At 33.7% G+C, this 60,948-nt stretch overlaps 3 protein-coding genes across 4 annotated transcripts; 1 reads left to right on the top strand and 2 right to left on the bottom strand.

Moving 5' to 3' along the window:
- The first annotated feature begins 8,653 nt into the window (after positions 1-8,653).
- LOC128209671 (uncharacterized) lies at positions 8,654-13,889 on the top strand. 2 transcript variants are annotated; one of them, XM_052913809.1, is made up of 7 exons: positions 8,654-8,855; positions 9,036-9,191; positions 9,633-9,697; positions 9,968-10,111; positions 10,527-10,619; positions 12,414-12,449; positions 13,040-13,889. In XM_052913809.1, exons 2-7 carry the CDS (start codon positions 9,061-9,063, stop codon positions 13,207-13,209), a joined length of 639 nt encoding a protein of 212 aa, XP_052769769.1. In that variant the 5' UTR covers positions 8,654-8,855; positions 9,036-9,060; the 3' UTR covers positions 13,210-13,889. The 2 variants fall into 2 exon arrangements, with proteins under 2 accessions (XP_052769769.1, XP_052769770.1); XM_052913810.1 differs by lacking the exons at positions 8,654-8,855; positions 9,036-9,191 and adding an exon at positions 9,229-9,312.
- A 641-nt stretch (positions 13,890-14,530) lies between these two features.
- On the bottom strand, positions 14,531-16,786 carry LOC128208653 (putative nuclease HARBI1). The gene is made up of 5 exons (XM_052912201.1): positions 16,363-16,786; positions 15,586-15,698; positions 15,282-15,393; positions 14,907-15,076; positions 14,531-14,749 (listed from the first exon to the last, which is right to left on the bottom strand). The coding sequence occupies exons 1-5, from the start codon at positions 16,784-16,786 to the stop codon at positions 14,531-14,533; spliced, it is 1,038 nt and encodes a 345-aa protein (XP_052768161.1).
- A 4,613-nt stretch (positions 16,787-21,399) lies between these two features.
- Positions 21,400-30,918, bottom strand: LOC128209984 (uncharacterized). The gene is made up of 6 exons (XM_052914266.1): positions 30,194-30,918; positions 27,784-27,916; positions 26,900-26,929; positions 26,467-26,486; positions 23,009-23,137; positions 21,400-22,705 (listed from the first exon to the last, which is right to left on the bottom strand). Exons 1-6 carry the CDS (start codon positions 30,266-30,268, stop codon positions 22,673-22,675), a joined length of 420 nt encoding a protein of 139 aa, XP_052770226.1. The 5' UTR covers positions 30,269-30,918; the 3' UTR covers positions 21,400-22,672.
- Between the last annotated feature and the right edge of the window lie 30,030 nt (positions 30,919-60,948).

The following is a 60,948-nucleotide window of genomic DNA, read 5'->3' as shown; positions in this document are numbered from 1 at the left end:
ATGTGTGTATGGTGTGTAATATAACTATATGTATGTATGATGCATTCTTACTATATGTTTGGAATATGTGTAATAACTATATGTATGGATAGTTAACATTACCTTTATGTTTATATTGTGTATAAGAACGATTTATATGGATGATGCATTCGAACTAAAAGTATGGATTGTCTGTAATAAGTATATGTTTGGACGATGTGTAGTAAATGTATGTATGGATAGTTAACATTAACTCAATGTTTGTATGGTGTGTAAGAACTATGTGTATTGATGATGCATTCGAACTATATGTATGGATTGTTTGTAATAATCATATGTATGGACGATGTGTAGTACTTATTTATGGAGTGTGTGTAATAAGTTTATGTATGGACGATGTGTTGTAAATATGTTTGGAGTGTGTGTAATAAGTTTATGTCCGGACGATGTGTAGTAACTATGTATGGAGTGTGTGTAATAAATATATGTACGGACGATGTGTAGTAACTATGTATGGACTGTTTGTAACAATCATATGTATGGACGATGTGTAGTAACTATGTATGGAGTGTGTGTAATAAGTATATGTACGGACGATATGTAGTAACTATGTTTGGAGTGTGTGTGATAAGTATATGTACGGATGATGTGTAGTAACTATGTTTGGAGTGTGTGTAATAAGTATATGTACGGATGATATGTAGTAACTATGTTTGGAGTGTGTGTAATAAGTATATGTACGGATGATGTGTAGTAACTAAGTATGGAGTGTGTGTAATAAGTATATGTACGGACGATGTGTAGTAACTATGTATGGAGTGTGTGTAATAAGTATATGTACGGACGATGTGAAGTAACTATGTATGGAGTGTGTGTAATAAGTATATGTACGGACGATGTGTAGTAACTATGTATGGAGTGTGTGTAATAAGTATATGTATGGACGATGTGTAGTAACATTGTAGGGAGTGTGTGTAATAAGTATATGTACTGACGATGTGTAGTAACTATTCATGGAGTGTGTACTAATATGGCAATACAGTGGAGTCGTATTTTGTAAAATGAACATATCTAGTGCTGTTCATAAATAACTATATTCTGATTAAAATTTCAGCCAATAATTGAATAGATGTGTGTATGGTATATATATTGTTATCAGCGATTTAACAAATGTGTTGATGTGGTGTGTATTGCTACTAGAGATTGAGTCAATGTGTGTATTTGATATACATTGCTATGATAGATTGAATAAATGTGAATGATCTGTTTTGTAAATTTACATTTCTTATAAAGCGCGACTAAATGGGCATTTGACCTTATGTAGTACTTTCTAGTTGCATTTATTTGTTTTTCTCCAATATAAAATTAAGAAAATTATTGCGAAATCTTCATGGTTGTGCTAACGTATTTGGTTTGGAAGTATGGAAGTCAGGTTGCCGGTCAACTGGCTCATCTTATGACAAAAAACTACGTTTTATTTGGACAGGTAATAGTGGCAAAAGCGGTTTGGTATGTTACCATGCATGAAGTTAATATAATATAGAATAAACATTAAGCTCTCTATAGCAATTTCACAGCTCTCTGTTAAAATGAACTAAATTAACTCTCTCCCATCTGTAGGGTGTTGTAAGGTGAATAAAGAGCATAAAGCTGTTTCTTACAAATCCCCAACTCTTAATGAACCAAGCGTGCGAAGTTCCATCTTTATTGTGTTGATAGTTGTAATATAAGCGTAACGCTGTATCTTACAAGGCCATAACTCTATATTTAAATGAACCAAGCGTGCACAACTCCATCTTTATGGTGTTAATAATTGTATTATAAGCATAAAGCAGTATCTAAAATGGCCACAACTCCCTGTTAAAATAAACCAAGCGTGCACAGCTCCAATTCCATGGTGTTGGTAGCTGTAATATAAGCATAAAGCTGTATCTAACATGGCCACAACTCTCTGTTAAAATGAACCAAGCGTGCACAACTCCATCTTTATTGTGTTGATAGTTGTAATATAAGCATAAAGCTGTATCTAACAAGGCCACAGCTCTTTGTTAAAATAAACCAAGCGTGCGCAGCTCCATCATTATGGTGTTGATAGTTGTAATAAAAGCATAAAATTGTATCTAACAAGGCCATAACTCTGTTAAAATGAACCAAACGTGCGCAGCTCAATCTTTATGGTGTTGATAATTGTAATATAAGCATGAAGCTGTATCTAAAGAGGCCATAACTTTCTGTTAAATGGAACCAAGCGTGCGCAGCTCCATCTTTATGATGTTGATTCTTGTTATATAAGCATTAAGCTGTTTCTAACAAGGCCACAACTCTCTGTTAAAATGAACCAAGCGTGCACACCTCAATCTTTATGATGTTGATTCTTGTTATATAAGCATTAAGCTGTTTCTAACAAGGCCACAACTCTCTGTTAAAATGAACCAAGCGTGCAAACCTCAATCTTCATGGTGTTCATATGTGTAATATAAGTATAAAATTGTATCTAACAAGGCCACAACTCTCTGTTAAAATGAACCAAGCGTGCGTAGCTCCATTTTTATGGTGTTGATAGTTGTAATATAAGCATAAAGCTGTATCTAACAAGGCTGTTCCAACATCATAGAGGAAATGGCTTGTATGAAAAACATAAAACTGCATCCATCAATGACACAATACTTTTTTAAATGAACTTAATATGCGCTGACTAATCTTATGACAAAGACGGCTTGGTATATTACCATGCATAAAGTTAGTATACCAAGTGTACATATTACTCTTAAAATGGATCAAGCTCCCGCTGCCCCATCATAAAGTTATTTGCACCAAGAAACTCTTCAAATGAGGTGTCAAGATTCCTTGTGAGTATAGGCTATATAGAATACGACACAAATGTTAACATTGCTACAATACACAATTCAATTTATTTAAATTATTGACAAATTCCATCCAGCTTTAACTTTGACCTGACGGTTTTGATTTATTTTCGTTCTAAGCGATAATCGACCGATATTTGTGTTATAAATGTTATTAGGAATTTATAAGCATTCTTGAGAACAGTGCAATGGCACATACCTTGAAATATTAGGATGTTATTCGTACTTAACATCGGTATAACTAAGAAGAATTATAACAGGGACAAGACAAACTGTGCATGGTGAGAAACAATATATTAGATAAAGACGTTTATTGACTTCAAATTGTATGTTTTAATATTACTTAAAACATAAATTCAGAAGGAAACTCTCTATTAACATGTCCATATGTGGAAACGTAATTTAAATACGGTCATATAATGCATATGGCGTTCTATGGGACTCAAAATATGCAATGCGAAATATTTTAGCGTTTGTCCTTTCCCAAAAACCTACCGTCCTCCTCAAAGAAAAGGTTGGTGATTTCTAAGTATAAAATGGTTTCAAGTAGTTATCGAACACGTGACCACCATCTGGCAAGCAGTTCTCCGACACGTGCCTACCAATAAACGAGTATTTCTCCGCCACATGATTACAAGTAGACAAGAGGTTTGAGGACAAGTATCTACCAGAAGGCAAGTAGTTTGAGGAAACGTGCATACAAGAAGCCGAGTACTTCGTGAACCCATACTTAATAGTAGGGGAATAGTTCTCGAACACCTGTCTACAAGTAAGCGAGTGGCTCTTGGTCATATGACTTCAAGGACGTGAGTAGCTTTCGGAAAGGCGCTAACTAGTAGGTGAGTAGTTCTCGGACACGCCCCTACAAGTAGGCGAGTAAATCTCAAACACGTGACTACCAGTAAGCGACTAGTTCTCGGACCGATGACTGCCAGTAAGCGAGTTGTTCTGGGAAACGGCCTACCAGTTGGTAAGTAGTTCTCGAACACGTTACTACCAGTAGGCGAGTAGTTTTCGGACACGTGCCTACCAGTAGTTAAGTAGTTCTCGGACACGTGACTTCCAGTAGGCAAGGTTCTATCTGCTTCCTTATTTAATGTCACATTTTCGCATTCACCCCTCGAAGTGGTTCTAGGGTAAGTGCCTACCAATAAGCTAGTAGTTCTCGGACGCGTGTCTACCAGTAGGAGAGTAGTTTAGGGACACGTGCCTTCCCATTGATGAATATTTCTCGGACAGGTTGATTCCAGTAGGCAAAACGCTCTCGAAAACTTGTCTACCAGTTGAAGAGTTGTTCTCGGAAGCGTGTTAACTAGTTGGTGAGAAGTTGTTGGACAAGTGACTTCCAGAAGGCTATTAGGTTTCGGACACGTGCAAACCAGTAGGTGTCATTACAGATTTGATTTATTTCCCATGGCATCATGTGAACCATTTTTTGTGTTCTAAGTTTGAGTACCAAAAATCAATCATGAGGCAATTTCCGTAAAAATGATTTAAACGAAATCATTATTTGCTAAGACAATAAATAGCGAAATACGTAAAAACACGCTTTTGAAACGAATACGTATCATGCAATAGTTGACTAAATGTAAATCGTGTATACGCCCTCGTTTTAAAGAATAAGTTTATCGTTTGAAACGTGTTAGCATCTCGCTACTCTATCTTTCATTTACGGCAAAATTTCTAGCACAATCATAGTATCTGGTTTTAACATGTCTTAATGACTATTTTATTATCATTAATGACACAATATCCCATTTACGTGTCAATTGGCATTGCGTATTTCAAGCTCATGAGAATGTTACCGCATCTATTAAAATATGAATTGGTCGAAACATGGTAAATTATTGTTTTCACCAATTCAAGGGTTAACTCAAGGGGGAGATAGCCTTTTAACTTGGGGGTCTTCTTCAGAACCGAAATTGATTTTGTTTAAAATATGGGCAGTTGGGTTTGGAAAAATGTAACAATTTCTAATCCGAAATATTATATATAGGGCGAGTATACAACTTTCTTTTCTCCGAGGTAAAAAATAAATATATCTTCGGACAAAATAAGGAGAGCCACCGGGTGCGCCCCCCTTCCACCCACCCCCACATGCCCTTTGATTTGCTAGTGGTAATAACCAAATGTTAATACGAAACCTGGTAAATCACAATATATCTGTATAGTAACATAAGAAATAAGGATAAAAATTAGATAATAAAATAATAAAAAAATATACAGGTTTCTTAGCCCTCACACTTTCTATAATCCCTAATACTTTAGATTTCACTTACGCCTTTCTTGTTTCTGTCTCTAGTTTTCTCTATATTAAAAATGTCCTTTTCTCAGCGTGATATTCTTTTCTAAATTGTATTTCTCCCCTCCGTACGTCTACGGCGTTTTTGCATTTGCATGACCCTTATTTGGTCCTTGCATCAGTTTAGTCTAAACGAACTTCTTGTTCCTGCTGTGTTTCGAAATCTATATTCTGGTTTTCTAAAATGCCTATCACGTCAGCTGATCTATTTGTCTTGTCTAATATTGGGCTTCACCTTTACTCCACTGACATCCTTATCTTATTGTATTAGGTAGTCTTTATTTTTCGCGTTCTTTAAATTGTATTTTGTTGATGTGTTATTTTTATTTCCTTATATAGTGGAAAACGAACGTAAGCCAAAACGTTTCTTCGAAGGTGGGGGTGGGGGGTGGCATGTCCCGAATCCCACTAGCGAACCGGGCTTATACATTTATGTTGGTCTACCTACACCTCTGAATTATGACTCCGCAGAGGTTTTCTTGCAACGAACATGTATACGGCTAACGGTAAAACAATTGCTATATACCTGAGTTTACGACGATAGGAGTGAATATAATGACGCCCCCGTCATATGATACTGATCTGAAGTCAATTTTAATGTAGAAAATGACACAACCTACATAATATGACGCCATCAGTACTTTACTTACCCCAATATATGATTGTATACTCACACATATATAACTCTCTCGCCCTCTCTCACTCTGAATATTTAACTTAATACACTTATAGCTACTGAATATTAATAACCTTTACTTTACTTAAACTATACTTTAAGCCCAAAACTCCAGATTTAGTACATGTACCTCAACAGCTACAACAACAAAAACAGAAACACGACAAATTACTGCTGACAATGCTGCTACTGCATTCAATATTGCTGCAACAACAACGGTAACAACACAAACAACAACATCAAAATCATAAACAACAACATCAACAAGATAAGCATTTAACTTGACCACGATAAATAAAGAGATATGGCAAATGTTTCTGTGTACATGTATTCTCATGTAAAGAACTCAACCAGTATGCTATTGATCGGTCACATTTCTTCTTTGTGAGGTCAACCGACAGGGTGAGAATTACCGTCTGACTTGTTACGTCACTCGTCATCCTTCGGACAGATTCATATTTAAATGTTAATTCAGTGTAAGGAAGCATGTATTTTCGTTTTAATATCGTAAATCGTTTGCCAAAATGTCTCACCTCCATTTTGTCGGTGTACAAAATCATTAAATCCAACAACGTGTTAAATAGAGCCGTTATATTAAAACGTACACAGTGGTTCAATCATTCAATAGATTCAAGTATTCCAAATAGGTTTATAAGAAGCACAAAATTGTCGGAAAAATGAAAAATAAAATGGCTACCTTTTTAAAACTTTCCAGCATATTACTTATATGAGGCGAGTTTCGACAGCCAATTGCAATGGCCAGTTTCTCGAATCCTATATTTGGAGAATTTTGTAGCCAGTCTAAACGGTGGAAACTCATATAAGCCGATTTTTTTTTAAATTGGCCGAGTTTGGTCGATATGAGCGAGATCTGGCATAGTTATATTGTCTTCAATTGTATGATATTGATACCGCGATTGTCTCCGTATCTCGTCAAATGCGTAATAGTTAATTAAAATAGATAATATGCAGGAGGCCACGTAATTAAATGAAGATATTTGATCAAATTAACATATGGCCTACTTCTGGCTAAATCATCTGATTTCCGCTGGTGCCCTTGTGTCGGATTATTCGATATTAAACGGAACACATTAAAATGGATAATATGCAGGAGGCCACGAAATCAAATAAAGATATTTGATCATATTAACATATAGCGTACTTCTGGCTAAATCATCTGATTTCCGCTGGTGCCCTTGTGTCGGATTTTATGATGATAGATATATGTTACATGTGTTGGGCAAAATGTTTGAAATAGTATTTCAAAGCATGCTTTCTCAGCATAGGCATAGTTTGCAAACCATTAAAGCTTTTTTATTTTCGTTGTGGTAAGGTTCAAAATAGCTTGTTAAACTATGTATTTACATTTTAGTGTATATCAGCAGCCATTGGCTGCAATAAGGCCTTAAGCGAATGCATCAACCGCATAGTTTTAAAGAAAAAGTGAAATCCTAAACGGAAAAATACCATTACATAAAAACTTTAAAGATAAATGAACCAAAATAAAACAGTGATTAACCTGAAAGCTACACTCTCACAGATATACCATTTGTACAACTTTATTTTTGTGTAGGAAAGAGCATTTATTTGCGTAAATATCTGCAAACCAATGGTATAAGATTGCTGATAAAAATTCAGATCGTAGATTTTCATATTTTCTTTCGAAAGTTATTTTTGTATGGCATAAACCGTTACTAACGGTTTAAGAAAAATGCACAAATCTGCGATCTAATTTTTTGTCAGCAGTTTTAAACAACTGGTTTCCATGGATTTTCGCAAAAATTGGCTCGTTCCAAGACAAAAAATGAAAAGATGTCAAAACTTTCAATCTGTGAGAGTGCAGCTTTAAGAGTGGCTTTGTAAATGTATGTAATGTATATTAGTCAAGTGTTATTCCAAAATGTATCTGGGTATCATTGGTCATGACAATAAGCGAACCATGTCTTTTCCCTACTTACAAGAAAGTGGCAATAAATAATGGGACTTAATAAGTGTAAAAATGTTTAATCTGTTGAGATAATTTGCTTCCCCGTTAATGGAAGATGAGTTTAGGGTAATTACAAGCAATTGTTACATAATTATTTCAATTAGAAAAGGCTGTTAATATAACAAGGCTCATTTCAATGATATTTATGTGAAGGCAACGTATATCGCATTGTGTTTCTGATTTTAATATTTAAAACCAAAGTTTAGGTGCATTTCCGTATGAAGACCACACAACGTTCAATTACCTGCTTATATGTCACACGTTGGATTATAATTATGCAATAAAAGGGACAAGACCAGAAGAAACAAATATACCCTGTTTAGAGACACAATGCAAGGCATATAACATTGAGTAAGAGGCAGAGACTTACTAACACCTTATACACACGTACACAGACCACAGATCACCTACGTATCAATACAGCTTTTCCGATAAATAATGGTATTTTCAACTTACCAAGTATGCGGTATTCGTTTTAAGGGAAACTCAACATTCCATAGCCCCGAGTAGGCGGTATTTGGTTACGGGAAAGTCAACATTCCATAGCCCCGAGTAGGCGGTATTTGGTTACGGGAAACTCATCATTCACAAGCACCGACTTGGAGTGTTTCGGTTTATGGGAAAATCATCATCATCTGGTACAGATTTTGCGGTATTAGGATAACGTGAACCCATCTACCCCTTACACCGATTATGCGGTTTCAGTTTACGCCATGTTACCGTTAGTTACTATCGGTTATGCTTTATTCCATTTACGGGAAATTCATCACCCCTAGCACCGAGTATGCATCAATTCACACCAATGCATCGTAAGCTGGGCCCGTATTCACGTACATTTTTTATTGACTCAAACTCAGACTCAGTCTCAGTCTCAGACTCAGGCTATGCTGAGACTATTTTGATTTTGGTATTCACTAACGATTTTAGACTCAGACTCAGCTGAGAATACTTTATGTCGATGATGCAAGCGGTATTTTTCCATGATTACGTCAGCAGGTGCTCGCACGCGCCGTTACATCACTGACAGACGGATAATGGACTCGACAGGTATATTGTTTACATGTTTTTTATTATAAATTATTGATACTGATATCATGCATTTCGTTAAAAAAGTAATTTACATGCTGATCATATACTGAATAATTTCTCATTGAGAACTCTTTTTTACGTAGATACCTTAGCAATGGACTAGAAAGTTTAGATATTATAACGTTGTTATTCTTTTAGGGTTTCTTAACAAAAAAAGTCCCCCATGGACAGAGGCAGCTGCCTCGTACGTGAAAATTGGGATCTTCTCTTCGGAGAGATGAGAGGGTGTGGGGTTGAAAAAATTTCAACTAAACGCCGGGCAAAGTGGCAAGAGATTGCCACTGTTGTAAGCCAGTACGTTTGATAGTTGAAACAGACTTTATGCCTTATTTGTACATGTGTTTTTGTTGTTATTTCTTTTTGATACAGCATGGCATGAAGGATAATTGTTCATAAGGATAATATTTTGCATGCGGTATTAAACACAGTTTTCAACAATTTTATTAAAAATAACAGTTACGTAACATGGCCATGCATAGCTGTATTACTGCCACATTATTGTTCCACTGAAACATACTGTACTAATTTATAATATACATTTATCAACATTGTAATGATGGTTTTACACTTGTTATTGATTTGGCAATTGAATGAAAATCATCCATAAAAAAAATATTTAAACTTTTATAAGAATGCAATATACATTGAAACAATTACCAGTGGACATTCAACTTTGTAAGAATTACTGAAGTTAAAATAATTAAAAGTAAAACACCTCATGTTGTTATATTTCAGTGAATTTACAGCTCCACGTTCTTCGGAACAATGCCGGAAGAAATTTCAAAATGTAAAAGGACGTTGTAAGTAAAATATGTTTACCATGCTACTAGTTCATATAGGCAGAAACAATCTAAAAGATTTGCAACGAAAAATTGCAGAAGTTACTGAAAGTATACATGTATATGATTATATGCATCTCATTGTGTCAAGTCTCACTGTGTCAGTGACTAACGTCATTAACTAAAACAAAATATTTCTAGATGTTTGGTTGCTTTAATTGTTGATTCAGTCAGGTGTGAAAAGATGACAGAAAAGTACATTTTCTTGCATATTATCTTTGTTTCGTTTAGCCATCAACAAAGTCAGTGGGCTGCGGCATCCACCAACAGGAGGGGGCCCATCGGCTGTATTGTCCGTGGCAGAGTCGTGTGTGGCAGACCATCTTGCCACACACGAAGTTGTCACGGGCATTGGCGGAGGATTTGATTCAGATGGTATTTATCCTTCATTCACATATGTTTTATCCTTCATTCACATATGTTTTGTAAAAGCTTTATCAGTCTAATGTTTGATATGCACTGTATATTCATGTCAAATTGATCGACAGTAAACAGCAAGCCCTCATCTCTGGTAAAATGTCTTCCGGGCTTGCTCAAATTCTGAATTTTATTTATCATGCAATAAAACAATAGTTCGGGCTTGTTCATCCAAAAGTCTAATTTTGATGACTGAAACAAGTTTTTATTTTAAAGGTGTTCATATTTTGGTTGAAATTGTTATGACTTTGAATAATAAATACAAAATCAAATCACATTATGTATACTGGTAGAAGTTGTACGAGTTTTCCATTGTTGAAATAACAATCCAGCGTGCCATGCCAAACTTTCGAGATGATTTTTATTATTGCAGACCTTGAACAAATTTTTCGGGCCTCGAAACCGGCCTCAATGATCTTGGCAGATGAGCCAACGTCTGAGGCCACTATCCCAGAAACATCAGGAGGTAAAATATTTCATTCTTTTCCTTATCCCAACATTAAATCAATAGAAGCAATTCAATTCCGTAAACCCTTTCACTTTCATTAATGTGTTATGTATTGCAGGAAGGCTGAATGTATGCGTGCAATGTTGTCTGGTTCATAAAAAAAATGTTGTCATACATTATCATATGAGCTACGTTGATAGAATCACACAATTTTGTCTGATGGCATTCAGTTTTAGCTCGGCTATGTGAAGAATATGGAGAGCTATACTACTCACCCAAGCGCCGGTTTTCCAACACACCTTGTTTAATTTCCCAGCAATTTCTTTGGCATCCTACTCAATATAATAGTATCTGTTTTATTAGGCATTATTCAAGAATTAAATTCAAGAAAATTCTCAACTTTTGGTTTCCACAATGATTGAAGTTCACCTTGCTTTGACATGGTTTTACTTCGGTCTATTTTTAGGCGCTCAAATTGCCAGACCTTTCTTGCAACTCCACATATTCTTAGCATTGCTTGTGTATACTAGCTGCCTTTTTAAAAAAAATCTTGATTTAGTTGGTGTGCCTACTTTTCTTATGACTATGACTGACAGACATCACCAATTGTGTAATTTTCTACAAAATGACTTATTTTAAGACCTTCACTTCGGTTTACCAGACGGTTAATTGTGGAGTCCCATGCCATGGAATCCCTCTGAAGGGGTTGTTTTGCATGTTGTGCTTTTTTCTGAACTGATGCTGCTTCAACTGTGGGTGTTCATACATTCTCATTTTAACCTTTCACCTTTTATTTTGTCTGTCATTTTTTGGACTTTTATTGTTTCCTCATTTCTCTTAATTTTATTTCTTCTAAATAACATTATATTCTTACACAACTTTTTTGCTGATTAAGCCATCCATTTGAAACTCAACAATTCCCTTAACAAGATTGATTGGCCCATAATTTGCATGAAAACGCTTACTGAAAGTGAAAGGAATAAAAGTTAGGAGAGATAAAAGAAAAAGCCTCATTACTATGAAAAGCACCAATACATGATACAAATTGAGTTATTGCATTGAGACTTTAAACAATGGTATTCAATGATCACACCTACTTAAATTAAACCAGGTAGATAACACTTGTTTGTAATAAATTCAAATAATGTCCCCTTTCTTGGACATAGACATTATGGTTATGGTTTTGCATGTAACCACTTATAAGTCTATTCCTCAGATAATACATCTTATATTGCATTGAAATTTTACACACAGGCTCCCAAACATTTAACCTTCGTCTTAAATCAAGTACAATAACTATATCTCACAAAATCCGGTTAAGGTCTTGCATGTTAGCACAAACAGGATAATATCTCGGCAACTGCGTGATGTATTGCATTGAGACTTAATACAATTGTATACAACCACACAACAAAATTGTTAACATTTTCAATGTAACCAAATGAAATCTAATCTTACAGTGATCCATTTCTAACACTTTTCAATCCTTTCACTGAAAAGCGGCAGAATAGTCGAGCACGCTGTCCCTGTAACAGCTCTTGTTTTTACTATTATACTTGAGGATTCCGACTGATTTTATGTTTCCTAAACTGTTAATAACAGTTTTAGCAATTATTTTTCGAACAGAAATATGAAAATCTGCAAGTTGATGTTTTGTCAGCAATATTTTTTTACTTGTTTGCAGATATTTCACGTCAAATTTTTATCTTTCTGATACAAGAAATAAAAAAGTTTTTAAAACAGTCAGTATATGAGTGAGAGTACAGCTTAAATATAGTCGACGTAACAAATTAACTTTTTCATATTTTTCAGGTCCATTGAAGTCGTGCAGACAAAAGACCGGGAAAGGTAATTTCATTTAAGTAAAGATTAAATGAGACTTTTTTTGTATCATAGTTTATGACAGATCTTTTTATGCATACACTTCCTGTGCTTGTAACATCTGCTGTGGTAGATCTAAAATTAACTCAAATTCGAAAAGGTCTTATTTGATATTATTTTTAGCAATAACATATAAGGTGTTTCATACATAGACTGTATTGATATGTCAGTGTTCTTATTTTGCCAATATATTTCCTTGTGAAGAATCTAGTGTTCATGAATACTGTTAAGTTCAACTTCTTGAACTATTAGGAAATGCTTAACACTCCTGTACGTGTTGATTGCTTTCAAGGGATTGTACACCAAATTGGCACCAAATGAAGTATTTTCATGTAAAGAACCTCTTGAAAATTGTTTAATAGAAAGTGTTACGCTTTGATATCATAATTGTAAGAAAAGCGGATATAACATCTTTTCTATAATTTATCAAGCAGCATATAGTGATTTTGTTTTAGAATAATGTATGATTGAAGTAAATGATAAATGTGATAGCTATACTAACATTATATGTATTAAGTCGAGTATAAAATAAAAATATGTTTTTTGTTGTTTTTCAGCAAAAAGAAAAATTGTCACCACAGAGCAGTCCACAATAAATGAATTAACTGCAGAAAACCTATCGCTTGACAATGTCAGGATTAGGGAGGAGACCAAAAAAAATCAAGCTCCAGATGGACCTATTATTAGAACAAAAAAATGCACTTATTTCAGTGAAGGAAATGGCTGATGCTGCCAAAAGTTATTATTTACAAAGGTCTTCCATTGAGTTTCATTCAGGAAATCCTTTTGTAGATTCCTTTACTTTTAATAAATAATTCTGCTCAACCAATTCATTGGATATTTGAAAGTAACAAGCACACTGTTAGATTGTCTTTGAAACATTTTAGGCTTGTCCCTGTATTTTTCATTGTATATTTGAAGGTGATGTACTTGTTTAAGCTAACTTCTTCAAACTTACTTTTGAGATCCTACATCAATCTTCAAATATTTTAAGCTTTGTACAGTCTTGAATTGCATGTATGATTGGCTTAGGTGACTTTATTTTTGATCAAGTCAAATTGTACTTGTTGTATTAAGTAATGCCCTGAAATTCATGTGCTATTAAAGTTTTTAAACCATATATGTTATGCCACTAAGTTTGAAGATGACATTTCATATATATGTTACACATCATTGTTCATCCATGTCCAATGAAATATTCTTTGTAAAGTTTGCTGAAGTAATTATTTATTAAGGACATAAGGTATGTAGTTTGCTATATAGTTTATACATATCAAATTTATAAAATGTATGGTGCCATAAAGTCATCAGACAATTAAGTTAAGGGTATTGCTTGTTACTTTTCAAATATCCAATTGCTACACAGTTCTCATTCATTTATAATTCACAAGGTTCATCTGGAGTTTGAGAAAGTATATACCTAAAGTATAAAAGTTCTTAAAAAGTAAATATAATGCAAATTATTGGAAAACAAAAATAGTGATATAAACTTAATCATTTTTATAATAGACTTGAGAAGTTGGGGCCTGTTCATTTATGAAAACACTTGTGATATGAAGCATTCCACATTGTTACTTGTTCATAGTGGTAAGATAATTAAAACATGAAACATATCTAATGATGTCTTTGTTGTATTTATATGCTTACTTCAAATGAAAACTAGAAACAAAACAGGAAATCAGTCTGTTAGGTTAAACTTATCACTTTACATGCATGTTCCGCGAACTAGTGCTTGGTCGTCCTGTATGAAAACCATGCGTTCCTAACCCGAACCCCAAGGTCCTTTTGTGCTAAGGTTGCCTTGCTAATAACTTAAACGGTGTACAACACATTCACCGTCCATCTTGATGCTATGTTACAAGCAGGTTAGCATGCATCAGAGGATGATTAAAAGCTAATGGGTACATAGACGCCAGGATCTCGGCACCTGAAATAAAAAAAAGAGGTTATGATTGCCATCTATGATGTTCTGCCAGAAAAGCACAACACATTTAACATTACATGTGTATGTATTGATAAAATGAATGGTGTTTTACAAGTGATTTTACCTATCGCTCAAAGTACATTCTGGTCACGTACTCCCTGGCGGCCCTCCCATCCATGTTGTCCCCAACATCAACTCTATGATAATGGGGGTTATCATTGGGGTCAATTGGGTCAACAGCAACGATATCCCTCCGATCGATCCCCAGATTGTGCAATGTGATGCAGTTTCTGATATGCATACATGCCCTTTCTGGATAACAATTCAACTTCCTCCGAAGTACCTGACAACAAGGAAATGCATTTTTTTGGGAAAAAACACACATTGCAAGAACAAATTACTTTATATTACTACATTTTATATAATTAATACATTGTCATACATCTGTATAATATTCATAAAGCAGAGAGAAATTTTAAAAAGTGTAAATGTTATTATACCTGAAATCGTTGCTTCAAAATTCCAAAGGTTTGCTCAACAGTGACCCTTGTGCGACACAGTGCCCCATTGTAACGTGCCTGTGCCTCTCCCACAGGATTCATGAAGGGGGTTAACATATACCTTGTACAGGCATACCCACTGTCAGCAAGTAAAAACCCATGCATATCACCTGTGGGTAAAATGTGTCATTATGTTACAACTACACAACATATCAATTAAAAAATAGCCATATTGTCCCAGTATTTTTAACTTCTTTATCTAGTATGCCTATATATATCTGTATGAATGCATGCTATAACTAGGCAGGAGGCATATGGTTTCATTTAACAGTACCAATGTATCCATTGATTAAGTCATATACAACATGGTCATACCGTCTTCAAACCTCCTTCGGAGTGCACATTGGTGCCAGATTCGTGCATCGTGTGTCCTCCCTGGCCACATCACTACTGCTGATGTAATCCTATATGAGGCATCACATACAGCCTGAAATATACACAGTTTAATATTTGTGATTTCAAAAATGCTCAATTACATATAATTCAAATCAGTTCAATAAATGTTATGTTAAATATACTTTTATAATTGAGTACAAACTCAAGGATTAAGATGGTTATGGTAAATGACTTCAACATCTTGGAAAATGGATAACATTCAATTCAATTAAATTCAATTTACCTGAACATTTATTGTAGGAATTCCTTTCCTCCCAATGTAATCTTCTGGATTGGCCGATGGCTTCTTTATCGAAACATGGGTGCAATCAATTACCCCGACAACGTTGGGAAAGCCTGAAACATGATCATGTATAACTTTAGACTAAGTAAGATTTTTTTGTTATTGGCCCCAGTCTTAGGTGTTCAGAAAAGAGGAACTGTATACCATCTGTTACTATCAATGGCTCCTGAAAAAACATAGTAAAACTGTAATGTATTGAAATTCACACTCAGACTTTTACATGGAACATTTAATTACATCAAATGAGGAATTGGATCATTTATCAATACTGTATATATTAGTTAATTCTTTCAATACTGATGAAATACATGTAGAACTCCTTGTACATGTCATTATAACTTATTTTACTAAAATATTTACAGTATATCAACAGTAATATTTGCATTGAAATGAAGGAATATGTCAAACAGACACAATTTCATTTATATCAGTTATTGTCATGCTTAAAAATCACTTGTCAAGCCTTTTTTATCATTGCTTACTTCATACATGTATACATAAAACCAGGTAAACATAAACATACATGTATTCATGACAGAAAGAGTGAAAAAGACTATAGGTGAGCTATTTTTAGGTTAACCTACATAACAGGGTACAAGGTTTACGTCCCACTAGGAATACTCTCCTTCATGGAGGTGACGTAAACGACATTTTTTAGCTGAGTAATTCCTTTAAAGTTTAAGCTTAAGAAGTGAATATTTAGTGGATATTACATACCAGCCATGGCACCGAACTGCTGCTTCACTTGACGGACACGATCACCGGAGGGGAAGCTGATATACCGGTATGCAAGGGCAGAAAGCACCTGTCCAACCTGGCGGCAAACTCTGCTTACTGTGGGCTGGCTCAGGTTGACAGTGTCACCGACAGTCAACTGGAAAGCTCCTGTTGCCAAAAATCGCAGATAGCTTAAAACGCACAACACCAAAGGTATTGCGAAACATCTGCCTGTGTCCCGGGCAGCTGCCTGGCATAAATCAACAATGAAGTAGATCGTATCCGGCCGGAAACGATAACGAGCAAATATCTCCTCTTCCCGTAGGTCCTCCAGAGGGTTACTCCTATCGCGAAAAACACGAGGACGTGGCACTTGCCTCAGAAACATACGATCTCTAACGATAGCTCTATGTCCAGCCGCCATCTTTGAAGGTTGCAAAGCTTCTAAATTATAGACTCAACATTTGAGACTCAGGCTCAGACTTTGAACTCAAACTTTGATCTCAGAAACATTAGTGAATACCGTTTTACAGCCCAAAGTCTGAGTCTTGAGTCCTAAGTCTACATTTGAGGCTAAGACACGTACGTGAATACGGGCCCTGGATTCCGTTTAAGGGAAACTCATCATGCCCTAGCACCGATTTTGTGGTGTTCATCCCAATCATCCAAACGAGGAAGAAAAACTGTATTGACAATGTATAGATAGATGTATCAGATCGAAGATGGCGTTAATGTCATGTTAACAATACATACAGTAATTTCCTATTTAGACACATTGTGTGTCATTTTTTCTCGACACAAGGGACATATTTAAAACAGAACGAACATCATGATCATAACAACACAATCAACGTTATGAACAAATGAGGCAAAAGTAAGACAGCAATACAATAACGAGCATTTTGAAATATAGAACACATATAATACATTATTAATGATAAGTCTGAAATATTTACATAACAGCATCCATTCTTTAAAATTCAGATCAAGGTCTTAAGTGTTAAGGCTAAAATAATATTACATTTACTTACATCATAAAACTGATGATAGCCATGATAATGGCTCTCTTAATACACGAAAACGACATAAACAAATAATAAACATAGCATAACATAAAACACATAACTGAACATAACTTAACATAAAAATGTATTTCAATTGAACATCAATGATACATCAAAATGGAAATTATCCACCCTTGTTATCTTGTTATAGACATAATTGTTCCCACAGATGTGAAAGTTTACAGACAAACAGAGTCATGTAGGCTACCATCATCATGAACTAAAAGTGTTTCATTTAGCCATCGAAGGAAGCTATTTACATATGTAAACAATAGTTCTGTAAGACGTAAATTGGGATATAGTATTCACGCCATGGTAGGCAAAGATTACCAGACTTCATTTGTAAATGAAATGTTCATATGTAAATAATAGTTTTGTTAGACGTAAATGCGGATATAGAATTCGCGCCATGGTGGACAAAGTTCAGCATACTTCATATGTAAATAAAAGGTGCATATGCTAATAATAGTTCTGTTAGACGTAAATGGGTATATAGTAAGTACACAACGTTGGACAAAGTTAAGCATACCTCATTTGTAAATGAAACGTACATATGCTAACAATAGTTCTGTAAGGCGTAGGTGGGGATATAACATTTACGCCATGGTTGACAAAATTTACCAGACTTCATTTGTAAATTAAACGTTCAAATGATAATGAAAGATTTAGTATTTACAGAAGGTTGGACAAAGTTTTCCAGACTACATTTGTAAATGAAACGTATAACACACATTACAATGATATAATTTAACATATATATAAAGTGCGTATTTAGTCGCAATCATTGATACGCACCATAGAACAAGAATACTCTAAATGCGCATGTTTATGTGTATAGGCAGTCAAGCACACGTGGATGCTTTTAAAAAGTCATCAAAATACATTAATACACTGAACTATGCATTTTATTATTTGTTTGTCAAGCCGAAATTATAGAGAACAAGAAATGTGTATGATTATGTTAATACATCTAGGCATTAAATTCGTTGTAGAATAGTATACACGAAAGCACTTATAATTGGAAGAAATGATAAACTCACAACACATCTTGTTTTTACTTTGTTATATGTACAGATGTATGTTTTTAATAAAAATAGAACCAAGTGTTAAAAAATTGCTAAATTTGTATAAATATAAACTTAAAACAGCATAATATGATTTGAAAAAAAGTTAATTATAACTATTAGAGAAACCAGTTGCTCACAATTATTATCATTAAAGACGTTCTGCATATTTATTTATATTACAAATTATGTGGTTTCTCATAATCAACATTATTTGAATAAGTATTTTTTTTTAAAAGTATTATGATATTCTAGTGTTGGACTTAAATAAAAGATGTACACAATAGTAATAAACGCTCTGGGTGGAAGAGACTAAAGCAATCCTATGTAGGAAATATGCATGTTAAATGTATAGACAGTACAACACTGACTTCTGTCCAACGTATTAAAGCTGCATATACCGGATATATGCTGACAATCTAAGTACAAGGGAGGTATTTATAAACCTTCTTTAGTCATTTCATAATTTAAATCGAATCCCTAATATTTTCAGAGTCATATTAAATGAACAGTATAAGTGTTTTAGATCGTATGACCAGCGAGATATCTGAAATTAAATAAGTGTGAAACTGACTTTAGAGGTTTATGCATTCCGATATATCTCTGTAATACCACTTAAAGGCCTAGTTTAAGAAATATCTGGCATGTTAATTGCCTGCTGACCAGCATTTGTTATGGCCCTAATGCCAAAGCAGGGTTTAAATTTCCTGTGTATTGTTTATTGGTTAATGCGTTTTATGGCTTGGTTCGAAACTACGGGTAATATATTGACTAATCTTAAATATAATTCTTGATGAAAAACTCACAGAGGGCAAAAAAGATAAGGACTTATAAACAACCTAGTGCTACACCCCGATAATGATGGGAAGAGTGTTTACTTACAGAATTGTTAAACTAGACCTATAAGAATCAATTCATACTTCACAGCTAAATAGTTCATGCATGTATAATCTGTTTGTCAAATGGCCTGTAAGAATATATTCATATTATACAGCTGAATAGTTCATGTTTGTATAACCAAAATGTCAAGTTGCCTGTAAGAATATATAAATACTACACAGCTGAATAGTTCTTGTTTGTATAATAGATATGTCAAATGTCCTTTAAGAATATGTTCATATTACACAGCTGAATATTTCATGTTTGTATAATCGATATATCAAATGGCCATTAAGAATATATTCATATTACACAGCTGAATATTTCATGTTTGTATAATCGATATGTCAAATGGCCTTTAAGGATATGTTCATATTATACAGCTGGAAAGTTCAAGTTTGTATAACTAATATGTCACGCCTGTAAGAATATAAAAATACTACACAGCTGAACAGTTCTTGTTTGTATAATAGATATGTCAAATGTCCTTTAAGAATATATTCATATTATACAGTTGAATATTTCATGTTGTATAATTAATATGTCAAATGTCTTTTAAGAATATATTCATATTACACAGCTGAATATTTCATGTTTGTATAATCAATATATCAAATGTCCTTTAGGAATATGTTCATATTCAAAGCTGAATAGTTCATGTTTGTATAATCAATATGTCAAATGTCCTTTAGGAATATGTTCATATTACACAGCTGAATATTTCATGTTTGTATAATCAATATGTCAAATGTCCTTTAGGAATATGTTCATATTACACAGCTGAATATTTCATGTTTGTATAATCAGTATGTCAAATGTCCTTTCGGAATATGTTCATATTACACAGCTGAAAAGTTCATGTTTGTATAATCAATATGTCAAATGTCTTTTAGGAATATGTTCATACTACACATCTAAATAGTTTATGTTTGTATAATCAATATGTCAAATGTCCTTTAGAGATATGTTCACATTATACCACTGAATAGTTCATGTTTGTATACTCGATATGTCAAATGGCCTTTAAGGATATGTTCATATTGCACAGCTGAATAGTTCATGTTTGTATAATCGATATGTCAAATGGCCTTTAAGGATATGTTCATATTATACAGCTGAAAAGTTCAAGTTTGTATAACTAATATTTCACACCTGTAAGAATATATAAATACTACACAGCTGAACAGTTCTTGTTTGTATAATAGATATGTCAAATGTCCTTTTAGAATATATTCATATTACACAGCTGAATATTTCATGTTGTATAATTAATATGTCAAATGTCTTTTAAGAATATATTCATATTACACAGCTGAATATTTCATGTTTGTATAATCAATATATCAAATGTCCTTTAGGAATATGTTCATATTACACAGCTGAATATTTCATGTTTGTATAATCAATATGTCAAATGTCCTTTAGGAAAATGTTCATATTACACAGCTGAATATTTCATGTTTGTATAATCAATATGTCAAATATCCTTTAGGAATATGTTCATATTACACAGCTGAATATTTCATGTTTGTATAATCAATATGTCAAATGTCCTTAAGGAAAATGTTCATATTACACAGCTGAATATTTCATGTTTGTATAATCAATATGTCAAATGTCCTTTAGGAATATGTTCATATTACACAGCTGAATATTTCATGTTTGTATAATCAATATGTCAAATGTCCTTTAGGAATATGTTCATATTACACAGCTGAATATTTCATGTTTGTTTTATCAGTATGTCGATTGCCCTTTAGGAATATGTTCATATTACACAGCTGAATATTTCATGTTTGTTTTATCAGTATGTCAAATGCCCTTTAGGAATATGTTCATATTACACAGCTGAATATTTCATGTTTATATAATCAATATGGCAAATGTCCATTAGGAATATGTTCATATTACACAGCTGAATATTTCATGTTTGTTTTATCAGTATGTCAAATGCCCTTTAGGAATATGTTCATATTACACAGCTGAATATTTCATGTTTGTTTTATCAGTATGTCAAATGCCCTTTAGGAATATGTTCATATTACACAGCTGAATATTTCATGTTTGTATAATCAATATGTCAAATGTCCATTAGGAATATGTTCATATTACACATATTTCATGTTTGTTTTATCAGTATGTCAAATGCCCTTTAGGAATATGTTCATATTACACAGCTGAATATTTCATGTTTGTTTTATCAGTATGTCAAATGCCCTTTAGGAATATGTTCATATTACACAGCTGAATATTTCATGTTTGTATAATCAATATGTCAAATGTCCATTAGGAATATGTTCATATTACACATATTTCATGTTTGTTTTATCAGTATGTCAAATGCCCTTTAGGAATATGTTCATATTACACAGCTGAATATTTCATGTTTGTATAATCAATATGTCAAATGTCCATTAGGAATATGTTCATATTACACAGCTGAATATTTCATGTTTGTTTTATCAGTATGTCAAATGCCCTTTAGGAATATGTTCATATTACACAGCTGAATATTTCATGTTTGTATAATCAATATGTCAAATGTCCATTAGGAATATGTTCATATTACACATATTTCATGTTTGTTTTATCAGTATGTCAAATGCCCTTTAGGAATATGTTCATATTACACAGCTGAATATTTCATGTTTGTATAATCAATATGTCAAATGTCCATTAGGAATATGTTCATATTACACAGCTGAATATTTCATGTTTGTATAATCAGTATGTCAAATGTCCTTTAGGAATATGTTCATACTACACAGCTGAAAAGTTCATGTTTGTATAATTAATATGTCAAATGTCTTTTAGGAATATTTTCATACTACACAGCTAAATAGTTTATGTTTCTATAATCAATATGTCAAATGTCCTTTAGAGATATGTTCATATTATACCGCTGAATAGTTCATGTTTGTATAATCAATATGTCAAATGTCCGTTAGGAATATGTTCATATTACACAGCTGAATAGTTCATGTTTGTATAATCAATATGTCAAATGTCCTTTAGGAATATGTTCATATTATACAGCTGAATATTTCATGTTTGTATAATCAATATGTCAAATGATCTGTAAAATATTGTTTAAATTACACAACTGAATATTTTATGTTTGCATAATCAGTATGTCAAATGGCACAATTGTTATTTCACCGAAGTTCACTGACTATACAACATCTTAATAGTTCATGCCTGTATATTCAGTTTGTCAAATGGAACGAGTGTTATTTCTCTGCAGTTCAATGATGACATCACTTTTTTTTTTAATTGTCACTGCCTTATAAACAAAATTTTATTTCAACATTCTGCCTCTGACCTTTCTTCATGCTCCTGTAACAAATTGAAATGTATGTGAATTATGATAAAGGAAATAAAATCAATAATACAATACAAAATAATGCGGCAAAGTATTCGAACTCGGTTGGCACGAATTCCACAGTTGCTTAAGCTGGATGTCAATAACATAATTAGTGATGGGAATACAATTTGAATATATGCCTGATGTATCATTACAAACTCGGGGAAGCGTTCATCACTAGTGCATGTTGACCTTCCAAATATATGTAACGATTTTCAGTAGGTTCCATTGTATTGGCAATATAATTAGTGTTGAACTCGGATGGTGTCACTTACACTTTCTCGTAAAGATACCCTTGACGTATTTGTTGCTAGCGCATGGGGCCCTGACATACTGGAGACGCTAGCCAACTCCGGGTGAGCGTCGGACAGTTGGGTTACCAAATTTGACGTCTCGCCCGCGGACTGAAAAGTTGAGTAATATATTGTTTCGTAATTGATTTCATTTTCCCCTGTCAATATTTTTTGAAGAATTGATACTATAAAATGCTCTTAACTTTTTTAAATTAGTTTTCTTCCTTACACTGTTAAAGGAAGTTATTTTCACTGTACCGCAAATCTTCTTTTGTACATGAAAAATGGTTTATGTCATTCTGTAGCTATCTTTTTCAAAAACGACTGTCTAATGATCAATAAGATTTTCCACCAAATTACACTTACAAGCAGTTTGATACTTTCATAAATAAACGGATGTATTTGTTTGAGGTGCAACCACATTGTTTTAATTGCAACCACAATCTAAGCAGTAAACACATGTTAAGTTGCAACCACGTTTTATAGTTGTAGGCAGCTTTTAAGATGTAATCACATGTTTTAGTTGTAGCCATTTTTTAAATTAAAACTACAATTTTAGTTGCAACCACGAGTTTTAGTTGTAACAATATTCTGATGACCAACCAAAGCCTTCGGAATACCCCTGATATTACAAAAACGAGGTTTGCAATTGGTCAAACGTTTATTGCAATAAAAATGTGGTTGCAACTAAAATGTGTTTACTGCTGAAAAATATGGTTGAAACTAAAAATGTGGTTATAGCAAAAAGACTATACAGTTTATATTAATTTACTATGTAAGTTGCGGAACATCGGTGTATGAAAATAATAGTCGTGCAGTAAGGCCTAAAATACATTTGGTTCGGGGTACTACCTACTAAAAAATGCGCATATCCAACCGTTTAAATAGTCAGTTGATTAATAAAATATGTGTTTTTATTTGAAGTTTAAAACTTTCAAAGCAGTTTTCAGAAGATTTCTTAAACACAATTCTAAAAAGATGAAAATAGCGTTCTTGTATAAAGCATAATGAAAAATATGTAATAGATAAAAAGCCTACCATACCCTTCCTGTTTTTTAAAAGGGTGTAACTCTAACCAAACCATTTATTTTGGCCTAACATGAATAATGCTAAACATATTGTCTAAATAAATATGAGACATATAGACTTAAAATAAGTTAGAATTGGATACCTTGACAGGTGTCACAAGTCAGAAAAGTTGTTGAAAGTACTCGTATATTTAGCGATATGCAATATCATATTTGAATGTAATGTTTTGTGATCTACCATTTAGGCCATAATTTACATAAATTAACACATTCGTTGTGAAAGGTCTCAAGACATCATGTTATAACCTAATAAGATATTGAATATATCCACATTCCTAATATGTATTTTGAAATATGGTTCCATTACAAAAAACGCAATGCAAATAAACCCCAACTAATTCCATTAAAGCATTTAGACGAAAATGTTTTTGTTTGTGGTTTAATAAAAGTTAGCCCAAATATTAATCCATCTACCTCTCGTTCCCATTCTACCAGTCCCTGTTTCTAATAAACAATGGCAGCCCATATTAAGCTTCTTATAATACTAGTTACAGAGCCTGATGTGGTCTGAAAGGGAAACTTTGGTCACTGTTTACTAGAAACATGGCCTGGTATGATCTGAAATCTATGTACTAATAACAGGGCATGAGGTGGTCTAAAAGGAAGTATTGGTCACTGTGTACTAGTAACAGGGCATGATGTGGTCTAAAAGGGAAGTATTGGTCACTGTGTACTAGTAACAGGGCATGATGTGGTCTAAAAGGGAAGTATTGGTCACTGTGTACTAGTAATAGGGTATGATGTGGTCTTAAAGGAAAGTATTGGTCACTGTGTACTAGTAACAGGACATGATGTGGTCTAAAAGGGAAGTATTGGTCACTGTGTACTAGTAACAGGGCATGATGTGGTCTAAAAGGGAAGAATTGGTCACTGTGTGCTAGTAACAGGACATGATGTGGTCTAAAAGGGAAGTATTGGTCACTTTGTACTAGTAACAGGGCATGATGTGGTCTAAAAGGGAAGTATTGGTCACTGTGTACTAGTAACAGGACATGATGTGGTCTAAAGGGGAAGTATTGGTCACTGTGTACTAGGAACAGGACATGATGTGGTCTAAAAACGAATAATTGGTCACTGTGTACTAGTAACAGGGCATGATGTGGTCTAAAAGGGAAGTATTGGTCACTGTGTGTACTAGTAACAGGACATGATGTGGTCTTAAAGGGAAGTATTGGTCACTGTGTACTAGGAACAGGACATGATGTGGTCTAAAAACGAATAATTGGTCACTGTGTACTAGTAACAGGGCATGATGTGGTCTAAAAGGGAAGTATTGGTCACTGTGTATACTAGGAACAGGGCATGATGTGATCTAAAATGGAAGTATTGGTTACTGTGTACTAGGAACAGGGCATGATGTGGTCTTAAAGGGAAGTATTGGTCACTGTGTACTAGGAACAGGGCATGATGTGGTCTAAAAGGGAAGTATTGGTCACTGTATACTGGTAACAGTGCCTGATGTGGTCTGAAAGAGAGGTATTGGTAACTGTATACTGGTAACAGGGCCTGCTGTGGTCTGAAAGAGAGGTATTTGGTCACTGTTCAATAGTAACATACCCTGATGTGGTCTGAAAGAGGGGTCACTGTTTACTAATTAAACCTAATGTGGTGTGAATCAAAGGTTGTGGTCACTGTGTAATAATAACAGAGCCTGATGTGGTGTGAAAGAGAGGTAATGGTCACTGTTTACTAGTAACTAGACCTGATGTTGTCAAATCGAGAGGTATTGGTCACATTTTACTAGTTACAAAGTCTGATATGGTCTAAAAAGTGTCATTGTTCACTTTTGTCTTTTACCTGGTTTTAACGGAATTTGATTGTCTGAAAAAAGTCAGATGGCAATAACAAAAAGCATGTAATGGTTACCACAATCAGGTACCAGAAAGTGAGTTTTCTATTTCAAGTGAATGCAATTGTTCCTTTCATATCTAAAACGATGTAAATGTTTTTCTATGTATTCATTTCTCCAAGAAGGTCGCGTACAGTTCTACAAAACATCGCACATGTATGAAGATTAAATGGACTACACGAATGACAATTGCATCGACAAGTGACATAAAAAAATTAAAACGGACTACTTTTGTGTAATTAACTGAATACATACCTATTGTCAATATCATTACGCCCAGTAATTTAAAGTCAAAGTAAAAAAAAATCCTGATAAACCTTTTCCGTTTTCTAACCACATATTTAAAGTTTGACAGTGCACTCAAGTATGTCTACATTAAACCACATGCATCCTTCTTTGAAACATTTTTAGTAACCTTGCGCGTAGTAATGTCAGCCAATATCGCGAAGAAGAACTTCCGATATGATAGGGAAACGAATGTCTGTTTTGCGAGGATAACTTACCCTATTCACAAGCTGAGAATCTGAAATAGAACAACACAAAAAACAGTGTTATGTTTATGTTTAACAAATGACTGTATTTCTGCGATCCAAAAGTGTTCTAACGACATATCCTGTATCGGCCCGTGTATAAATGTTTCCAAACTGAGGAGCAATATTTATATAAAAACTACAGAAACAAGCTCATAAGCCAAAAACATAAATCACAGACACAAACTCACAAACAAGAAACATGGAACAACAGCACTACACTTAACAAACAACACATTGCATATATACTAAATAAAAGACTATGTGTAATCATCAAAGTCAACCTTGCAATTCTTTTTTCACGACACGCTTTGTCATATTAACTGATTCAAAAAAAATAAAGAAAATAGAGAACTACATTATCAAAATCTTATAAGGCATCCCTTAATATTGAAATTCGATTTACCTGTTGAGGCATAACCGCTGTCCCGCGTGCCTGAAATAGACAAGGTAATATAATCATACAACAATAGTAAATGCAGTAAAACGATAAAATCCAACAGTACTTAGATGCATGGGTATTTTACATTGGTGATCAATCAGGGTTGGAATTTAATATAAGGCTTAAATTGGCCTATGAAAGATGTAGCTAACCGGATTATTTGGTAATCTTATCTAACCAATATAATGAATGAAGTAATTATGTATGATTGTACGATATTAAATACCACTCAGATCTGTTTGATTCGCTTGAAGACGGGTCAATTCCCAGATGAAGACAATTCTTCGAAATTGACATCTGACAGGCTTAACATTCGTGGTGGAGTATTTTGATTTATTGATCAGATAAAAATATAAAGTTTAGATATTCGCTGTTCTTATTTCAATGATACAACTATTTATTTCACCGGAATCATGAAAGATATAGTGTAATAACTTAAGGATAGCGACGTCATTTCTGGTATAAAAATACATACAGATATAGCGCCCTTACCATCTTTGTTTACATGAGTTTAAAGGGACTAGACACCATTATGTAGCATGACTAAAAGAATAAACGCAACACTTATGATGGCTTCTCATCTGCTTATGAGTAAAAATAAATATACCGAAGCTATTTTTGGACTTTTGATTTTTTTGCGCTGTAGACAACCCTAGTAAATTTCGAACTGGAAAAAAAAAACACAAAAAAAAACAGAGTGAGATGCATTGTGTCGCAAGCGAGACGGTGCATCAGTCAGTAATATTCAATGTGTTGTACACAACGATATCAATTTCATGTACGAGTTTTCTTATTTTCTTGCAATTGTATCATCTGGTGTCTAGTCCCTTTAATATGAAGATGTTTACCTGCACGTCCTTGAACTTGTCTCATATTATCATTACTGTTTTTGGCATGCTCCAGAAGCTTCAACCTCAGGTCTTTCAGCTCACTTATCTTTCTCTCCGTGATCTGTTTTAACTCTTCCAAGGCATTGGTATCCTAGAAAATAGCATTTTACAGTCTGCATTTGGTGTTGATTTGATGTCATATGAAAGGCATTGAGGAAAAGGAACGCGCAGATATATGATCTGGTATTTTTGGATATTTTTTAACGAACGTATGCACCAATAATTGTATTACAAATAATACTACGAGTGTCATGTTTTAAAGCCTTGGAATACATAATATTACTAATTTATATTACATTTGAACTTTTGTTAACAATACAAACTACTACTACTACTACTACTACTACTACTACTACTACTACTACTACTACTACTACTACTACTACTACTACTACTACTACTGCTACTACTACTACTACTACTTATATTTTTACTACTTCTGCTATTACTGCTACTGCTACCACTGCTACTGGTACTGCTACTGCTACTTCTACTTCTGCTGATTCTATTTCTGCAGCGGCTACTGCTGCTACTGCTACTGCTCCTGCTAATACAAATACTTCAACTCATACTACTACTTTTATTACTATCATTATCAATACATGTACTACTTGTACCACATCGAAATCACCCAACCCGGCAGGAACAAAAACAAACAACACACAAAGTGCAATATATTTGTTTTACATGAATTTCGTTTAATAAGTGTCAGTATTAATCAACTATTACGTATTTGGCGAGATACAGAGACAATAGCGGTACCAATACCAGACAATTGAAGACAATATATGCAGAACTCGCTCAATATCGACCAAACTCGGCCAATATCAACAAATCTCGTCTAATATAAGTTTCCTCCGTCTTGATTGGCTAAAAAACTCGCCTAATATAGGATTTGAGAAATGGGTCATTTTCATTGGCTGTCGAAACTCGCCTAATATTAGAAATATGCCGGAAATTAGTTTTAAAGGTAGTCATTTTGTTTTTCGTTTTCCGACTGTTTTGAAAAATTTGTGCTTCGTATAAACCTATTTGGAATACTTGAACCTATCGAAGGATTGAACCACCTTGTACTGTTTGATATTACAGTTGTTTTAACCCGTTTGTGGATTTTACAAAATGGACGACGAAGGGGAAACATTTGACGTTTTGGCAAATGATTTACGAATTTAAGACGAAAAGACATGCTTCTTTACAATGTACAGTGCTTTATTCATAAGTATGTGCAATGTCACTCTAAGGATGCATGCCAAAATCAGCAAAGTCAAGTCTAGAAAAGCAGACACCATGAATGAATAAGGGATAAATACGACAATAAAGGTTAGTTATAAGAATGTTTTTAACCAAAATGGTTATAGTTAATTAATAAAATACATATTAATTAGGTGATTTCATATTGGCCCAGTTATATGTCCTCGGTCAGCTGTATTTGCCTTCGCCCTTTCGGGCTCAGGCAAATACAGCTAACCTCAGACAAATAACTAGGCCAATATGAAATCACCTAATTAATAACATTATATTATTATACCTCACGTGACCTGCCCATGTTGATTTCTTATATACCCGTCATGGGCAATTTCGTACTGTCACACACTGACAGTACCGTTTTGACCGGTTGACATGATACTGTCAAATAGCACGCGCGTCTAAAAATAGGATTTTTTTGGTTTCCCAAGTCTGAGGTGATAAGCGCTTATCAAAATGTGTTGTAAATCTGGTAACTTCCGTTGTTTGCATTATTTCCTAACGACATTTGCAGCAAAATGACAACTAATTAAAACAAACAATAATTACAGAATAAATTGATTAAGTATTTCCCTCATGTTGACAATATGTACTGTCACACAGGAAGCCATGCAATATTTATATATTGATATCACACGGTGAATCATTAAAATAAACCATATACATTTACACTTCTTTCTTAATCTCATATTGCATTTCAAGTAAAAAGTAAGGTCATACTAATTTAGTGTTTATTATCAGATTCATATTTCAAACCAACCAACACGGAAGAAAACAAATGCATGCAAGGTGGAAAAATTTTTTTTTGCATTCTTTCCGTTCAACAATTGTTCTAAAAAATCACAATCATGGTAAATCATCAAAACAAACCATGTACATATAACGGTCAATACAACTAAGAAATGGACCATGATCATGTCAATTAAACATTTCTGGACCCACGCCATTGCCTTTTTAATATTTAAATTCCAGAAAATTATATTTGTTGGCTTCATTTAGACTTTTGTTAATGTAATGTTGTGGTCGATTTTTAGTTTGTTTGTTGTTTTATTTCGAATGCTGAAAATCTTCCCACGCGATTACACGCAATCAATGTAGTATGGCCCTACTCTGGGTATCCTACCTTCATAAATTGGGCAAGTGCCTCAGTTATCTGCTCCAGTGTTAGATTGTTAATGTTATTATTAACAGATCTCATCTGCTCCTATAATCCAATCGATATTTGTTCAATGTCAGTCGATAATCGTCGCACGTTTCGACAGAAATCATCACTTCCGCTTCCGCTTCCATGTTCTCTTCTGGTTGCCATTTTGAACAAATGTTTCTTCACATACCTCTGTGTCCTCACCTAATTGAATATATTGTAACTCAATGCAGGTTTGCCGAGAAGAAATCCTATGGCAGCGACAAAGGTTGTACAAAATATAAATAGTTTCCATTCAATTTTCAATAGTAACTGTCATATAATTATGCTTAAATGCACATTAAATATGGTCCTGTTTCATAACTACATTATCGTTAAAGTAGGTCAAGCATCACTTTCATAACAACAATAAGATAAACCAAAGTCGTGTTTATTCTGCTAAATTTATCACTTTATATAATTCCTTATTGCACCGTTGTAGATGGCATATCTAATTCTGTACTTCTTTCTACACAATTATCAGTTCCTTATGGGAATCCAGAACACAATCGAAACTAAACGGTCATTTTGTTTTTATGTTTTGCCCTTCTGGGTTCGCCCTTGACCATACTAAGAGGTATAACTGTTATGTTCTATTCTGTTTGCGAACTTCTTTGTACTGAGTTATTATGGTTTAAATTATATTGCGTCACCGCCTGAATATTTTACGCAAATTAATGCAATATTCGCTTCCTGAAATGAGAGGTAAAATCAAGTTAATATAACAGTTATGTAGATTTTGTTATTAGATAAGTGTATTTACATATTTTGAAATAAACTACAGACCAGGATGAAGAACGTGGCTTTATTTAATCTCTTCCATTGGTCATACTAAATTGTTACGATGTTCTGACGCACGTTCTACTTTACAAATTTACATTTGAGTTATCAAATAACAAACGTCGTACAGTTCCACAAAAAAGCTAGCGATTAGTACCATCTCTGACGCTTGTTATACTTTTTGTAAACGAAAACCCCATGACTTTTAACATAGAGTTAACTCAGCATGGGCTAATACTGTATAACTCGTACATACGGGAATAACTCTGACATTAAAGAGGCCCACGTCATTTGTTTTGATTAATATTTATATGAAAAACATACAGAAACAAGCTCAGTAGCGGAAAGTTTAAACATGAACACCATTTAATGGCACGGTATAAACGCCAAAGACATAAAACACAAATACAAACAATTACAAACAAGAAACATGGAAGAACAACACAAAACTCCACAAACAGCACAGTGCATACGTACTTTATATAAAAACTAGGTATGTTTATCAAGGATTGTTAGGTACCACCTTGGAACGGACAGTAAAATGTAAATTTACTGGAGGCTTTCTTTTTTTAAGGAAACGAAAAGAATAGCTCAGATGGCCCTTAACTTAGGATCAACTTAGCTTGGTCTATTACTTTAAAGTAGTATATACTGGTGAAACTGACATTCAAGAGGTTATTACAGGGCGCACTACATTTGTTTAGATTAAAATTTATATGAAAAACAACAGAAACAAGCTCATTAGCCGAAAGTTATAACATGCACCCCATTTAATGGCACAGTATAAACGCCAAAGACATAAAACACAAAAACAAACAATTACCATCAAGAAAGATGTAACAACAACATAAAACACTACAAAAAAACGCAGTAAACTATATAAAAACTATGTATGTTTATCAAGGATTGTTAGGCACCCCCTTGGAATGGTCAATAAATTGTAAATTTACTGGGGGTTAAAACCAGTTTGTGTGCACAATCTTACTCTTATCCCAACCAAATCCCGAGTAAAGTAAAATCGTCTTGTTTGATTGAGTATCAGCTTTTTTTCAGAATTTAATTTACGTGATAAATCAAGTACCTCATTTTTTCTGATATTTCACTTACATTCTGAATAAAAAGTATTCGATATTCCCTACTTGGTACTCTTGAAAAAACTAACCATTTTACAGTAATATATCAACATGAGGCACCTTGCGGGTATTGATTACAACCTGGAAAAAGTTGATGTTATCGCTGTATACAGTGATCTAATTCATCTTACTTTTTGTTCCTTTATGCATGACTATATAAGGAAATGGCTTTTGTAAAAGGAATCTATAATTTTACCTACATTTGAACCCCATTGGCTCGAACTCGCTTGGCTCGAAATCCTCGTGTGCTCGAACCAGATGTATAGGACCGTTTTCTTTACATTGAAGGTTAACAATTCTGCTTGGCTCAATTTTTTCGATGCTCGAGGTCTTTTCACCGGTCCCTGGGAGTTCGACCAACGGGGTTCGACTGTATTTAAAACTATATTTTTGTAACCATGTCACCAGCTCCTTGTTATAGTTTGATATGGTATGTTTGCTATTCGAGCTGAAGAAATAATATCATTGAGCTATTAATGTTTCGTGTTAGCATATACCTGACTTTAAACAAAGATTAATGTTTTTATTTTATATCACGTGACGTGTCGTTATCATTTGACAAGGGTTATCAGTTAATAAATCGGACAATGGAACCATGTGCTTTTATTATTGATAAAACATAACCAATCAACTGATTGTTTGATTGATAACTGATAGTTTAAGCCTTCTATAAGTGACCCCTCCCCCAATCTGTGTACAGTACACAACTTCTGTGAGATCTTTATCTCAATTGATTGTGCTGCTTATCAGATCTTCGATCTGAGTGTTCAGCCGTGCAGTTATAGAGGTTCTTTTTATAGAAATGAACAATATATTTTATCTTTAAGTTGTTGTTGTTGATTTTAAATGATACTAAAATTAATTAAACAATGGCTTTGAATAAGAATAAGAGATTTAAACAGGATTTGGATATAACAATAGCGACCATGCATTTAAAATGGTATTAAATATTAATGTAATATAAATCTTATTTATTTATTATGTATTTCCAATCGGTTTAATCAATTAATACATTAGCTATATATATATATATATATATATATATATATATATATATATATATATATATATATATATATATATATATATATATATATATATATATATATTTCATTATTCAATATAAGAAAAATACTGTTTCTAAATGAATTCAATAAAAAAAAATTCTAAAACCATAAAAAAACGTAGAATATTCAAAATCTGTAGAGGTCACTTTCAAAGTATTTTATTGTGTAAAGTTAGAAATGACAAGTTTGCCAAGGTATGGTCTGTTTTGTCAAGCATGCTTGCGCTGAGCCTCACATTGTTGTTGCAATGACATGCGTACATTTTTCAATCCGTCCAATATTGTATTTAAAAATAATTGTTCAACATGTCACGTGTAAGACCCTTATCAGTAGGTAGACGTCATTGGTCATTGGTCAAACATTCTCGTAGATGGGTTGTCTTGGCTAAAACTTAGCTAAAATTGGATTTTCTAAAATACCTTGGCTAACTTGGCACTAATGTTCACGATGAGAAAACGGCATGTTGTGCGAATCGGTAGGTACGTCCTTCCACTTTAAGCTTTTAATGTGTTCGGTATGTTAAGTGGAACCTTTTTTGAAGTGGGGAATTATATTGAAACTACCTGCCTTGAAATGATCACAAATCACGTATTGTGATTTACATATTAATATCTGAATCAATAGAAAACATCCTAGATCAGTGTGGCTTTAGAAAGTAGTCATCACTTCTGTGGTAATTTTGCTTTACATAACACGTTTCAGGTTCTGGAATATCCGTAATAAGTTGATAAAACATACAAACAATAATAATAATATAACTATAATAAGTGAACTTTATTGAATTGTAAAATGATAAAGAATAACTATTACTTGCAACTTTCTGTCAATCTTGAGTTGACTGTTCATGACTTTGTAGACCTTAACCGCCTTTTTCCATTGCAGACAGCGACCTGGTTGTCAGCCGAAGCACAGATGCCCAACGGCCTCTCGGCAACACTGACATGGTCCACCACAGTGCAGTCAGCTGACAGCAGCTTTACCTTTCTGTTCGAATTGTCGGTTATAATGATCACACCTCCTCACAGCACCATATATAGAGCAAGAATACTTGTCCGTTTCCAAATTTACATTTCTTTTTATCACTTGGTATGGTCTTTTCGTGTCCTTGTCAGTAAACATATGTGTAGTAACAGTTGTCTTTCTACTTTGTTCTAAAACTGATCGAGGTTAAAGTACAGGTGATGTGTGTTATAAGAGTAAAGTTTGCTTGCCTTGCCTGAAAAAATATTAGACATCTCAGGATTATAAAGACTAAAATAGTGAGAGTGGTTGAGTATTTTTTCGGTGATTTATTGAATAAAGCGGTTGTTTTTAAACATATAAATTTACGGCTCGAAACGTATCAAAATATGAATTCCCTTTTCTCGCATGTGGACCAATGTCAGGACAACAACTTGCCGGAAGGAGTACATACATTTTATTTTAAATTAAATAACCATTTTAGCTCGATTTTTTGAAGAATAAGGAGTGTAATACTATTAACCTTAGCTGCGGCATCAGCTTTACGACTTGGTTAAGGTTTGGCATGTAAGCACATTTAAGCCAGTATGTCTGCAAACATGTAATTTATTGCACTGGAACTTAAAACTAGAGTATCCTACCATCCAACCTATTTAATTAATGAACAGACATACCACTATTTCTAATATAATGCAAAGTTTTGCCGTTTTATTATTCAACCTTGAGTTACTGTTAAAGGTTTTTCATGTAAGCACTCATGTAAATAGTTCAGCTACTATGTTATTTATTGCATTGAGATCCAACATAACAGTATTTTAACCATCCATTCAACTGAAAGTATCTAGTCATATAACTTTACCTTGCAAATAAGGCATTACTGCCTTCATTATTTGAATTAGTAATTTTGGTTAATGGTTCGCATATAAGCATATCTAAGTCAAATACTTCATGACTTGCCACGAAAAATTAGGCAGAAAATTTACAAAGATCCAACATAATTAGTTAACTAAGTGCGATCACACTCTTTCATCTAAAATGCAAATTATGGAACTTTATTAGGCGTGCATGAGTGAATATATCATCACTTACTTAGACGGGCTCCCAACCACCAGACCTACTTAATAAATTGAGATATATATATACCTCTATCTTACTTGACAGGCAAATTGTTGCCCTTGATTGCTCGGCTTAGATGCATTTGAATGACATCATCGTACATCTTAAGAGCTAGATCTGTTACTTCGGATTGATTCCTTCGTTTACAGGTGATCTTGGGGTCGGTAAGTACTTAAAACTAATTTATAAGTTGATATTCCTTTGAGTTACTTTTCATTGTTTTGAAGTCAATGCGTGTTCTGGTTAAGAATTCGGGAATTAAAATGTGGGTTTGATAAGTCAATATCTCAGCACCTACCGGATGTATTGCCTTGAAATTTCATACAAGTGCTTCATACCAACTGACCTACTTAAGAATTAAGAAAAGATGACTCTCGTTCACAATTAATGCAAATTATTTTCCTTGATTATTTGACAATAAAGACATCATGGAAGGGATTTATCCATACAATCGTTTTTAATTTATCAAGTAAGAATATTCTGTTTAGCTTTTAAAGCAAAGTATATCCCTTTATATTCGACTATTAAACTCAAAATTGTTTTAAGGTTTTGCATGAAAGCGTGCATTAGTCTATATATTAGCTAAATTGTATGTATTGCATTTAGATCTAATATAGAATGTCAAACCACCCAACCCATTTAATTCAAAAAATGAATTTAATATATCTTGCATATGATGCAAATTATTGGCATTTATCATTGAACATGAAATTCAATATCTTAGCAACAACTTGACAATTCATTTAAAGAATGTCATTCATCCATTCGAAAACTCTATTTTGTGTTTAATGAAAGTAATGGCCCATGATAATTCGACTTATGAATGATGGCCCTTTATTATTCGACTTAAAACTTCTGGTTATCGCACCGAGATAGTTCAGCGCGCTTTATCAGCCATTGTAAAACATGCACAATAAAATATCACTTCAAAACTATCACTATACTCCAACAAATATTGAAGGGGTATATTGGAGTCTTCTTGTGGTCGGTCGGCCGGTTTGCCGTTCCTTTACAATTTGTTTGTCCGGAGCATAACTTTAAAACGTCTTCATGGGACTTCATTAAAACTCATACACTGGTAAAGCACAATAGTCTAGTCCCTGAGATGAAAAGCACTGAATAAGAACCATAACTCTATTTTAGAAAATGACCTTTTGTTATTTTTCTTGTCTAGAGCTTTTCTTGAAAACTACCGGATGGAATTTAATTAAACTGCAATAATGGTAAAGCACAATGAGAGACGGTACAGAATGCAAGAAACATATTAACATTATTTCAGGCTTTTCAGCATATAACATAGTATTAATTATTGCAATTTCTTACTTTTTTCTTGTCCGGGGCATAACTTGAAAACTTCTAAATATAATTTATTAAACGTCATTCAATGTTAAAGCAAAGTGAACGGAACTGCAGTGTACACTAACCGCAACTCTCCTTTAGCTAATAATAGAGTTATTGCCCTTTGTTACTTTATCTTGTCCGAAACATAACTTCAAACTACTTGATTTAATTTAATAAACTCCATACATTGGTAAAGCTGAGATGAAAGGTATTGTACAAGAACCATAACTCTATTTCAGTTAATTATAGAGTAATTGCTCTTTGTTACTTTTTCTTGTCCGAACCATAACTTGAAAACAACTACATGTAATTAACTTAAAATGCATACGATGGTTGAGCACGATAAGTGGAAGTTCAGTGTACAAAAACCATAACTCTTTTTGCTTAATTACATAGTGATTTCCCTTTGTTTCTTTTTTCTTTTTCCAAAGCATAATTTGAAATATTATAAATGTTTTGTTTTTTGTTTTTTGTTGTTGTTTTTTTTACGGTAAAGCGCAATAACAGAAGGCAGTGTACAAAAAAGGACCATGACTCTTTTTCAGTTAATGATAGATTTATAGCCCTTTGTTACTTTTTCTTGTCAGCAGCGTATATTTTTTTTATCGTGAGCATAACTTGAAATCTACTAAATGAAATTGAATTAGATTTCAACGATTAACTACAATGAGGATTGGGAAAGTGTAGTATACATGAAGAACTATATATTGTCAGCAGCCTTACCTCAAAATTACCAAATGGATTTTAATTTAACATCAAGCTTCGGATAAGCATGATAAGTTGAAATGTACAAAGATACAATTTGCCATTCCTGTGTCAAGACGGCATTCGGATTTATTTGTGACTTTTGTGACAGCTCTAGTTGTATAAATGTATTGCTCATTTCGAGAATAAAAATGAAAAATTCAGACTTATTTTTAATATATTGCTATTTTGGAGGTTATTTGCGTGAACAAAATGTGCACAGGATAAAAAGCTGACGTGACATCAATACGATAAATTATGAAAACAACAGGATTTGGCAAGTTCATTGATGAACATGTCAATGGCACTCAGCAGACAATGAAAATAGTCATGCAAAGTTTTTACAACAATTATCAAATGACAATGTATGCCCGTGAAGAATAGAAATATATAGGGAATTTATTTTACATAAGACATAAAGTTCAAAATATAAAGCCCTTATTACTTTGTCTTACCTGTTAAACTCCTTCTGACATTTGACACAACCGGGTTGCCCTTGGTCGCTACAAAATACCTTCATTTGCTCACTAGGATGTATTTTGCACGTGCGTTTCACTTCGCCCCACAAATCCTTCTTTTCTGTCTCTAGAATGAGATGATTCAAGTAAAACCTGTCATGTAGTTTCTTACACTGGCCACAGAATTGACGTGTACAGTCCTGCCAGAAGTAGATTGCCTCCGAGTTAAGTCCGTGCTCCTGACATTCTGTGCAAGGAAAGTCGTATTCAAAGTCCCCAGGATATAATACTGATGCTCTTTGTTCTGTGGCCATTTTTTGTTTTGCAATTGATATTGTTTTTTAAAGCTTTTGGCTATTACAAAACAGAACATTCAATATAGAACAAAATATCAGCACTTTTGATGACAGATATGTCCTCAAATACCATTCAATAGTCCTTCTTTAAATCTCGATTTTGTTATATTACTGTCTGTACTTTATTTATAGTCAATATCCCTCACGTCAAATCCTTTTTTGTTAAAGGTTTATCTCTATTTTTATTTTTAACTTCGGGCTTTGAAATGTATTTCATTGATTGGGAAGGCAATGTTTAAGATCACGTTAAAACAATGGTTTGGTATATGTCTTTGACAATGGACGGGATTCAATACCCAAACGACGTATTACCATCCCCTTTACAAATAAATATAAAGATAAAAAAGCCAATGCCTATATCCACAAACAACTACGTGGACATGTTGAACAAATAGTTTAAAACATGACGATTACAATTCGAGTTTATTAAATTGAATTGAACAATTAGACGACCTGTATCTGTGGCTCTTGTTGAACTCGAAGGTGCCAAATAGGTATGAGTGTTTCTCTCAAACTTCATCCCCATCTATTCAATGGTTGTGGGTTAATAGGTGATGTTAGATTTATGCCATCAACACTTTTATTTAATTGATGCATGGTGTCTAACAAAAACGACCTGTCAAATGATATATAAACAGTAATTTCTCATAGTGAATGTTGTTGCAGAGGCCTTTTGTAACATGTTTTATTGTAACAGTTTCAAAAGGCTTTATATGTGTGATATAAATCGGCCAAAAGTCATTTGTCAGGGAACGAAACGAAAACGACTTCGACTGCAGTCGGCTTACAGCGCTGAATAGAAGAAGTACCCAATAATATATGAATTTGAATTTCCTATTTATCTATCAAACAAGTTGATACATTTTAGCCATTACAAATATACACATTTCAGTTTAGTACCTGCCCTGACAAGCCTGTTTTAGGAAGGATATTTAGTAAAAAAAACCATAACCAAATGCGGTGACAGATTCGTCAACATACTGGCCTGTGATAAAATATTTTTGCACTGAAATGCATTTGCAGGATAGTTCTCCATAATTGGTCTAAAGTTTATACCTAATGGAGTTTACATAAATGGTTTCCCGAGTGGAAACTATTAGTCTACCGAATAGCCTGATTTAGCTGGTTTGGCTTATGTATAGGTCATGCCACTGGCAGCGTACATCATGTCTTCGTTCGCACCAACTGTTTGACTTTTAGACTGGGCTATCACCAGATAAGGCAGAGATTGTCGACATCTGATCATTTGTTGAAACACACGCAGGGACCGCTAGTGTTTGACATAGTGTAAACTGTTATAAACATGGTTGAGGCGCCATAAGGAATGCTATTAGCTGGGACGTTATCTTAGGCCTGGTTTCAGTCTCATAATATACAATTTTGCAGGGAGGAGATGAGTGTGGAAGTAATCGTTTCGGGTCATCTTTATTCTTAAAGCGTTTCCTCTTTCTAATCCATTATAATATTAAAATACAATTCAATGTGAAAACAATTTAAATAAATATTTTCTTATACTTGAAAAGAAAAGAAACAAGCCATTTATACGATCAAAAAATTATACTTTGCGTGTTTAAAATGTGTTTTGGAATTCTTTACTTTAATGGAAAATGATTGTATGTATATTTTCTATAATGCATTGGGTAAATTTACTGATACATTTTAAATGAGAGGACTTATTTATTAAATTTAACTTAATATAAAATATTTTTCATAACTTTGCTTATTACTTTACGAATGACAAATTTAGCTTAAATAGAGCATTGCATAAATAAAATCTTGATTGGTTACTAAATTGTAAAAAAATACTTGAGAATATGGATTTTGTGTATTTTAAAAGAGTTAACCTCATTGATGTTATACAAGAAAAACCTGAATAACTCTGTTTTTGCTTAAGTAAACAGTGTTTAAAGTACATCACTGAGAGCGCGGGTAAATATTTTAGCTTGATGAGTCACTGATCAGCTAATAGAATGTGTATACATGTACAGCGACTGACAGATAAACAGCGTTTATATGGACAGTAATAAACTCACAGGTGTGAAAGAGATTTAAATGCATACCTATAAATAAATTGTCATCAATATAATATTTACAAATTGAAATTTAAGTCTTGCAAAAAACAGGAATTTATGTCAAACTAAAACCAAACATAAAAGACATAGAATATTAACTTTAAATTAAATGAAATGCTATTCCAAAATTGTTTTACGTCTTTACATAATTTAACTAAATGGTAAGGTAAAAGCTGAAACCTTATCGTCCGAAATGAATAATACATGTAAACTATTAATTAGTCCTTGAGGGAGAAACATGCATGTAGACATAAAATATTCACAATGAAAACTATAAATGTATCAAATGGCGCATTGTTTTACCTTTAATACAGTGTAAACGTATGCAATGATGTGATGAATGAAACACTTAATAAAACGATGAAACACTAAATAAAAATAATTTACTGATATGCACTTCCTCGGCAATTAAGAATATGAATAAAGAAAAATATTGAGGGTGATGGAAAAGAAAAACTGGGGGAAAAAGAAATCAATAACACTGAAAGTGTCAATAACATTTCAATGCAAAACAAATGATACAGTTTCAGTGAAAACAAATGATAATTTGTGTCATTTTATGTCAATAAAAACACACACTGTCACACAAAAACGACGAAATATGCAAAAACCTTAGAATCAATAAAACGAACTAAATAAATGCATAAACACGTTGCCAAACGGATAAACTGATACACCCAATATCAAATATAAATGACTTGCAGAGTTTTAGCGAGTTGGGACGCAAAACTAAGCAGCAGTTAAAAAAATCGAAGGTAAGTACTTGATTTGAATATGAATAAAATTTACAAATATCAAAATGAAACAAAGTAATTATATCAAAAATCAACATAAATTGACAAACGAATGTCTAATGGCATTGAATTAGTAAATGTAGAGAAACAGAATAGAACTAATGAAAATAGATCAGAATGGCATGTACTTAAATGATTCATAATAGTACACAAAAACAAACAAAACCAATTTTACACAATAGTTATGTTAAACAAATGTCAAAAATCATTCCTTTCGCGATGATCCACAGGTGAAAGGTCTCAGCTGACTGTCACGGTATTTATGTACTCATTCAATGCTTTTAATATATCGATTATACAATGCGAATCCAATGAAAAGTTGTATTTAGTATGATATTGGGTGAAGGATATGGAATAGGGAGGTATACGTAATGTTAACCGGAGTATAGAGGAGGGCCTAAATATTCAGATTCCACAGGAAGCCGCCGCTAGAAACATCAGGAAAGGGACTCGTCTTAAACCGTCCGTCGGTTCCTCAGAACATCACCGATTTAGGACGGAAGTTTGAAGATAACTATTGAAAGTACATTTAAGATACAGCTACATCCAATGTCGAAAAAGGCCAAAACAAATAAAGCAACAAAGCAAGGGGGGAGTAGAAAATGAAATCAAAGGATAATCAAAAATATATTATGGTCACTTTCGTCCAATTACAAACTTGCATTCAAACATACAACACATCTGACTGTAAAAGAATATCCATGATGCAAAGAAGTCTTCGACTTTGACAGTTGGACATTGGGCTGTTCAGAATTGATGAATCCGTTAGAAACTGTTAATGTAAATATTGAATATCAATACTAGGGGAGAAATTAAACACCTTCAAAAAGGAGTCTAAACCCTTTTACCTTGGGCTTAATACTTCATTCTCAAACAGACACCTGACTATTTTTCAGTATTGACGCTTATCAGCTGTTAAATCCCCTTATAATTATAAAAAATACAATTCATTGTGGACTGATAATGTTTAAAGGCGATTTTCACAGTTATACATGTGATTACATGAGATGACAATTTCTGGATAAGTCCTGATATCAGGATTGTGACCTTTTGATACCAAATTATCGACACGTATTTGTTTTGTTTCCGGCTGCACGTTAGCATCAAATATAGAAAGATCTTTATATGGACAAAATGGCTTTAATTCAATTCAAACAAGACACTCATATGTCCTACGCCTTTTGGCTTTTAACTTTAACTTAATTTACACGATAGGGATTTTTCTCCTCTTATCATCCCTATATATGTACACATGCCATTAAAAGTATACAATGTCGGGTATAGTGAGTATATGTTAGTAAATGTATATAAAGTTGAGTACAATGTACATATGTCAATAATTGTACAGAATAAAGAGTACATTTGTCAATAAATGTACAGAATAAAGAGTACACTGTACATTTGTCAATAAATGTACAGAATAAAAAATACACTGTACATGTGTCAATAAATGTACTCAAAACATAGTACATTGGACATATGTTAATAAATGTAAACAAAACAGAGTTCACTGTACATCTGTCAATAAATGTACAGAATAAAGAGTACACTGTACATATGTTAATAAATGTACTCAAAACAGAGTTCACTGTACATATGTCAATAAATGTACAAAATAAAGAGTACACTGTACATATGTCAATAAATGTACACAAAACAGAGTACACTGTACATATGTCAATAAATGTACACAAAACAGAGTTCACTGTACATATGTCAATAAATGTACAGAATAAAGAGTACACTGTACATATGTTAATAAATGTACTCTAAACAGAGTACACTGTACATATGTCAATAAATGTACACAAAACAGAGTTCACTATACATATGTCAATAAATGTACAGAATAAAGAGTACACTGTGCATATGTTAATAAATGTACTCAAAACAGAGTTTACTGTACATATGTCAATAAATGTACACAAAACAGAGTACACTGTACAAATGTCAATAAATGTACTCAACATGGAGCACAATCTATTTATGTCAATAAATTACAACAAATGAAATACAACGTACATATGTCAATTGCTGTATAAAACATGTAATGCATTGTGCATATGTCAATGAATATACTCAACATGAAGGACACTGATAAAATTAGAAATAAAATATTATAACAGTAAATGCCCGAAAGTACTTTTAATTTGAACAGAGTGTGAAAACATAACCAAATTATATTGTTCGCCATTTACTGAATGAGAATTGAAACGTTCAAACGTGTAAGAAAAACATATTTGAATTAACATCGGATTTAAATAGTTTTCAAATCTATGATTTAGAGTGTGTTTCATGATACATGCGTTTACATTCACCACAAACCGCCAGAAATCAAAGTCGTTTTCCAGATAAAGAGTGAAGACCACGCATTGTTGTTAATAAATTTTCAGCCGTGGGTGGTGTAAAGCATTACTTATCAGTTTTGTATTAATTTTCTGGAAATTCCTTCTAAAAGTCAAACAGAAAACAAATATGATGATAGATGATATAACATCCAATTTATGTTCGAGCAGTTATTTTTGTCTGTAATTTGTTTGATACGAAAGCAAATGTTCGAACAATTCTACTCCAAATTCAAGAAAATATTTGAAAAACAGGATTACCATTTTTTCTAATAAACGGTAAGCTATGTGTATTTCCAATAATATCTTTAAAATATTTAACCTTTTTAATATCAAATAAATAGTTTGGCAACCTTTACTGGTTCAAATGTGATGTGTTTAGTTTTGATCAAGAGGAATGAACAACTCATGATTTCAAAAGTAGTTCTCAAAGTTGATATTTTGATTAATAAATATGAAGTCTGTCATAAAGATATGAATTGATTAAATTGACTTTGAGTATCAATTGGATGCCAATTGGATTTATTTGATGACACATATATTTACAAATAATATTTATTACCTCAAAACACTCGAAGAAAATGTAGCTTGCATGGTATATACTTTATTTTCAAATATATGTGCTTATACGTTGAAAGATTTTTAGCACAAATGATAAAAAACAAAAATTTGACACATTCACACACAATATTTTCATATGTAGTAAAAATGTGCTTAAATTAAATCATTAATATATATATCGATGGCACCATTTAAAAAAGCCGAACCTACATTTTTTGCTATTTCGGGGTTTTCATCTTTTTATTTACATATTTTAGTTTGCCGCCTTTTCTGAAAACACCGGACTTAACAGCCAATAGAAATTGAGTTTACTGGTCAGAAGAAGTTGCAGAAAAACCCGAACCTACATGTCATTGATTTTTTTGTATCTCCTGAAAAAGTACAAAAATGTAAGTTCGGCATTTTTAAATGGTGCCATCGATATGTGACAAGAGTAAGTAAATCACACAAAATAATTTCTTGTTGTATCAAAATCTATATACATTTAACACATAAATATAAAACAAGATAAGAAACACTATATATTTTGATATAAAATGTCTCGAATATTGATGTCTACATACATTTTAAACATAAATATCAAGTTAAAAAAGCATAAAAACGCTTCCAAACGCATTCAATTGTATTTCAAAATTTCGTGCGAATTCTCTTAACTCGATAGCTTGGTTTGTTTAGATGTATTGAAAAATATCCTTAATGCAAGATATTGAATTAGTAAAGAATGGCAAAACATCGTGTATGGTATCCCTTTATTACATTTTTTTAAAAGATATGCTTGCAAAAAAGGGAACTTATCAAAATGCACAAAATCACAGCGGTTTAGTTTACTGCTATTGGCTATTTATCAATAATAAATCTCAAGTGCACAAAACACATGTACACTCCATGAACTCTGAAACCGTATCTCAAATAACAAAAAAACTCAGGCTTCAAGTTTTTATATCTTCGCTGTTTATTCATGTTAAAACTATCGCTTCCTATGTACACGAATCGCTTTTGAGTTGACAAGTCTTTAGAGGTGCACTCTCACAGATTTACCGTTTTGACTTTTTTTATTTTTTGTCTTGATATGAGCCAATTTTTGAGTAAATGTCTGCCAACTAGCTATATATGACTGCTGATAAAAGGTCAGATCGCAGATTTTCTTATGTCTATTCGAAAATTAATATTTTATGTCGGAAATGCATACAACATCATTTTTTGAACTTAAATATGAAAATATGCGTTCTGAATTTTTGTCAGCAGTCTTATATTACTTGTTTCCATATATTTTCGAATAAATTGGCTGGTTCGAGGACAAAAAATAGCAAAGTTGTCAAAACGTTCAATGCAGCTTTAAACCTTTTTGAAGAGCAGTTATCAAAACGTTCCCATGTGAAAATAAAAAAAGAGTTGAAACAATTGAATTTTTACAAAAATGTATTGTTCGTCTTTTTAGAAAATTCAGTAAGAGTATTCAATATAATTTAGAAAAGTAGTTCTTAAACGCCCATTTTACCTTAGTCTACATACATTTTCAGTGTAAGTTTCCGTTATAAGCGAATAATGCACAATGAAAACACATTTTGCACTTAATTAGTATAATTTCAAAGGGTGTGACAGTGTATCTAATAAGTTGACAAAAGAGCCATGCAATTCATGGTTGGGACCTCTTTGTATACGTGAAACGCATCAAACAGTCCATTTTATTGGCGAAAAAACTGTCTCGGCACAGAGTGCCTCGGATTGCTCTTTCTTTGACATAATGGGCATTTTTCGGAGTTTTCGGACTTTCACCATTACAGAAAGGTGATAATGTAGATTTTTTTACCTTTAAACTAACTGTAAATTAGCTTGGACAACATATTATTGAGCAGATTGAAAACTGCAAGGACTACCATGTTTTTAAACTGTTCACTGAATTTTCAATGCCTGAGATCATTGTCTTCTTGACTTCCTAGTTCAGCTTTTGCTTTCAATTTGTTATGTTAACACTACGTTGTGATATGATCGATTGTTTCAAAAAATGGATTTTGTTATTTCAATATAAACACTAATAGATGATAAGTATACTCTTGCCCCACAAGCAGAGATGATGTCCTGCTGTCAAAGAACACTGATAGAGGACTGGACACACCATCCTTCTTGTTGGCTAGTGTGGCCAGCTTGTGGTTTCCCGAACTGTCCACCTGTAGGATGGTGCCGGACTTCCATCCACACACAATCACACGTCCTCTAGGGGACACACATACACCTTCTGGGAATCTCAGTTCTTCATCCTTCAATATGGCCAGCACTCGACCATGCATGTCCACTGTCACCAATTGGTGATTATTAACGTCAGTAACGTAGAGTCTCCCCCCGTCTCGGCTTACAGCTATCCCCCATATACACCCTCCATTTAATGTGTAGATCTTTCTTACCCTCTGCCCGGCCAGTGTGTACTTGTATACAGTATCTTTAGATGATATATACAAGTGGCCAGCCATGTATGACACATACCTGCAAGTGCGGTCCATCTGAAATAAAACACATATTTAACACCACAGGATACTAAAACTGAGTTACACTATAAACAGAGTCAATGGCAATGATTAGTTGCTTGATTAGTTCACCATGAAGGAAACACATGGTAAAAAAACTACTAGACAGGCAGTAGCTCAAATTTAAAGCCATGCCGAATTAGTTTTTGTTCCTGAGATTTAAAAAAGCTTTGCAGCGAGCAAAAAACAGATGAAAAATACGTTGTGTTTATCTTACATGAAGACCATGGTCAGATAGCCTTATCATAGAAACCACTTACATATAAATGAATGTGAGAAAGGAATATATTTAAAACAAATAAAACCCATTTGAACACAATCTCGACCGTAAACTCAATTGGAAAATCGAGAAATTTTTCAATGCATACTATGTACTCAAACGTTTTGATTATGCATAACTTTAACTAGGTTAAACTAACTTAAAACACGTTTAAAGGAAGGTTTTCATTGTATGCATAATACATTAAAACGATTCTGTTAGAATAAGGTTTAAAACAAATTAGTCACCTGAATCATCATGAGGAAATTGTGAACAATATGTATGCGAAAAACTACAGAAACAAACATTTTAAACATAAACCCGGTTTAATGGCACTGGGTAAACGCCAAAACCAATGTCTGTAATTCAAAGGTCAAAGTCACACTAAAGGGTCGTTGGTTAAACATCTTGACCACGTACTGAGGAATATTTAAATACCTGGGCCCAAATGTTCACTTTGATAATACGGCGTGTGGCGTGCAAGACCTATATCAGTTGGTCTAAGGTCAATGGTCAAACTCGTTTGTACCTTGGCTTGTATGGGCTAAACTTTGGCCATTAAGTGGGGCCAAGCGTACGTCCATCCGCGTTATGCTTGTCAGGGCTATAAATTGAGTTCAAGATAACACAATTGCATTCAAGACTAAAGAGCTATCTTTCACAGAACTTTCAATAATTGTGACATGACATTGATGGTATATTGCCGACAGACATGTAGTGCAAAATTTTGTTCTTAATCAAATGAAACTTTATAAAAAAGCACTCATAAAAACCATCCTTAATATTGAAAGCCAGAAAGTAGTTCCCTTATGCATGTGCTATTATGTTGTGGTGACAATGTCATCCACAATTATAAACATGGTTTTTTGAAGGAAAATACTGGCCATAGATTTTGTTATGTCGTTGGTTGGGCAGGCGTAAAAGCGTCAATGAATTGCGAAGAAACTTAGTATGTAGGTAGAGTCCGCAAAGACGTAGCATATGATTGCTTTTAGGACTTGTGGGGTCAAGGTCACTGTGACTTTTGATTAAACATGCAAACAAGAATTATAATATACCAATTATTAGTGAACTTTCTAATGTTTTATGAGCAAATATAACTAACTTTATTTACTTGCAATGTTCTGTCCATCTTGAGTTTACTATTTATGACATTGTAGAACTGTATTTCTTTGCTCCTGTTGCAGACAGCGACATGGACACGGCACAGATTCCCCATGGCTCCTGAGGCACACTGACATGGTCCACCACAGTGTAGTCAGCTCAAAATAGCTTCAGCTTACTGTTCGCAGCGTCGGCTAATATTACCAATTCACTACTACTGCTTCAGCTAGTACTACTACTACACTACTACTACTACTGCTTCAGCTTGTACTACCACTACATTACTACTATTGCTTCAGCTTGTACTACCAATACACTACTATTGCTACTACTACTGCTTTAGCTTGTACTACCACTAAACTACTACTACTACTACTACTGCTTCAGCAAGTACTACCACTCCACTACATCTACTATTGCTTCAGCTAGTACTACCACTAAACTACAACTACTACTGCTTCAGCTAGAACTACCACTACACTACCATTACTTCAGCTAGTACTACTACACTACAACTACTACTGCTTCAGCTTGTACTACCACTACACTACTATTACTACTGCTTCAGCTTGTACTACCACTACACTACTACTACTACTACTACTACTACTACTACTACTACTACTACTACTACTACTACTACTACTACTACTACTACTACTACTACTACTACTACTACTACTACTACTACTACTACTACTACTACTGCTTCAGCTTGTACTATCTCTACACTACATATACTACTGCTTCAGGTTGTACTACCAATACACTACAACTACTACTACTACTGCTTCAGCGTGTACTACCATAACACTACTACTACACTACTACTGCTTCAGTTAGTACTAATAATACACTACTACTTCTACTACTGCTTCTGGTAGTACTACCACTACTGCTACTACTGCTTCAGCTAGTACTTCTACTAAACTACTACTGCTACTACTGCTTCAGTTAGTACTACTACTACAGTACTAGTACTTCAGCTAGTACTACTACTACACTACTACTGCTAATAATGCTTCAGCTAGTACTACTACTACAATACTACTACTACTACTTGAGCTAGTACTACCACTACACTACACTACTACTGCTTCAGTTAGTACTACAACTACACTACTACTGCTTCTGCTAGCACTACATACTAGTACTAATACTAAAACACTACTCCTGCTTAATTTAGTACTACCACTTCACTACCATTACTACTGCTTCAGCTTGTACTACTACTAAACAACTACTACTACTGCTTCAGAATGTACTAAAACTACACTACTACAACTACTGCTTCAGCTTGTACTACCACTACAATACTACTATCACTGCCTCTGCTTGTACTACCACTACACTACTACTACTGCCTCTGCTTGTACTATTACTCCACTACTACTACTGCTTCAGCAAGTACTACCACTACACTACTAATAGTACTGCTTCAGCAAGTACTACCACTACACTACTATTATTACTGCTTCAGCTTGTACTACCACTACACTACTAATAGTACTGCTTCAGCAAGTACTACTACAGCAAGTACTACCACTACACTACTAATAGTACTGCTTCAGCAAGTACTACCACTACACTACTATTATTACTGCTTCAGCTTGTACTACCACTACACTACTAATAGTACTGCTTCAGCAAGTACTACTACTACTGCTTCAGCAAGTACTACTACTACTACTGTTTCAGCTAGTACTACTACTACTACTGCTTCAGCTAGTACTACTACTACTACTACTACTACTACTGCTGCTGCTACTACTACTACTACTACTACTACTACTACTACTACTACTACTACTACTACTACTACTACTACTACTACTACTACTACTACTACTACTACTACTACTACTACTACTACTACTACTACTACTACTACTACTACTACTACTACTACTACTACTACTACTACTACTACTACTACTACTACAGCTAGTACTACCAATACACTACTACTACTACTACTTCAGCTTGTTTCGGCTAGTACTACCACTACATTACTATTACTACTGGTTCAGCTAGTACTACTACTACACTACCGTTTCAGCTAGCCCTACCACTACACTACTAATTTTCCTGCTTCAGCTTTTACTACCACTACACTGCTACTACTACTATTTCAAATAGTACTACTACACTACTACCACTAATGCTTCAGCTAGTACTACCACTACATTACTACTGCTTCAGCCACTACCGTTTCAGCTAGCCCTACCACTACACTACTAATTTTCCTGCTTCAGCTTTTACTACCACTACACTGGTACTACTACTATTTCAAATAGTACTACTACACTACTACCACTAATGCTTCAGCTAGTACTACCACTACACTACTACTGCTTCAGCCAGTACTACCTCTACACTACTAATACTACTGCTTCAGCTAGTACTATCACTACTCTACTCATGGCCGTAGGCCTGAGTGATATATTTTTTTGCATAAGAACGAAAACTTCGGGTTATTCTACGATAAATCACAATTCGAAACTTGTTATTTCGATTCTAACACGATATATCTTTAAAGAACAGTGTTCGAATAATGGTAACTACTTTTTTACGCGCCTGGATCAATAAGGATTGACGTCGCATTTGCACGCCCGTGGTATGTTGCAGAATAACCTGACTTTGGTTTTCTACTATGGGTATTTAGGATATTTACTGGTCGTATTAAAACTAAAGAATTTTTTTTAGCTAAAATTCAAACTAATCATGCATTTTCTTTTATCTTTATAAATGTCTTCAAGACACATGTGTCTGCAAAACCCGGCATTGCCGTCCCAAGAAGACAAAATTGAATCTTTTTTCAAAATTATAGAAAAATGTATTCTATTTCAAAATATATTAAATAGTAAATATGCATTTGAAATATTTAGCAATAAATCAAAAACAATCAGGCATTTTCTTTGGGTTTTCTTTTATATCTTCAAGACACTTATGTCTGCAAAACCCGGCAATGCCGCCCCGACAGACAAACCAAATTGAATCTCATTTCAAAATTATAGAGAAATGTATGCTAGAATTTAAGGAAATCAGGCATTTTCTTTGGTTTTTATTTATATCTTCAAGATCCTTATGTCTGCAAAACCCGGCATTTCCGTCCCTGGCAGACAAACCAAATTCAATCTCTTTACAAGATTAAAAAAATTAATGCTATTTCAGAATCTTAAGATTAAAATATTTAGCTAGAATTCAAACAAAGCATGCATTTTCTTTGATTTGTATTAATGTCTTCAAGAGACATTAATGTGCAAAACCCAGTATTGCCGCCCCGACAGACAAACCAAATTAAATCTCTTTTCAAAATTATATTTTCAGAGTTTAAAGATGTTAATTCTGAATATAAAGATTAGCCATAATTCAAACAAATCATGCATTCTTTTATTTCTATGGCTTCAAGACACTTATGTCTGCAAAACCCGGCATTGCCGTCCCAGGCAGACAAACCAGATTGATTCTCTTTTCAAAATTATAGAGAAACGCATGTTATTTCATAATTTAAAGATAAAGTTTAAATAAAATAGTTAATAAATAAAATCGTGTGAAAACAGAGGTTCGCGGTCAATTAACTTAATAACTAAACAATCTTTTTTTTCAGAAATTCAAATCTTAGTAGCTTCTAGTCTATTTCAAACATTCCCGAAGAGTCATAGTTTCGAATCCAACACTGGCCTGGGCTAAATATTACACTAGCTCGAAATGATGACATTTTGTACTATTTATGTATAATGTTATTTTGGATGAATTAATTAAACGATGTCAGAGATACATTATATGAATAATTTACGACGTTTTAATAATATTTGATAATCAATAAATATAACTCAACCGTTTTAAACTGATAATATATTCCAATCTTGTTGCAAACTTTTGGCAGAGATCTTCGGTCAACACATAGACAATAAATTTGATAAAACATATCAGAACGAATTCTTAATCATATCTTATATCAGCATAAAATAAACCGTTTTTATTAAAACTTACTTGTTGTGATTTCTCTTGAATGCAGCCATGGGTTCGATTCACAAACCGAAATGTAAAAATATTACAAATAAGACTTTAGCTTTGAAATGCAAAATGGCATTTTAACCTAGAAATTCCAGATAAATCTTGAGGTTTTATAGATTGGATGGTGTGTGTTGAAAGGAATTACGGACACTACGGACCATGGACATTACGGACCAGACATTACGGACCAGATTTAGGGACACTACGGACCAGATTTAGGGACATTACGGACCATCTTCGGAATCTTACGGACCATGATTTAAACATTTTTTTTTTAATTAATCACTCATTAGTTTTTAATTTGTTAATAATTACTTGAATATGAGTGCTCAGTATGACGTTATATCTTCCATAAAACTGTGAAAAATCCCGTGAAGTTCGAATAGATCAATATAAAATCTTGTGAAATTCCAAAAGGTGTTAAAGACCTATGCATTTATAACAATTATGTGAACAATAATGAACGAAATTTGAAAGATCGGCATTTAAATCAGTTAAAAGCAACAGAAGAAATATTTTCCAAAACAGTTTATTTTCAAAAATAAATCGAGCAGAGATATTTTCCAAAACAGTTTATTTACCAAAATAAATCGAGCATATATTAAATAAACGATGTGTGTTTGTTGCAATTCTTGCAAACTGATGTTTGAAACTGGCAATTTCTGTTGCCTTAATTAGTGTTTATTAGTTATAATTGTACCCGTAATTATCGGCGGTATATTACAAAAGAAACAAACATTATACTGACAACCTTTAATTGGCAATCATAAAAGTGTGAAAACCGATTGTAACGGCGCCCTTTCACTGAACCCACGGCTCAATACACAATCCGACTGGTAGGTTACAGTGCCATTTATCATTTTTGCTCACATTTAGCGGAAAATGAGGTTATGGCATGTTGACATTAAAAACCAGTCGAGTGTAATTCGTTGATCTTGTTCAAATGTAGTAAGAAAGTGTGCGAAGGTGTTGACGTCTGACACTAATAGACATTCGTTGTTTTGGGGTTCTGTTGGTCCCTTAAATGTCACTTTTAGGTGGAAATACACAATATTTCCGGATTCTCATGGAAAGTATCACCTACCTGAAAACATTTACAAATTACCTGGGTCATGAGGCTCCTCCTAATCGGAGTAACCCTTACGAGACTCAAGTGTCATGCAGTAATTGAAATACACAACGTTACTTGACATTTTCACCTGAAAAACATAGGATATTTGAACATCTGGACACAAATATTATACCCAAAACACGCAATCAAAACAATGTAATACAGAATGTTTTTAGAAAATATTCAATAACAATTAAACAATGATACTTTTTAAGATATACTTTAAAGCAAATAAAAGAAAAACAAACAAAAAATATTAAATGTTGTGCAGGTGTTATTTAATACAGTCGAAACTCGTTATCTCATGGCTCGATATCCTCGTTGGCTCGAACCAGATTAAAAGGACCAATTTGTTTTTACTCTTTGTTCATATAAAATTCGATCGGATGGCTCGATAACTTGAGGGTCGATATTTCTCCACACTCGAAGTCATTTTCGCGGTCCCAAGTAAGAATTTCACACTTTGTGGGAAATATTTGCTTGTGTTGATGTCATTCTCGCGGGTTCAGTTAAGAATCTCACACCTTGGTTTGTTTGCGTGCGAATCGATTAAAATTGCTTGACTGGTATAATAGTTATTACCAAATTCAAATGTTTTTTTACAGTTTGAATAAACATCCCATCACTTTAAGTTCTGTCTCTAATTGTTATCCATCTATAAATTTCTAAGCCTTTAGATACATCTTATAAGCTATGTTTGTGTTAAATCTTGATCTTGATCTTAATGACTTACTGAACGACCAGCCACCACGACGAATATCAATGGACCATACAAGCAACAGATTTGGAGAAAATCTGATTGATATTTGCAAATCAAATAACCTTTGTATTATGAATGGCAGGTCTGGTGAAAACAACGATAACGGCAGCTTTACTTGTTACACGCATAATGGAGAAACTCAGGCAGACTATGTACTAACAAGGCACAATAACTTTAAATACTTCAGAGATTTTAAAGTGCATCCATATAACGAACATTCCAACCACACCCCTATCACGTTTAAACTCATAGTTGGAAATGCTAAGCAGGATGAAAAACGAGAATATGCAGAGTTTTATAAATGGAATGACAATGATAAAATACAGTTCTTGTGGGACATAAAGAGCGATATCAATCAATTAACCGAGTCACTTCTCAACACGATGGGACATACACAACATAGTATTGAGAACTCAGTTTCTTTATTTACTGAGTATTTAACGTCTCGTGCCAACAAATACTTTAAAAGGTCTGTGCGTGTGAAACGTGGTTACTTCATGAACCATTCACATACGGAGAAGAAGGCATGGTTCAATAGAGAATGTAAAGATAAGCACTTGAAGTATAAGGAAGCGCTCGCAAGATTGAACTGCAACAGATCTCCAGCAAATTTTGAAAATATGAAGCGCTGCAAAAAAGACAAATATACTGTACGTAGAGCGAAGCGTAATCACAAACTATTGATAGGCAAACAAATGCATGAGTCAAGACGAGAAAGGCCAAGGGAATTTTGGAAACAATTTAAGAAATCGAGAACACAGGCCGACCCCACTATATCACTGAAAGACTTCTATGAGCATTTCAAAGATTTAGCCGATAATTCAGAGAACGGCCCGGATATAGAGATAGAGACATTTTTAAATGATTTTGATTCTAATGAACCGGACCGTAATGTAATGTTTGAAGAACTTGATGATAGAATTACAGCAAATGAAATCACAAAGGGAATTAAAAAGCTTAAACGAAATAAGGCTACCGGAAGTGACAATATTTTAAACGAATATTTCATTGAAAGTGCCGATATATTGATCGAGCCCATTTGCATCCTCTTCAATAACATTCTCGACTCTGGAGTTTTCCCCACAAGTTGGTCCCAGGGAATGATTGTGCCGGTATTGAAAAAGGAAACAAAAGCTAAAGTAAATAACTACAGGGGGATAACCCTGATTAGTTGTTTTGGGAAATTATTTACTAATGTCATAAACGAGAGACTCAAAACATGGTCAGTAAAATATGACAAAATCACGGACGCGCAGTTCGGTTTCAAGTCTAACCACAGTACAACGAATGCAGTGTTCATTCTTCAAAACCTTATTGAATTATATCTTAACAAGCGGAAGAGAGTATATGCTGCTTACGTGGACTATTCGAAGTGTTTCGATAGGATATATAGAAACGGGCTGTGGTTTAAACTAATCAAAGAGGGAATAGACGGTAAACTATTACAAATCGTACGTTCTATGTACAAAACCGTCCAGTCATGTGTGAAACACTGTAATAACGTGTCTGAATTCTTCGATAGCGGTATAGGCCTCTTCCAGGGGGAGATAACCTCGCCGATAATGTTTTGTCTCTTCGTGAATGACATTGAACTCCATATGCATCAAAATATTAATGCAGGACTTACCTTGGACCAATAAACAATATTCCTTATTATGTTTGCCGACGATTGTGTACTATTAAGTGAGACCGCCGAGGGATTACAAAAACATTTAGACTGTTTAAGGGATTACTGTGATCGATGGCGTATGCAAGTGAATGTGGACAAGACGAAAATAATGATTTTTAAACGGGGTGGTCGAGGAAGAATTAACGACGTATTTATATATAACGGCAAACAGATTGAAGTTGTGAACACTTTTTGCTATTTAGGGTTAGTCATAAGTTCAAACGGTTCTTTTCGCAAATGTTTAGACGCTGTGGCAAGTAAAGCTATAAAATCAGTCATGTCTCTCAAAAGCATTACGTCTGGAGGGTATATACCAGTTAATATACAATTTGATTTATGTGCTCCCTGTGCTTGAATACTGCTCAGAGTTATGGGGCTTTGCTGCAGCTGAAAATCTGGAACGACTACACAAAAAGTTCCTTAAGCAGATTTTAAATGTCAAAATAACGACTAATAATTTGTCGTTATATGGAGAAACGGGACGCTTTCCATTAATAATAAACAGAAAAGTGAAAATAGTCAAATATTGGTTTAAACTCATGAACAGTTTTAATTCAAATTGTATATTGTATGACACTTATCGTATGCTTTTAGATGAATGTGAAAAAGGCCATATAAATTGGTTAACCAAAGTAAAACTATTATTACAATCAGCCGGTTTTAATGAAATTTGGCTGTTTGGAGACTCAGTGCTTGCTTAATATACCATGTTTTATAAGCCAGTTAAAATTAAGACTGAAAGATACCTATATAACACAATGGAATGAAGGTGTTAATAGCTCAACAAGTCTTACTCTATTTCGTGCAGTGAAATCCACTTTTGAAATGTCTTGCTACCTGAACATTGTTGACAATGTTAAACACAGACATGCCTTAAGCAAATTAAGATTATCCTCTCACAGGCTTAAAATAGAAGAAGGCCGTTATAGGAACATTCCCCGACATGAAAGGAGATGTGATGTATGTTCATCGAATGACATTGAAGATGAATATCATTTTGTACTGATATGTGATAGATATAAACACTTAAGAGATCATTATATACCTAGTTATTATCGAACACGACCTTATATGTTTTAAAATTTATTAGTCTTCTTAACTCTAAGAAGAAGTCGTTGTTACACAAACTGGCTATATTTACTATTAAGGCAAATCAGATCAGAGACAATATAATTAATATTACAGCGTAACTCAAACTGGATGTTATTGCTCTTTTCTTGTTGTTTCTTTTTGTTTGAATTCATGTTAATTTTTATATCCTGTTGTGCATGCTATGATAATTGTTTTGATGATCATAAGCTGTATATGCCTGTATCTAAATAAATGTTCTGTTTAAAATTGCTTGTTTGTTATTTCGCATAAATGTATTTTTATAATAAATAAAAAAAATCAAATGATATTTTCTAAGTATCGAATAAGTCATGTTACGGATATAGCGTAGCAAATTACAAACGCTGTAAAAAATACTTTTTGTAATTAATACAAAAATAACATTCTGTAAACAATCCCGCTTGGCTCGATATTCTCGAGGCTCGAAGTATTTTGGCCGGTCCCTATAATATCGATTTTCTACTGTAATTAACTTTAATGAACAGAACAATGATATCAACAAAACATTAATAGATTTAAAAGATTAATGTATTAAAAGATGATTGATATTTTTACAACAAACTGTAATACTTGTGAATAACAAATTAAGTGCATCAATTATCTATTTTATATGATACAATACAATATCTTTTATTGCTGAGAAACAAATTACATGTTTAGAGCAAATAAACAAACAAATTGATTTTTTTATTTCAAAGTTATTATTCATACATGTAATTATGTTTAAACACCTTTCTATTCACAGATACTGACAATGGGCGACATTTAATTAAAGTTAATTGTACAATTGATTATTTTCTTTGAATGATGTGTTGTTAGTGTGGGCAATTCAATCTTTAGTTAGCATGCTCCCAAATGCCAGCTAAGCGTAAAGGCAAAAAAAAGCGGAACCTTTCTTCGCCGGACAATACCAACTCGCAGCCGGAAAAAAGGACCCTGCCTGCTGTCCCGTCCCCACACGATCAGCCTGTTACATATCATATCATGGCAACACCCGGTCCGCAGCAGTATGTTCAACCTATGAACATGTCCAACATGAGCAATATGAACGCTTATCAAACCCCGACGGGTGCCTTCTACACACCAGCTACGCTACCCCCGTCCCCTCAGTATTGTCAACCACATGACGCGTTTCAGCAACAAATCCTAGACAAACTAAATTCAATGGATAAACGTCTTGTGAGACTTGATGTCATTGAGAAGCAGCTGTCGGATGTTTCATCCAAACTCTCTGGAATGGACCGCCGTGTCTTGTCTCTTGAAACAGCTTCCCACGATGTCAATAAACGATTAATCGAGCTGGAAGCGACACGTGCATTTGAATCAAGTGTTAATGACGATATAGCCAAAATGCAATCTGCCATTGATAATACCCTAAAGGCCGAACGAGATAAAATTGCTAGGCTTGAAAAGGACCTGGCAAAAGTTAACTCGGTGCAGGAGGACATTACTGACTTGAAGTCCCGCTCAATGCGGAGCAATTTGTTATTTTTCGGTTTTCCTGAAAAAAGTTCACCTGATGATCGGAAAAACGAGGATTGTTCAAAAATTCTTTATAACCATTTCCGGGATGTTCTTAAAATTGAAAATCCCCAGGACTCAATCAAATTCGAGCGGGTACATCGCATTGGAAGATATGAGCCTTCAAAGAAACGCCCGATCGTAGCAATGTTTAATCATTTTCCAGACAAGTTGCTAATCAAGCAGAAATTCCGGGAACATGCCGAGCCACCGACGACTGATGGCCATGGATCCCAGGACACAAACAGAATCCGGTGTAGTGAGCAGTTTCCGCCAGTCATCCAGGAGCGCCGGAAGCAGCTTATTCCCGCCATGATCAATGCCAAAAAGGACGGCAAGACAGCATACCTGTCGTATGATAAACTTTACATTAATAACAAGATCTATACCATAAACACTGTGAACACTTCTGGTTATAACTAGGATTGTGATTGGAAACAGTTAACCTTTCTCGTATGGAATGTCCAGGGTATTCGCTCTAAACTTGATGACCCTGATTTTTAAAACTTTGTATCTGATTTTGATATTCTGTTTTTAACTGAATCATGGAGTAGTAAAACATCCAATATTAACATTGAGGGATATGAATATTTCAATTGTCCGCGCCCAATCATTAATAGCAAAGCTAAACGTTCAAGCGGCGGCATTATTGTGTATTTTAAAAAGTGCTACTCAGACCATATACACTTGATTGAGAATAATGATAAAGGATATATATGGTTTAAGTTAAAAAAGGAATTTACTAACTCTTTAAAAGATTCCTATTATTGTGTCTGCTATATACCTCCGCATGATTCCAAAGTTTACAGAAATCCGAACTCAATTTTATTTCAGTTTGACTTTTTTGAACAATTGTCCTCTGACATTCGTAAATACAGTGACCGTGGGAATGTTTACTTGACCGGTGACCTAAATTCTCGGTCTGGTGATCAGCTGGACTATATCCCAGAGATACACCTGGACCGTTATGTCAACATGCCAGAATTAGATTCATTAGTAAATAGTTTACCTGTACGTAAAAACTCCGATAAACTGTGTAATGCCTTTGGTTTAAAATTATTAACTCTTTGTAAAGAGAACAATTTATGCATTTTAAATGGGCGATTAGAAGAGGGAAAATATACGTACCATGGTGTTTATAGAAATAACCCTGTTGCCAGCACGGTTGACTATCTAATTTGTAATCATGACTGTTATAACTCGGTTACTAATATGCATGTTTTAGACCTGTCCGAGTTATCGGATCATTGCCCGATTACGTTTAGTATAAATATTCATAATACGTTGATTGATAATAGTTCTGTGCACAAAAATAAAGTAGTTTGGAATACAGAACAAAGGGACATATTTTATGAGAATTTACATAAAAATTCCGAGTTATTTAATGAAATAAATACTGATTTGTTGTCTGGTAATATGTCTCTTGATGAATGTATGGAAACATTTTCAAATACTGTTTACGATATATCGTTTAAATGCTTTGGTAAAACATATGTTACAAAGGCTTCAAAATCCCGATACAAATGTCCTTGGTTTGATGAAAATTGTAAAAAGAGCAAGGATTTATTTTTAAAAGCCAAGCGATTATTGTCTCTAAATAACAGTGATATAAATAAGATTGCTTTTCTTACTGCACGACGTAATTTTGCTGCAGCTAAGAGAAAATCTAAAGGATTGTTTTATAGCCAGGAAAAATCAAAGTTGTCTAAAATGAGTACATCTTCTCCACGCAAATTTTGGAAATATATTAAAAAATTCAGAAGTACCTCAAGCAGCAATAATTCTGTAAATGCTGATGACTTTTTAAAACATTTTTCTAAAGTATCAAATTGTACTGAAGGGCAATTTAATAGGGATGATCACGATTACGTTAGAAACGATACTCTGAATATTGATCAACTCGACTGCGCTATTACCATTGAGGAGATTAGTAAAACTATAAAACTGATGTCCCGTTACAAATCATGTGACTGCGATAATAATGTAGCGGACTTTTTCATAGATGCGAATGATTTTATCTCACCATATTTATGCACTATCTTTAATCATATATATGACAATTGTGTTTACCCTAAATCTTGGTCTAAGGGAGCTATTGTCCCAATATTCAAGAAGGGGGATAAATCGGATCCTGCTAATTACAGAGGTATTACATTAGTTAATGTTACTTCTAAAATATTTTCTTTAATTTTAAGGAATAGAATAAATAGTTGGTGTGAACTGAACAATAAGTTTAGTGATTGCCAGTTTGGTTTTCGTGATAAGCATTCTACAGCTGATGCCATTTTTCTTTTACACGCTATTATCCAAAATGTATTAAACAACAAGTCAAAGCTTTGGTGTGTATTTATTGATTACCAGAGAGCCTTTGATACGATAAATAGAGATGCGTTATGGATCAAGTTAATTCAAACAGGAATTAGCTGTAAAATGACCAACATGATCAACTGTATTTATAATGACGTACAGTCATGTGTTAAACTATGCTCTGCTGACGAGTTGGAATTTTCCCAATTTTTCGACGTAACAGTCGGTCTGAAACAAGGAGAACCTCTTTCTCCTCTTTTATTTATATTGTTTATAAATGATATCTTTGAGAATTTAAATTTTCAAGCATTTACTACTAAGGATTTAGAACTTTTATCAATGTATATGATTTTATTCGCTGATGATATTGTATTATTTACCACAGATCCAGCAAGTTTACAAGCCCAGATGGATGCTATTTACCATTATTCTGTTAAATGGGGTTTAAAAATCAATGTAAATAAAACTAAAATTTGTGTTTTTGAAAAACGGAAGCAAGCTAGAAATGTACAATTCTATATTAACAATGAATTGGTAAGTATAGTAGATAACTTTACTTATTTGGGTGTTAACTTTCATTATACA

Source organism: Mya arenaria, chromosome 11, assembly GCF_026914265.1.
Source record: "Mya arenaria isolate MELC-2E11 chromosome 11, ASM2691426v1".
Taxonomy (NCBI): Eukaryota; Metazoa; Mollusca; class Bivalvia; order Myida; family Myidae; genus Mya; species Mya arenaria.
This window is presented reverse-complemented; position numbering and strand designations above follow the sequence as displayed.

Excerpts from the sequence above, each read along its gene's own strand:
- LOC128209671 (XM_052913809.1), top strand. The coding sequence starts at position 9,061 with ATGGACAGAGGCAGCTGCCTCGTACGTGAAAATTGGGATCTTCTCTTC. Across the intron at positions 9,698-9,967 it reads TCAAAATGTAAAAGGACGTT|CCATCAACAAAGTCAGTGGG; the intron begins GTAAGTAAAATA and ends TGTTTCGTTTAG. Across the intron at positions 12,450-13,039 it reads CAGACAAAAGACCGGGAAAG|CAAAAAGAAAAATTGTCACC; the intron begins GTAATTTCATTT and ends GTTGTTTTTCAG.
- LOC128208653 (XM_052912201.1), bottom strand. The coding sequence starts at position 16,786 with ATGGCGGCTGGACATAGAGCTATCGTTAGAGATCGTATGTTTCTGAGG. Across the intron at positions 15,394-15,585 it reads TTCCTACAATAAATGTTCAG|GCTGTATGTGATGCCTCATA; the intron begins GTAAATTGAATT and ends TGTATATTTCAG. Across the intron at positions 15,077-15,281 it reads CCGAAGGAGGTTTGAAGACG|GTGATATGCATGGGTTTTTA; the intron begins GTATGACCATGT and ends TTTTACCCACAG.
- LOC128209984 (XM_052914266.1), bottom strand. The coding sequence starts at position 30,268 with ATGAGATCTGTTAATAATAACATTAACAATCTAACACTGGAGCAGATA. Across the intron at positions 26,487-26,899 it reads CAGCGGTTATGCCTCAACAG|ATTCTCAGCTTGTGAATAGG; the intron begins GTAAATCGAATT and ends GTTCTATTTCAG. Across the intron at positions 22,706-23,008 it reads GGGTATCTTTACGAGAAAGT|GAGCATGAAGAAAGGTCAGA; the intron begins GTAAGTGACACC and ends AATTTGTTACAG.